Source organism: Solanum verrucosum, unplaced genomic scaffold (genome assembly GCF_900185275.1).
Source record: "Solanum verrucosum unplaced genomic scaffold, falcon-dt-bn FXZP01000261.1, whole genome shotgun sequence".
Taxonomy (NCBI): Eukaryota; Viridiplantae; Streptophyta; class Magnoliopsida; order Solanales; family Solanaceae; genus Solanum; species Solanum verrucosum.
In genome coordinates, this window is record NW_026019969.1 from 1,381,627 (window position 1) to 1,452,640 (window position 71,014).

Below are 71,014 nucleotides of genomic sequence, written 5' to 3' on the forward strand. Positions count from 1 at the left end.
GGATCAAATCCATGGCGAAAATCCGCTACAACACGCAAAAATCTCGACGAACACTTGATCCCCTCCTCTTTTCTCCTCTTTTCTCCTCTTGAACTCTCAACTAAAACCCTAGGTGTATTTTAGAATTATAAAACTGAACCTAATCAGATTAGACCCCTAAAATATTACTAAAAACGAATTAAATCTGTTTTGGTAAGGAAAAGACCAAACTACCCCTCTAAAACCCGGTTTTGACTTTCCTTAACTTGACAGCCTAACTTCAAAAGGTCATAGCTCACTCATCCGACCTCGAAACTTATCAAACTCGGCGGCGTTGGAAAGATAATTCAAAGATGTTTCCTACGGTAACTGGTAGAATGCCTAAATCATCCTGAGCTAGGAGTTATGGTCGTTTGAAGTCAACCCAAAACTCATACTTAGCTTAACTTGTAAAATTTCAGATTTTGCTATTTCCAATTTAATTCTTTTTGGAACTCAAGGTGCTACATCTAGTGACCTTAACACTTAATAAATTTTAATTCCTCGGTAAAATCTCACTCACTACGATGAATGGTTCGAGTCTTAGTTCAAAAAAAATTCTGGGGTGTTACACAAATGGATAGACAAATCCTAAAGATGTTAAATAATTAATAATTCATACCTTTAATATAATACCATATCTTAGTAAAGAGTTTTAAAACGAGTTGAAATTGGAGATTGAATTGGGCTTAATTGAAGATTCTCTTAAAGTTGGTTAGGCTTGAATGGTTGATATTGAACCCAATCTAAATTATTTTGAGCCCAACCCTTAAAATTCTGGACGGGTTACCTATGTTTGGGTTCATTTTTGACACCCTTAGTGGGATGGATGAAAATTGGGTATGAAAAAATGATGAAAAAAAAATAAAAAAGAAGAAGATTGTTGCCTATGAAGAAGAAGAAGAGGCGTTGGGTGGGGGTAGAATGATAGTAAAATGAAGATTTTAATTTATTTTTTTTACTGTAAAACGCGCTTTTATTTTTTTTATTTTTTGCCACTTCAATTTTAGAGGGTAAAAAAAATTATTTTTAAACAGTTAAGATGTGTAATAGATCGTTATGATAATTTAAGCATGTAACTGATATTTTAAAACAAGTTTAAGGGTAAATTTATGTCTTTTCCCTTGAAATAACTGACTAGTTATGTGGAGTATCTTTTTATGTCACAAAGAGGAATAGATCCCCAATATCACTTTATTTTTAAATATTACCCCAACTTTTTTTCTTTTTTTAAAAAAACCTCATTATAACTTGAAGTTGTATTTATAATTTTGGAAATAACCTCTTCACTTTTTTAATTTTTTTTTTTAATATCATTTTTTTTTTAAGTATTACCCAACTCTTTTTATTTTTTATAAGAACCACCTCATTTATTTATCACCTCAACTTTTTACTATCTCTTTATTTTAAAAATATTATCCCAATGATGTTATGGGAGACAAAAACATGACTCCATGCGGTTGATTTTGGTAGCTAGATAGAGTTATACATGTATTGGTAATGTGGATATTAATTATATATGTATTAGTAATGTGTGTATTAGTTATACAAGTATTAGCAATGTGAGTATTAATAATGTGGGTATTAATTATACAAATATTAGTAATGTGGATATTAGTTATGCAAGTATTAACTATGCATTAGTTATACTAGTATTAGCTATGCATGGTTTAGTTATGCATAAATTATTTCTTTGGGTGTTGTTTTTTATATTAAAAATTAATAAAATTATATATTATTTAAATTATAACATTTTTTACAATTATACCCTCTCCTTCTTTAACTTTGCTTTAACTTTTATTTAAATTAAAATATTTCTTTAATTATGTAGAAGAATAAATAATACACAAATTTCCTCATAACTTATACATGTATTAGTTATACAAATTTTAAAATTGTCAACCAAACGTCATATTAATTTTATACATAAATAACTTTTTTTCTTATTCACCTACCAAACACCGTATTAATTATATACATGAATAACTTTTTTCTTATCCACCTACCAAACATCATATTAATTATATGCATGAATAACTTCTTTCTTATCCACCTATCAAATGTCGTATAAGTTATACATACTTTAATACATACCAAACGACAATGTTTAATTGTAATATTATTTATTTTTCATATTATAGTGGAGTTGTAAGAATTAAATTGAATTATTTTACTAGTATTTAGAGATTAAAAATATAAATCATATTTATAAAAAATATATTTAAGTGTTTAACTTTTTCCAAATTTATGACCAAACTTAAACTTTAAAAATTTCAAACAAAATAAAATAATTTTTTATTTTCCTCCAAATGAAAACAAGGGCACAATATATATCTAATCTATTCATTTCATGATTTCATATTTTGTCCAAATTTGACACTATTGTCCTAAAGTAAACGATTGTCCAAATTTGACACGTTTAAGAAATCGATAATTGTGTGGCCCTTCTTACTGTTCTCATTGAAATTTGACTCTATAAAAGCAGTACAAGAACCCAAAATTAAAAATTAAAAATCACATTATAACTGTAGCCTTTTTCCACTGAAAATTATTGAATTCTTTCCACGGTCGATTTCTTGGTTTAATTTTCTGTTCATACAAATATATGGATACTGAATCAGGTAAATCTTTAAGAATTGGAATGAAATCTATTTGGGGTTTTGAAATTTGATCTAATTTGAGTTATTTTGTTTTGTGATTCTTTCTTCTTGTTTGTGTAGTGATTGAGTTCTTGGGTGAGGTGCCATTGTTGCAGAGGCTACCCAGTTCATCTCTCAAGAAAATTGCCCAACTCGTCAAGGTTAAACATTATGGTAATTTCTTTATCATGTTTATCAAGAATTCAATATTATGTTATCAAGAATTCAAGATTCATCATTTGATTAGTCAGGTTATATAGTTAATGCTATTTCTTATAAGTTTGATAAATTTTAATAATTTGTCTTATTCTAGTTTGTACTGGATTTTTCATTATATCTATATCAAGAAAATCAAGATTCATCATTTGATTAATAGATTTATAGTTTTTTTTTTGTTTCTGAAGAAATAGTGTATATAGCCCGCCCTTATTGGCTTATTCTACTACTTAGAAGTGGGCATGCGTTGCTTTTACTTTTTTTCGTTTCCCACCCAGTGTCCGGTGCCCACATTGGAGCCCGATAAATTCGGATTCGCGCCGGGAAGTCCCACATTGGCGGATAAAACGCTCCCTAACAAAGGTGACTCCGTACCCAAAGGGGCTCGAACCCGGGACCTCTTGGTTAAGGATGAAGAGTACTTACCACTCCACCACAACCCTTGTTGGTGGCATGCGTTGCTTTTACTTGAAAAGCTTAAGTTGTTTCTTCTAGTTTATGGTCATAGTTCTCACAGAGTTTTCATTTGATGGTAGATCTATATAGAAAGAAAATATTTGTAAAGGTGAGAGTTACGGTATTTGACGCATTATCATTTGATGATAAACTATAATATCAAACGATCACCTTTTTTTTCAATTTATTTTGTGTTACCGTTGCAGATCGTGGAGATTATATTATCCGCGAAGGAGAAGCTGTGGATGGAATTTACTTCATATGGGATGGAGAGGTAATTCTGAGTGTTGTTTTTGCTTTGTTGTACTGAGTGTATGTGAACATAAATCATGAGATTGATTTTTTTTTGTTGTTATGGTAATCTTATTTCCAGGCAGAAGTCTGCGGTTTCAGCCAAGCTGATGATGAAAATCGTCCTGAATTCCAGCTGAAAAAATTTGATTATTTTGGTCATGGTGAGGTGCTCCTTGCCATCTTCGTATAATTTTTTGCCTTTTGATTTTCTCTTGATCCCAACTTCCTAAATTAAGGAATCTTTTGAATTGACTATCTTGTCCTGTTATGGCCTCTACTCAGTGTTATCACCTTTTACTGTATAAATATTTTATATGTTGCTTCAGAGTCTAGATTCAGTTATTGCCTCTCTGTTGGTCTCTTTTTGGCCTCTATTAAATTAGTACCACAGTCATGTTCAATCACTTTTAGCCTTTCAATCTTAAATGTTGGTTGATTACAAGGTTCAAGATGTTATGGCAGGTTTGGTGACATCTAGACAGCCTGCCGAGGTGATCGCATTGTCAAAGGTACTGCCTCTTTCTAACCATAGAACAGTTTTCTTTTCCGTAGTTATTTCATGATGTCCAGGGGATTCTGCATCTAATTTTGTAGTTATGTTCTAACTTTCTCTAATGGCAGCTGACCTGCTTAGTGTTGCCTCATGAGCATAATAATCTGCTCCAGCCCAAATCAATTTGGAACGCAGATCAAGAAAGAGACCTGTGTCCACTTGTGGAACACATATTGCTCTTGGAGCCTATTGAGGTATGTTATTTATGCCTTCTGTAACCTAATCGTTGACCTCCCATGCCTTTTACTTTATATGTTGGCTGTAAATTTCTGTTCTTTCCTTCTTAAATTTGTTAGACTCAGTCATCTTTGCCAATTTATGTACCAATACTCGGGTATGTTGCCACCTATGACATGCTATGTCCTTTAACAAAATGTAGGAGTTTAATCTCCTTTATATTTCTGTCTTTAATTCTCAACACTAAAGAATTCTCTCGTCTTTCCTCCTCCCCATTTAGAGATATGGGTTGCACCTGAAGCTGATGGTGTTAACTAGTGAGGAGTTCGGTTTGTAAGGCAAATGGGTTTCGTTTCATGTTAGAGAGTAGAGACTTAATTGACTTGCATCGGGAATATACTGCTAATAAGTGATGTTGATATTCTTAACTACTTAGGCTAAGAAATGATCCTTTTTCTAGCTACTAGTGAGTTTCTATTTTTATTTCTATTTTGCCGTGAAATAATTTTATTCAATAAACTGCAGCACAAGGGGGTAATGAGTGTATTCAGAAAAACTCACAGGACTTGACTCCTTTAGGCTCTATGTGGCCAAGGAGTCAATGAGGTCCAATGCAAAAAAATATCTTTGATTTCCCCTCAAAGCATCGGTAATTTCTGCTTAACCTATTGTCAGCAGTATGCAAAAGAGGAACTTCTTGGTGCATACCCGGTGATAGTATTTCATTCTTTACCATTGCACTTTGAACTCCAAGTCACTTGTCTTTCTTTTGTGGGATAATGGTTCCATTTATTTCATATGCTTTCTTTAGCAAGCTCTTAGATCTTTTAAAGGTTTGATTTGCTTAAGAAATAAGATACTTGTTCTTATGAATGCTTGAATTGTTCAAAGATAATTTGGTAGATCAGGATAATTGCTATATCCACTTGCAGATTGTTTTCCTTTGGAACATTTCTTTTTTGGAGGATTGATGTTTCATTGTATTACCAGTTCAATGTCCCCTTAGAAAATAGGAATATTTGGGAGTTCTAACATAAATGTTCTGTTGAAGGTGAACATTTTCCAAGGAATAACATTGCCAGATGCCCCTAGATTTGGGAAAGTGTTTGGAGGTCAGTTTATTGGGCAGGTAAAATTAAAATGTCCTCTTTCCCCGCCACACCGTGAGCCACTCACTTTAATTGGAGTTTAACTTCATATGACTTGGGACCTCTTTGTCAATAATTACTTCATTCTCTATGCTCTAATATGCAGGCATTGGCTGCTGCATCAAAAACTGTCGATTTTCTCAAAATTGTTCATAGTTTGCATGCCTACTTCCTTCTTGTTGGGGATCTTGAAAGTAAGTAGCTTTCCTTTATTATATTTTGCCTTAAGCACTTTCGTTTTTTAAACCTTTTAGTGATTACTTAATTCTCTATGCCTACTGCCAATGCTATGTCTGAAATAAATAGCCAATATAAGCTAATGCACATATCTTTGAGTTCTTTGGAATCCTATGTCAGTGCGCACAGCTGTATGATTTATCTAGTGTTGTTTTGGAAATCTTCCCTTTTAATGAGTGGCAATGCGTGAAAGAATTTATGTCATACTTGTGTTCAGTTTCCAAGAGGTACAACGTGTGCGCAATTACAGGTTTGCATAATGCTGAGCAGAAAAAAAGAGACTTGTTTATGTTAATAACCTTAACCTTCTTTTGAATTTTAATTAGTAAATATAAACATATTATGACTTTCAGTTTGTTAGCATTCTTAATATTTTAACACCCTCAACATTTTGAACAGAGGTTGAATCAAAACTACTGATGAAAAGAATCAATTTGCAATGGTAAAGCTCCTTAGTGCCCTCGACAACTACATATTCGTATCCAGTTAAATTTCTAGCCGGTTTTGGTTTCCTTTCTAAGGTGGAGGTTAGAACCTAGAATGATTTCTCTGCACCCACCCCCAACGAGAAAAGACACAGAAAGAGGATGAGAGGCCCAGTGTGAGCTCTGTGTTACCGTAGGCATGTTGCTTTGGTGTGGTATTGGACAAATTGGCTTTTAATTGAAGGGGCATCAGGCAGGTATAGCTAGTGAACTCCCTTTGCCAATCATTAACCCGCATAGCCAACTGATCCTTGGATGCTGGTAAGATATATAACAAGCTGGCTAGGGGTGACAACTTTTTGCAGGAATCTTTCCTACCTACACAACATCAATTCTTGACCTCTTCACTACCCCATATGGGAGCCTTCTTCTAAATCGCAGAAAGTGGCTTGTTGGGGTTGAGGCCTAATATCTCAACATAAGGAAAAGGTGGGGTATGCTGGAGCCTCTACAGTTTCAAACAGCCCTACTCTTATTCTTGAAGTCTGGCTTTCTACCGCATTCTTCACCTCAGTTCTCTCTCCACCTTATTCTGCAAGGCACTTATAATTATTATCAATTATCTTCTTACATATATAGGTTAAGATTATGGAATACTTGCCGGTAATTAGGGAAGTTCTCTTGATGTGAACTTTTCTTCATGGAATCTGAATTAACCTTGTTTCTAGTAGCCAGAACTCCATATTAGGAGCTCCAAAGAGCTAATATCTTTTTTTATATGGTATCAGACCTTTCACAATGTTGGTAAAGGGGCCTCTTGTATACTGTCTAGAAAATCAATTCAAGACAAGTTCTATTTTATTTTATCCTCAAATTCCACTTCATATATTTGTATATCAGTATATGTACATATATATGTTTGTTCAATAAACTAGAAAGAAAACAGACTTGGTAGTAGCGCTGCTAACTTAGTTTAGATGCTTAATGGAGCCTAAATCATTGTTTACTGTTTATAATTATAGCCAAAAGTTCACCCTGATTATGTCTGTCATAAAAATATCAGTGCTGAAGAATGAAAAACATCCAACCTGTAGGAGTTAGGCATTTTCAGTAGCTCAACTTCTGCTTTTCATTGGATTGCGACTTTCTTTTAAATGAAGGCATCAACCACTTTGCTAACCGTTCTTAGAATGCTGAAGGCTTTTTGATAAAAGCTCATTTCTTTTTCCGTGATTCTTCATGTTGTGCCTTGTTTGGGTTGTGTGGAGGAACCGAACAAACCTCTTCTGTTGCTAACTTGCTGCATGTGCTGTCAGTTAAGGAAGTATAACACCCTCAGATTGGTTTGATTTTTATTCTATAGCCAGAGTTATTGAAGTAATACAAATCTACAAGAAATCAGAAAGTATTACTAGTATTTTTGTGGTTTGAACTATTAAGAAAAAAACTTCCAAGAAACCAGTGTGTTCATGTTGGGGTCTGCTAGTTCTAGTATGTATCAGCTTGCTGAACTCTGCTGACCATATGAGTTTCTTACTTTTCTTCTCTGCTCTGGCTCTTTGGTTAGTTGCCAAGATATAAGAATCATCATCCTTCACAAGCTGTCCTTAAATGTTAGATTCTATATGGTTTCCATGTCATCATTGCTCTCCTCAAATTATGAGTAAATAATTGGCTAACATGTATTGGACTAAAGTGTTTCCCTGTCTGGCTATTGATGGGTTGTAGGATTTTAAGCCTTGAACGATTTATGAAATACATTTTATTTATTGACTTACTAAATGATTGTTGTTAGATTGAAGAAAGTTTGCTAATATGGCTTAGTTACTCTGTTACTTTCTCATGTGTTCCAGACTGAGGAGTCAGTTCACTAGGGTATAGAGTGTTTGATCCCAGTAGAATTATCTATATAAACCTCTTCTTCATGTACCAATGTAAATCTGGTTGAGTAAAAACTTGTGTCTTACCTAGTCTCACACTTATGATTGTAGTTCCAATCATATATCAAGTTTACCGTGTACGTGATGGAAAGAGCTTTGCTACACGGAGGGTGGATGCAATTCAGAAAGGGAATGTCGTATTCACACTGCTAGCTTCATTTCAGGTGATTTATCAGCCTTTCATCAAGTTGGTCACATCTTAGCATACCCTTTTTTGTGACTCACTTTTGTAATTCAGCATAAATAGGTTTCCTTAATTAATATGATTGTAGCAAGTTGATTTTATTTATGCGAAGGCATGAACTTGCATGCTATGTAATGAGAATTTGTGGTAGAATACAAACTGTGAAGAAAAAGCATTGGAAGTATCAGCATAGAAAGTGTTGCTATGAATGAATTCAACTCAACTTGGGATTTCTATTAAATTGTCCTTTCATATTCTCCATCTGTGGATATCATGTTTGCATCATGTTAGAATAGGAATAGGTTTATACAATCCTATTAAAATAGGAATATGTTTATACAATCCTATTAGAATAGGAATAGGTTTATACAATCCTATTAGAATAGGAATAGTAATAGAAATAGAAATAGGAATACTAAATAGTATCCTACTTGGTAAAGGATTGTATTCTAGGGTCTATAAATAGGGTCTCAATGTAATAATGTTAAAAAAATAACAATTCAATAATATTTTTCCCATATATTTCTCACATGGTATCAGAGCCTCTACGATCTTGGTAGAAAATCTAAAAGCTTCCGCTGCCGGCGGGCGGTTATTACTCATATATGCCGCCCGTCTGGCCAACAATTATGTTAGCAAAAGTTGGGTCACCGTGTATCTTTCTGGTGACTATTTTCTCACATCTAATTTGTATAGCACCGTGCCATCATTCCGGTGACTACTTTCTTATATCTAATTTGTGCAGCACCGTGCCATCATTCCAATGACTATTTTTCATATTTAATTTTTGTAGCACCGTGCCATCATTCCGGTGACTACTTTTTCATATTTAATTTGTGTAGTACTATGCCATCATTCCAGTGACTACTTTTTCATATATAATTTGTGTAGCACCGTGACATCCTTCCGGTGACTACCTTCTTTTTGCATATCTGATTTGCGTAGCACCGTGCATCTCTCCGGACTACTTTTCATATTTAATTTGTGTAGTACCGTGGATTTTTCCGAACTATTTTCTCATATTTGAGTTGCATAGCATCATGTGTCTTTTCAGCGACTCCTCAGATTTGATTTGCATAGTTTCATTCGTCTTTCTGGTGACTCCTCAAATCTGATTTGCGTAGGGTTGTGCCATCATTCCAACCCTACCCGTATAATTTTTCTTTTTCAGTAGGGCCGTGCCATCATTCCGACCCTACCCATATTATTTCCCTTTTTCAATAGGGTTGTTCCATCAACTTGAACTATCCTATATTATTTCTATTTTCTAGTTGGGTTGTGGCATCATTCTGACCCTACCCATATAATTTTATTTCTTAGATTGTGACCACTTTTAGCCATCAAATCTAATACACCGACATATGAGCATGTTCTGGCTAGTTTTTCGGTGACTTGTTTGATATCGACTCGTCTATTGATTCTAACATGATCCATATACTTTATACTAGATTTTGAGCACTTACGACCGCTGCATTGTGAAATAGTCTATATGGAGCAACCACCTAATTTTGTTGCTCAGGGGGAGTTTAGGGGGAGTTTAGTAGCCTTGTATGTTGATTACGTAAGTCACTCTATGGTCTGAAACAGTCCTTGCAAGCTTGGTTTGGGAAGTTCCAACACTGTAATTTTATCACTCAGTGTTTTATCGGCATTATGTATCAAATTCAGTATTTCATGAGAAGACCAAGCACATTGAGATTGATTGTCAATTTTGTGAAGTCGAGTGATCAACTTGCAGATATCTCACCAAGCCCCTCATCAGTCCTCGTGTTAATTACATTTGTAACAAGCTAGGTACATGAATTGTATGCACTAGAAGGGGAGTGTTAGAATAGGAATAGGTTTATACAATCCTATTAGAATAGGAATAGTAATAGAAATAGAAATAGGAATACTAAATAGTATCCTACTTGGTAAATGATTGTATTCTAGGGTCTATAAATAGGGTCTCAATGTAATAATGTTAAAAAAACAACAATTCAATAATATTTTTCCCATATATTTCTCACACATCACATGTTAATATTAACTTTTAATCTTCTAATCTCACAAAATAACAAAGAAAGTTGAAAGTTAGCTAGGTGTACTAGGGAAATCAATTGGATCGGCTGATAACTTTCAGTCATTTCTGAAATGCTTTGTTCTGCTCGTTTTGAATTCCTACCATGGAATACCCTATTCTTCTGATCTTTTCCTGATTCAACTGCACGAAAACCGTAGACTCACAATGGTGATTGGGACTTCGATGGATCACTTGTTTTTGCCTGGAATATTGCAGTAACTTTTTTGGTCAGATGCAACTTTATATGACACACTTCATGTGTTCATTACACCATTGTCTTTTTACTAGTTGTTATGTTTGTAATATTTTTCTTAAAACTGCATTTATTATTGGTATATAATGTGACAGAAAGATGAAGATGGATTTGATCACCAAGAAGCAAAAATGCCTGATGTGCCTGATCCAGAAACGGTAACCTTCTTACAGTTCAATGAGCTCTGCTATGTCTGTAATTGTGCTCCGAGCCCCCTTTTCCTTATGCTTTTGTTGAAATCCAATCACAGCTTTTGTCAATGGAAGATTTGAGAGAAATGCGCAAGACTGATCCTCGACTTCCCAGGTCAGTTTTGCCATCATACTCTAATGTTTTAAATTTGTTATAATTTGGTGTACACATATATTATGTGGTAATGTGTTGTAAATAGTGTGGTCCATAGGCATAAAAGTATTTGTCTTGACGAAACCATTTAAAATAATTAGGTGAAGAGGAAGTAATTTAGCAAATCATATGGGATACACTACACTACTGAACTTGTGTCTTTGGAAGTGTAACTTTTCCAGCATGAACTGTCTTATATTTTTGAATACTTTGGCTTCAAAGTGGATATAGTAGTACATGTTTTTGCTAGTCATGAGTTTCATTAAACAATTCTCATGGCAAGCCTGATTAACCATTTCTTCACTTGTAAGACTTCCTTTTAGCAGAAAAGAAACATGAGATTTCAGTCGGGTTATGTAGATTCTTTTGCACTCTAGAAGATCTAATGTTTATTAGAACTTGTGAGTCTAGCTCTAAATAGATTGAATACCAAATAACGAATGATTTGATGGAGCAGACTAATTAGTGACCTAAAGCCAAAAATAAGTTGAAGGCCTAAATTTTAATTATTTTTTTATATTTGAGATTCAAGTTATTTCTTTCTTTTTAATAAAAAAAGTTTTATTTTTTTATGATCTTAAACTAAAGATATATATATATACCAAAATATTTTTTAATCTTAAACATATTAGGTGGAAGTTAAATTTAAAAATTGATCCATAAAAAAGAAACATTCTTTAATGTTTCGAAACAAATTAAAACATTCTTTATTTATTTTTTTGTTAAAAAAACTTAAAATTATTTTATTATTACTAAAAAATAGGCCCTTCGATTTTTGGGGCCTAAGCCATATCATTTTTAAAGGCATTGAGCCACCCCTGCCCTTTAGATGGAAGAAAAAACTGCATGCAGAAAGACCTGGGAAAAAATTTGTTGTAAAAAATGGAAATAATGCAGAACTATTTGAAGCTGGAGAGATAAAGAAAGAGGTGCAGAAAAGATGCGGGCGCTTTTGAAATAAGAGATACGGAAGAGGGCAGCGCAGAGAAAAGGAAGAAGTGAAACTGGACTTGTGACAGAAAAGAATAACAGGGAAAAGGAGAATGAGATGAAATAAGAGGTTTAGAATAGATGCTGTTGCATTGGGAAGATAACTCAAGCGGGATGATGGGGAGAGATAGAGAGAGAATGGAGATATTTACAACACGGTTTTACAAAACTATGAGATCCATACTATATCATATATTAGTATAGATGCTGCAGTTTGTATGAAAACAGATAAGAGAGAAGGGTACAGGCGGAGAAGAGAACAAGTGAATTAGACATCTGAAAGAAGGGAATAACTAGGGAGGAAGAAGGAACTCAAGGCGGAGAAGGAAAGAGAGTGAAGAAGATGTCTGGAATACGGTACGACGAAATTTGTTTCTGACATTGGTCATATCACCCTTAAAGAGGTAGTTTTAACTCTCATTATGGAGGAAAATGCCATAAGCTCCAAATATGATGGAACACCTATAAATTCGCAGATGGAAACATATGACTGTGATGATGATGACTGATGACAACTTGGTGACAATGAAACCAAGTAGACACAAAAGCTATAGGGATTAGTAAGATCCTTAATATAGCAAAATGGTTCTTCTTGTGACAAATACTTCCTAGTTAGACTTTTTTGTTGATGTTATGAAATACCTCCTAGTTACACTTATCAATCCTTTCGGATCTAATTTTCTCTCAAGCTACTTACACTAGGAATTCCAACTGTAGCACCTAGGAAACAATTTTAACCAAACAAGTCACTACAAGGGATAAACAAGCCAGTGAAAAAGCAAAAAAAAATATTCTTATAATTATACTATAAGAACTACGTCTCTATCCCAAGCAAGTTGGGTTTGGCTACATGAATCTTAGACTACATTGGCAAAAACTCTTTGTTATCCCAAAAAATAAGGAAAGGAACAATCATAAGAGAATGTAAGTGAGAGAAGGTTGGAAAATGCTAACCCTGCGTACACAATTTAGCAATAGGAGTAAGGATGGTGGAAGTCTCTTGTTAATATGAGCATCCTTTTGTGGTGGCAATCTGGTTCCAGGTCCAACTACTGAGCTGGGACTTATTTAGCTTTTAAAGCCTGTAATGCAACCGTCTGACATGTGAACAAAGGAATGCTTTGTTTTGTTTTTATTTTAGGTTTATCATTATGTTTTCCGGGAGCATTTGGATTTGGGTTTAAGGGGATATGGGATTTTTCTTTTTGATTCTTCTGTCAAAAGGAAAACACAAGAAGTTGGAAGTTGACCTCTTTTTGTTTGAATTCAAAACATTTCATTAGCTGCCATCTTATGAAAGGCATCGTGACGTAGTGAATTAACAAAATTTAAATTAGGCCTTGACACGGCACATAATTATCGTTTCCTTTAGCAAGGTTTAATTGAGAAATAAAGGTCATTCTTGATCTTAGCACACTAATTTAAACCTCAAATGATTTTTGACAACTCTGAATTTAATTAATGTGAGGGATAACGTTATCAAGATTAATTGATTGCATATTTTCCTACCTTGCCCCGAGACCTGAAAATTGAAGCTGCATAAAGCTTTTTTATTCTGTTTGTGGTTACTTATTTTTGGGATCCTTGGTTAGGTGATGCTAACAGTGAATTTTGACAGGACATACCGAAATAAGGTTTCTACTGCAAATTTTGTTCCCTGGCCAATAGAAATAAGGTTTTGTGAACCTAACAATGCCACTAATTACACCAAGTCTCCTCCAAGGTTGGTCGTGCTTTCAGCTATTAATTTCCCTTCTGAGGTAGCAACTGTAATTAACTAAATTGACAGTCCAAGGTTTGCATCATCTCTTTCCTACACAGTTTGAGATATTGGTTCAGAGCAAAAGGAAAACTTTCAGATGACCAGGCTTTACATAGGTAAGCTATCAGTCCTTTCATCTAATTAGCTGAGCTCATACTTAAAAGGAGCAAAGCAGTCTGTTTGGTAGCCTTGTCTTATCTCAGCGAGAGACTCTCATGAGTAGATTTGTTATTGATAGAGAAAGAGTTCTAAAGGATACTTGAGGACTTGGGGTACACAAGTGAACACAACTTTGTTATCTGCACTTCTTTGGGTATACTCCCACTTGGGACCGTGTATAGCTAATATTAGTGCTTAAAAAGTCGTATATTTTTTTCTTCAAAATCACATTTCTTCCTTGTAGGTTCATACTTACCATCAAAAGGGAACATAAAAGAAATTAAAATCAGGAACATATTATTTTAGCATACAGAAGCTTTTACATTTATTGCAGAATTGAGTCCATATTTCAGTCTGCATCTTTTCATGCAAGATTTATGCTGGTTGCAGATGTGTTGCAGCATATACATCAGATCTAATCTTTCTTACAGTCAGTCTGAATCCTCACCGAAAGATGGGTTTCGAGACAAGTTCTGTTAGTCTGGATCATTCGTGAGTTCCAACAACTTGTAGACCATTTTGTTTTTTTTCTTTAATGTGCCAGCTTTATATTTATCTTGAATATGTCGATGTTTGCCTGAGCAACTTATCATCAAATTGTTGCTTGTATTGCCTTTCAAACTCATGAATATTTACTTCTAACAACACAACATCACATATTTGCCTATGCATGCCTTCAACTATTGATTCTTCAGCCATGAACTATGGTCTCTTTAAGAAATTGCCACTGGGCCTCTGATGGTTAAGTGGCATTATACAGGGTTGGGAAACCTGCAATATGTAGTCCTTACAAACTTCTACAGAGCCTTCCTTACCTGACTTAAGGCTGCTCATAACACACCCATGTGGGTCTGATCCCTTCCTTTGGTTGGGAAAATAAATAGAAAGGTAAAAGAACAATATAAGGCGGCAGTGAAGGGATATGGTGGAGTGATGTTGGTAATTGACGTCAAAACCTAGGTTTTACTTCCACTACTGGTGAAGGAGTTGCTGGAGGGCATTGAAACCTGTCCCAGATGGTCTCGGTTGGACCTCTTTTTGCTAATCACAACTTCTTGCAACAATTGTCTCTTATAGGATGGGAAATTAATGTCTCCAAATTAGTGATTTTTGTGTTATTGACATGAAAATCTGGAAATCCGAACTTTCCAGATTCTGATAGGTCTTTGATGAGATTCTCCCATAACGTTACACATGGAATTTAAAGCTCAAAATAGTGTTCAAGGAATATCTTACCTGAATCATGAGTGTCTTTTATCTCTTTTATCGCTAGTTAAAGGAAGGCACTTGGCATGCAAATGTACTTACATTTTTACTTCCGTCCCTTTTCCCAGGATGTGGTTCCACAGACTTGTGAAAGCTGATGATTGGATACTGTTTGTGGTAAGAAAGAAAAGTTAAAAAGTACTCGTGATGTTTTTAAGAACCACCATCCCTTTACTAGTGGTTTCCATTACTTGCAGCCTTCGCTCTAACTGTTTATCATTTTATAGATCAACAGTCCGACTGCTTATAATGCACGTGGCTTTGTGTGGGGGCAAATGTTTAATAAGAAGGGAGAGGTAAAGTACTAGTTCTGAGAAGTGTATTCTGTGAGCTGCCAAAGTGTGTTTTGTTCGTTTTATTTTCTTGCTTTGTTAATGTGCCTATTTTTAATGCTTGTTGATCTCCAGCTCGTAGTGTCAATTACTCAAGAGGGCTTATTGAGGCCAGCCAGAAAACTACCTGCATTTCGACCAATGCTCTAATCCATGCCAGGTCGAATGAGAAAAGAGGACTAGTCACTACAGGTTCATTAGCAGTAACATTGCTGAAGAGCTCAAATAAATACTACAGAGGTCGTGAATGAGAATAAAGATAGCGGGTTAACTTGTGATAGAGTTGAGCTATGACTGTATCTGTATTTTATCATACAGAAGTCAGAATATCCCCGCCATTGTCTCTGTACCTCTCACCTCACCTTTATATAATCCTAGCCCCCGCGAAAAGAGGCATTGAAATTGTTACATTGATCGACTAGATTGTTAAAGTTAAAAGTTATTGGTTTTTTTACAACTTTCATCTTCTACATTCGCTATTCGAATAAACAAAATGTTGCAAACAACGATTTGATTTCAAGATGTCATTTGTTAAATGTCTTTAGTTGACTCGTGTATGTGTATGAACACTCACTGTTTGTTTCAGAAAATTTTTTCAATGTAATTTCGTGAGTGTTGTGACTACTAAGAATTGAGCTCTCTTTTAAGCTTTCTTATATTAATTTGCCTTGTTCACTTATAACTAATATGCAACTATACACGTAATATTAATACATTAACAATTGAATCATATTTTTTTTATATAAATTAATCATATATCATAAGTATATATATATATATATAAAAGAGAACTCTAGGCCCGCCTACGTGGCACCACAACCAGGATTCCCTTTTAATTTATTTATTTTCAAAACTAGTCTTCCCTTTCATGAAAAGTTGTGACTTTTATGAAAAATTATGAGTTTTATGAAAAGTTGCGACTTCAATGAAAAATTGCGACTTTTATGAAATGTTATGACCTTTTCGAAGGGTTGCAACTTTTCCAATAAGGCACAACAAACATTTGTTCACAGTATCTTTTGTTGTCTATAAATAAAGGAATTTTTTTTCATTTTAAAACAACAAAAATTCTGAACTTCTTATTCTTTTTTTTTTGCACAATTAAACATTTGTGTACTTTGCTCCTATTGAGTTGCTCACTTACACCATTGCTTATGTTACAGATCCTGGTATTTTTTTTACAGTCATAAATTTATGCTTATGTTATTAAGGATAAATGATAAGATGTTATAATTTTCATTTTCCTTTACATTATTAATGTTCGTTACTACGTAGTCTTGTATGAAAAATAATATAGTGTTTTAGTTTTAATGGCGGATAGATTTTAAGTATTATTTTATAAATTTAGTGATATTAAATTCTCGCGCGACCATTAAAGCATTGAATCTATTCTAATCTCGTGGTTAGTCAAAAGAAATATTACGACCAGAGGCTGGACATAAATACACACAAATAGGACTAATATTGATCCCTTAATTTGTGGGACAGCAATTGTTTTAATTTTAAGAAATTGAAATATGGTAAATAAATTTGTTTTTCTTATCTTAACAATATTTAAAAATAACAGTTGTGTTGGGACGAACAAAGCACTAAGGAATGGTACGTCCAAATTGTACCTAGTAATTTTCGACCCATATTGACCCAGTTTAATTGGGTATTTCAACACCTGGCTCTTTATTTCCATCTTGGCATTTTACATCACCTCAAATCCTTGAGTGAAGCCTAGGTTTGGGGTTTAATTAATGGGCAAACAAAACAAATCTCATTATTTAAAACCTAATTACGTGTTTTATATTGATCCCGTCTGATACATGTATCACAAATATATAAGGCCAAAATTAGATATAATTTGTTCTAAATACATTATATTTAAGTAAATTAGCATGTAGCTGGATCTCTTGCTCGACCAGTACCTATATTTCAAAATATATCTGGAATCTATATGGTATTCCAGATACAAGACTTGGTACAGTTTGACCCATTCTCGTTCTGAAACAAAAGATCACAAAAAGAAGAGTTGTGTTTCAACAATAAAAATGATGAGAAGTAGATCTAGGCAAAGCAGTTTCTAAACCCTAAAATTTCAAAGAGAGGTGTTTAGCATGCAACTCATTTCTTCTTCTCACCACCTCCAGTAGCCCTGGATCACAAAAAGACAAAGATAAGCACCTAGTCAAACACAATAGTCATAAAAGTGTATAATATTCAAGTTGACATGCTATCAATTACCTCATTTTACGGAGAACACTGGACATCTCTTCACGCTTCTTCTTTGCTCTCTTGTGAGTACCCAGCTTCCTCTTGGCTACCTTAAGAGCACGTTTGTCCTTTCCAACTTTAAGAAGCTCAGTAATTCTCTTCTCATAAGGTGCAAAACCAGCTACTTCCCTGATAAGGCTTCTAACAAAATGTATTCTCTTACTGGTTTTCTGAACAAGAGACAAAGAGAAGCAAACCTATTAGATTTTGAGAATAACTTTTGGTGTGTGGATGAGTTTAGATATTGGTTAGATATCCAGAATGGGTAACATCTGAAACATTAAGAAACAAAGAGATCAAAAGCATGGAAACCAGAAAACAACTTACCCCTTTCCTATCAGAAGGGCGGGGAGCCAACTCTTTCTTAGTAACAACATGTCCTTTGTTAAGACCCACAGAAAGGCCTGTATTTGGCTGCTTTGGAGCCATCCCTACATATAACCAAGGCACATAAGAACCAGACTAGTGATTATAAGCAGCTATTATTCAACTATGGTAGGCATAAATGTCACGTGTCTGGTTCTGGTCCTACAAACTACAATTAACATTCGTGCATCGATGACCATACTGAATTTGCAGAGCATATCAGAATCGTTTGATAAGGATGCATTAGAAACAAAAATGCATGCATTAGCTTGGTGTATTATTAATACCTTGTTTGGTAAACTTTTTTAGCCTATGTTAAACTAATGCAAGCCTTAGTTATACACTCTATTTGGTATTATGCTATGTATAACTAATTAATGGTATTAGCAATGCAAGGGTTTATAATGCATGCATTAGCATGGTTTAAGACACAATTGCCCTTCAAAACCTTTTCCACATCCTTACCACCATATTTGTGGAAGGTATATTTGTGAACAAATAATTAATTTTAGAAATTATGCAATGCATGCTATTTTTAATTCACCAAACCAAATCGAGCATAAAAATAATCTAAGCATAACTAATGTTAGTATAACTAATATCAGCATTACTAAAACATCTTATTCAACACTATTCTTATACACTCTACCAAACGATCCCATAGAGTAGAAAATGTATGCGTCTAAACCAATAGAACCTGTTAGGTGGTTACACAGTAACAGGTACTGTTATGTGAATAATGTCTGTGAGATGCTCTTTTTTTCAAACCAGCCAAAAAATAGATAAAAGGAAATGGAGAGAGGAACATAAACTAATCCACTTCACAAGTTGGTTTTGACTTTTGACACTTCCTACACTTAGAAGCCAGTTAAGAAAATAGTTCATACTCTCAAAATAATCTAAACCAAAAGGGCACACTATAGTTTATATTCTCATTAAATTCTATACTAATACAAAATCAAGATGCCATGCCAAAAACCAAGTTCATGTCTAACTTAATTTCTTGCCGCAATGCTGTTTAAGCAAACATAATCAACTGATAAAATCACCAAAAGGGAGATCCAACTACCCTTTTGTGTCAAATAGATTAAAAAGGGAAAATAAATCTGTATTAATCAAAACAATCCATAGCTTAACAAAAATAAGCAAAGTCATTTCATTCTCGATCAAAACACCAAAAATACATATCCAACTACCCTTTAAGTAAAATAGCTTAATAGTACACCAAAGTAGCATATCTCTTCATCAAGTACTCCCTAGCTTAACTTTCTGAAATGCGGAAGATAAGTGGGATCACTTTATCAAAATAGTAAATGCAATTTTAGCTGAAGTCACCGGATTCAAAATATAACTGCATTGATCACCCTTCCGCAACAACAAATTCAACTCAGTATAAAATTATTGTAAAATTATTTTCTATACATATAATACTAGGTTTTAAAACAATGGATACACCTGCACACACGTATATGTACTATCTATTACTAAATGCCTATTTTAATCTAGAAAACGAAGCATATATTACTGAACAGCATATAAATCGCACACTAACCTAATCAGCTCCAATAGAACTTTGTTACTCCTAGAATTTTCACCAAGCACCTGCAGAAGTGCAAAAACAAAGGGCAAAAGATTAGTGAGATAACAAATTACAGAGAATTTAGATTTCCAGTTTGATTTATCTAGGGTTTTGACCTTCGACGGAAATAGTCGCCGGAAGCACTGAGAACAGAGCTAGGGTTTTTTCTGATTGCAATACAGAATTTATATTCTGCATATATGACGGGAAGAAGGGTAGTTTTGGTAATGACCTAAAATATGATAATGTTTAACATTTTGATGATAAAGCCCACGCAGTTTCTAAATTATAGAGTTAGCACCTTCAAATTTGTAAATGTTGCAAGTACACCCTTTCAAGTAAATATTTTGATGAATTCCTTTTTTTTTAGTACCAGATTGCCTTTTTTGTTCGTAAAAAAAAGGAAAAATTGTACAAAATAACAAACTATTAATTCAAATTAAATGTTATAGTCATAGTTTATTTTATTTGTAATTCGCAGCAAACATTTCATTTTTTTTGTCATCTGGTTCGGTATACAATTAACCATTTTTGGTATACAATTACCCATTCGGTATACAAATGTATAAAATGTGTTTGTGTTTGTATAAAGCGAGACAAAAGTATATATACAAATACAAATACATATATTTTCGTCTTATACACTTATAATTATACAAATAGAGATCTTATTATACAAATTACAATGTATAAATGAATTTATACAAAACTGAACAATTTGTATAAATTTGGATGTATCTAGCGAATTATACAAATCAAAAGTTCCATAGCAAACATAAAATTTGTTGTGGAGCGCAATTATGCAAACTATAGTTATAACATATAAATATGATTTTTATGTTTGTTATATGTGAAAGTTGTTCTAAAAAAATCGTATTTAATAACTTAATAATTTTGGTCCAAGTTAATACCTTGATGCTCGAATTCCATATTAAAGGTTAAATATTTTGAGACTTTTTCAAAAGTGGTTGTGTTTTTCTTTTAATAAAATATCCACACATAAAACATTGATTTTGTCAAATTGATAAAATTATGGAAATTTTATGTGCTAAAGTAATTGTGTTGATTGAAAATAATATATTTAAGTTGAAATAATTATCGTAAATTAAACCCAAAACTTATTACAAAAAGAATGATGAACATGGGAAATAAGCTACTTTTAATTAGCTAAGAATTAATTGGTCTTAATTTGTAACTTATAGAAATAGAAAAGTATTTAATATAACATTTTTACAAACAAAATATCTATTAATATGCTCAATGTGATCATGTTGGACAGGATTGTGGTCCAAATAAACATTGTTAATATTGCCACAAACTAGTTATGAATTATGATAAACGAAGAAGAATATATATTTAATGTAATCAAAATGATTTAGTAGCCACATTAGCAGCCTATTTATATTTATCTTCGACACTTAATTTGAGAAATAATTATATTGAAAAAAAAAACATATTTGGAAAGCGGATAAACCATATTATGGCATGTGGTTGAGTTGATATTGGAGAGGTTTGTCATATTTTCTCTGGGTCGAGAAAATCTTGGATTGATATTTTCTCGCAATCGAGACTGTTGTGTAACCTACTAGACGACATAATCTCTTCTCGGAGACAAATCACTTTACAGTTATAACACCTTTTGACCTTTTGAGCAGTTCAACAACAATCTCCTAATCTACCTCAAACCTAATATCGAAGTATAGAATGTGTTACTAGGACCTTCGACGTTCTCTCTCTTGCATTTTTTTATATTCAATAATTTATATTTTTATACTCGATTCCTACTTTATTAGTTTAATAAAAGAAAACCCACGTGCTTTACCTCCCCCCTCTTTTTTTTTTTTCTTTTTTTTTTTTATAATTTACAAATTATACTTTTAACAAAATGATGATTTTTTCTATAAAACAGTAACACTATAGTTCAGGAGAACCATGAAATGAATTAGTCAATAAAAATATTATTTGACCAATTAGAATGGTAAGTGATAGGATAATCCATTCAGTTCATATTGTAACACCACATGATAGCGTTTACCTTTTCAACTTTATGATAACTTAAGTGTCTATTAGATTATAATCAAAAATATAAATATCAGTTGAAATAAAATTAAAAAGTCCGTTTATATATTATACTATTCTATTTTTCATCATATTTACAAATATATAGAATGAATTATATTTAGCAATTATGACAATTAAAAAAAATATTTAATATTTTTTAATTTCTCAACAGATGTCCAGAACCTACATTAAAGCCCCGACTAAATGAATATTTAATATTACCAAAAAGATTGGAAAAATGAAGAAGAAGCAGAGTTCTATCGAAATTAGTAAAGAGACGATTGCTAGGATACAAAAGTAGAAGTATGACAAAAGTTAACAAATGGCAATAATTCACAAGAAACTACTACCTTTTTTCCTTTTTGTTCTTTCTTTTTTTGCCTTATCACACTTCAAAGGAAACTTCTACCAACCTGAGAGAATTTATACAAACTGTTTTCTCCACACAAATCACAACGAAGCAGAGGCCATCAACCATCATCATAAGTCATCGTTCTTGCAAAAACCATTAAAAAAAGTACTAGTATTAGTTGTAATTAAACAGTATTATTAGAGAAAGGATCTTGGCATAATCCCAATATATTCTTTCACTCAATTGTAAGGTACCCCACAAAAAAAACGGTGTCTTTGACGAGTAGTTGCAGGTGTGTTACCGCTTTTTCTCCCATTATTCCCTTCAATTTTCAGTGATTTCTCCTCTTGAAGTCTGTATTGATGATTACAGCTATTGTTTGCTCAGTTGTTGTAGTTGTTAATTTAATGCCCTCTTTCTCTTATTTTACTAATAAAGATCCAATCTTTATTACTGAGTTAGCTCAACTGCTTAACAAAACCTTGATATCTGCTCTAGACAGAGAATATTGGTACCCCATTATTTGAACTTCAGCAATATTGTTGCCTGATTGAGATATGACCCATTTATTGAATCGATTTTGTCATTTGTTTTCTTGAAAATAATTGTCATTCTTGAATTGGTAGAAGATGACTGTTTGGTAGAGCCAATGTCAGTTGCCTGTTGTGTTCCAGTTGTTGAATGTGTATACTGCTTAGGTTGTGTACGTTGGGTGTGGAAGAAGTTCCTTTATACTGCTGGCCGTGAAAGTGAGAATTGGGGACTTGCAATTGCCAGTGAGTTTGAGCCTGTGCCAAGGTTCTGTCGATATATTATGGCGGTATATGTGGATGATATTAGAAATCCCATATCGACTCCACCTGGTGGATATGGCATTGATCCAGATTGGGTTATTGTAAAAAAAAGTCATGAAGATACTCAAGGGAAGGTGTCTCCTTATTTGATTTATGTTGATCATCAGAATACTGATATAGTTGTAGCAATTAGGGGTCTTAATATGGCTAAGGATAGTGATTTTTTGGTCCTACTTGATGATAAACTTGGACAAGCAGAATTTGATGGGGGGTATGTTCATAATGGTCTACTGAAGGCAGCTGAATGGGTTTGGGAAGCTGAATCACAACTTTTAAGGGAATTGGTGGAGAGGTATCCAGATTATACCTTGACATTTGCTGGGCATTCTTTAGGGGCAGGGGTGGTAACGCTGTTGACGATGTTGACTGTGAAGAACAGAGAAAAGTTGGGGCTCTTAGACAGAAAAAGGATCAGGTGCTTTGCGATTGCTCCTACAAGGTGTGTCTCGCTAAATTTGGCTGTGAGATATGCGGACATCATAAACTCTGTTGTACTTCAGGTAAGCATGTAGGTTCTCTTTGTTGTCTGATACACATCTTCTTTGATTTGACTTGTACTATTGGACTTATCTTAACAAAAAGGCCAACCAGATATGCAAGGTCGATGATGTTTTTCTTTTTTTGATATGAGACTATGTAATCATTCTACCAAAGAATGTTCCATAAGGGAAGTTCTTTTTTCTTTACTTAAATTTGATCCTAAGTGGCACATAGTGTATCTTTTGGAATTATGCTTCATATTTGAAGTGCAATGTTAAATAGCTTGATCTTATTGCATGGTGTGAATGTATCTGTAGTATTGAGGTAGTTTAACGTCACATAAGTTGTTTCTCTTCAGACAGAAGTAACACGAGAAGCATTTATAATTTGTTTCTCTTCAGACAGATGTAACACGAAAAGCATTTGAATGGTGCTTATATTTTAGTAAGTAGTGTGTCTTATCCTTGCTGTTGTGGGATGAAGTGACACTTATATTTTTTAGCAGATAGTTGTTCCCTGCAATTAGTGAATCAAATGTTGTTAGTTTGAAGGAATTGAACTGTTATTTGGAAGCAAAATCTATGGATTGCATGTAGATCTACACTTACACAAACATATGAAGGAAGGTAGACATTACATTCTGTTTTTGTGAAGCAATTCCTTCTAGAAAGGTAGGTCTAATTCACAATTTAGGAAGATACCTTTTTTAATAATCGATAAGGTCTAATATCTCGTGTATATTTCTTTTCTTGTTGGATGCTCTATGCCCAAGATATACCTGTTCGTCTAGAATTTATTGTCACATTTTGACACATCTTTGCCATGGACCAATCAGGATGATTTCTTACCTCGGACCACTGTAGCACTGGAACATGCTTTCAAGTCACTTATCTGGTAAAAGATTGCAGGTTTTCTCTTCTTTTAGCATGACCTTTGATGTCTATGTTGTATGTGATTTTAAAGTAAATATACGGAATCAAAATACAACAGTTACATTGAGTAATTAATAGCTTAGTTCAAGTGCCATAGACCAAATCGGATAAGTAATTATTGGAATAATTGTTGGGAGACTCAAATGATGGATACCCCCCTCCCCTACTAACATTCCATTTTTTCATTATTTAAATTAGAAAACAAAAGATTCAAGTTTGAATATTACCAAAAAAAGAAGGGAGCTACATCTGAGTTAAACTTCGAGATGAAAGTCTTCTTTCCTTTCTTGACGGTGAAGTAAGACCAAGCTCATAAAAAAGGGTCAAGTTTCTTTGTTTCTTGGTCAGGTGAATAAAGTCACGAGATTCTTAGTCTTTGATTTTTTTTATAAAAAAATGGATATATCTCAACCAATACATGATTTCACAGAAACGTGAAATCATAGGCGATAAATTAGCTGGAAGAAACGAGAATAAAGGTATCATTTCCAAAATTTTGCCTAGACAAGTCCTGAGAGCCGCTTTTGCTAAAACTCGAGCAGTTTCTTGAAAACTTGCTTTAGATATGAAACTTTGAATGTTGAGAGATGCTATACACTTTCAATTTTCCGATCTTATAATGTGACTCTGTCCATTGCTCGTTATCTTTTTGGTGTCACTGTCACCTATTCACCTTTTATTGGATATGGGAAAGCCCGCACCATAAATTTTGATTGCCCAGCTGCTCAAACCCCCAAGCTCTTGATTGGAGGTGAAGGTCCTTTGCAGTATCACTTTGTGATCACAAAATGGAGAAAATTTAAAGATCGAATGCAAAACTTCTTAGCGTGATAGAATCAATGACAGTCTAAGACAAAATCTTTGTCTATTCACGGCAAAATAAGAATTTCTTGCCAATGTGATGTATGCCACTTGTACAAACAGACATTTCCTAGTAAATCAAATATACTTCCTTTACTATAGGAAGCCCAAAATATCTTGTTAACTTATAGTGGGAAGCTTAATGAATGGAGTTATTATCACTGTTAGGAAGAATGACTAATACCACGTTTTTTTTTCCCTTCATTTTTTGATACTTAAATATTTGGTTCATCATTGTATCAGGTCATACGTTCATGATACCAAGAGCTAGTATGACAGACCCATAAGCTGACAAGTGTTGTTTTTCTATAGTTTCCCATGCTTGATGTGCATAATGTGCCTAAAGGATACATTCACCATGGAGGAGAAGATGCTAAAAGATCCAAGACGCCTTTATGCTCCAGGTCGTCTTTATCATATTATTGTCAGGAAGCCCTTCAGGTATATGAAATTCCATTGCCACAAACAGATTCGTAAAATAAAATGGTAAAACTTTGGCAGGATTCAGTGCTAGCTTTTCACTAGTATACATTAGAATTTTGGTACCGTTTAAGGACCTAGCTTGGCTACAAAATTTTTACTTGGTGGAGACAAGTTGAAGAGCAATAACTAGCAGTCCACAGGGAGGGGTTCTTCTCTCTGAAGGGCATTGGTCTTTGCAGTGTTAATGCTTTTTGCCGGTTGGTTTAATTATCATGAAGTGGCGCCAAAATTCCTTCCCTTTAATTACTTGTGTACATTCGTTTTCTCAAATACAGCTGTTTCAATAACTAAGCCTTAATCCCAACTAGCTTCCTGTAGTATGCTATGAAAAGAGAAAGAGATCTTATTACCCAACTTCTTTTTTACCATTTCGAAGCAATGATTTAGGTGCATAAATGCAAGTCTTTGAACCTTTTTACCAGGAATGTGCTGATGCATAAACTTTTTCTTCTCTTCTCTTTGCCTCTGCTGCAGCTCTGCTAATATTAAACCCATTGTGAGGACTGCTATACCTGTTGATGGACGGTTTGAGCACATAGTTCTTTCATGCAACATGACATCTGATCATGGCATTCTTCGGATACTGAAAGAATCACAAAGAACAATTGATGTAAGTTCTCCACAACTCCATTCTTTAGTAGGATCTTGCTGTTGGTGCAAAGTTAAAAAATGCTTAAGATTTTTTGGCTTCAGGAAGTTTGATTTGTTAGAGGACCTTGTTACGAAAAATAAATTGGTAAAATCAGTTCTCAGAAAGTGGATCCTTGTGCATTTAGATTTTTTTGGTTTAGAAATCATGGTGTGGACTCAGAGTAGTTGTTGTGGTAGATGTCTTGGTAAATGCATAAGAAATTTGATGTGTAAATATAGCTTTATTAGCCTGAGGAGGAATCTCTGCGTACAGCATCTGAAAAACAAATTCTTGTCCCGTCAGATTTGTTTAAATATGAGAAACTTTTTTGGAAAATGATTAGTTAAAGCTAACATTCATAGTGTTATTGATGAAATTGTTTCCATTTTCTTTATACACAGTTGATGTTGGAGAGGCATCAGAGTACAGATTCTATGAATATCCCTGAGCAGCAGAGAATGGAGAGACGGGACTCTCTCGCTAAGGAGCACATGGAGGAACACAAGGCTGCTTTGCAAAGGGCAGTAGCACTGGATGTGCCCCAAGCATATTCTCCTTCTGCATATGGAACTTTCCGCAACATAGAGGAAGGACCGGATTTTGGAAAACTGGGGGAGTCCTCTCTCACCATTTCCCAAAAAAGGAGAGAAAGTTGGGATGAGTTAGCAGGGCGTCTTTTTTTAGACAGATGAGTGAGGGTGAACTGGGTTGAAGAAGTCATATATTGGTCAGTGTCATACTCATTTTTTTTTTCTTTAGGGTGTCTTGGAATATATTTAATGCCCCTGTATAGGTTAGTAGGATGGCTTTTAGTAGAGAACAGGCAAAAAAGTTTCTTGTTAGTTCACTAGTTGGCATAATTACTAAAGGATAGCATGTTCCCTGATCACATCAGTTATTAGCTCAGAGGGACAAAATTTTGGGTGCCCAAACATTCAGTTACAGTAATATAAATGAATGGAAGTTCAGGTCTCGCCGTCTCGATTACACAGTTGACAGATGTTAGTAATTGTTCCTTTTCATCTGGTATACTTTCACCAGGTAGTTGGTGTTAGCATATTGTCTTGGAACACAGTTTGCTGGATAATATTTAAACTTTTAATTGTCAATTCACCTTGAAAGTAATAGCACACCTATCAGGTTAACAAAAAGGCTACTGATTAAATATATAGATGTCAATGGTAAGAGATGCTGGCCAACATTCAGGCCCTAATTGCCAATTCATCTTGAAAATAACTTGCCGCTGCATGATGATTATTGGTACTCACTTCCTTTCTGCTATTTGTTTTAGACATGCAAATTGACAGTAAAATTGCCTAACATATTTTGCAGTTCCAAAGATTATTGAGCTGAATATATGCTTATTTAAAGGCACATGTAACATAATTCCTACACCTTGCAATCGGATTGAATAATCTATATGACAAGTACATCACTGTTTTAAGATACAGTTTCTTCATTACTTCTTGCTAGTAATCCATCCTTTCAGCAACTTAAGCTAGTTTTGCTTTCTACAAGACGGTATGTGATCATCTTCAACACGAATAATATATCTTAGGTCACGTTGCGCTACAACACTGACCAGAAGATACACAGATAGCACTGCAGCTTCATCATTTTTCCTTCAGAAGTGTATCCTTACACTGTACTAAAGAAATATAACCCCACATGTGCACAAGCTGAAGATTGCCTGCTCTCCTGAATTAGACTTGCATTATACTATAAAAATAAATATAATCCTGCTTTCCCAAAGGATGATGAAACTTATGCACATTTTGAAGATTGCTTGCTCTCCCAAACTACGATGGGAACTCAAGGACTGCTTCCCCTGCAAAACAGACAAGAACCAACCACAAAGTCACCATAATTGTCTCTATGAGATGATCTTGAGGATGATGGGTCAATAAATAGCTGGCTGAATAATGACCTTCATTAAGACGCAATTTATTTGCACTAACTGAGATAAATAACATGCTTTATAATCAATTTATTTACTGGAAGAATCTTAGACGATGAAGGCAATGAACTGACTTATCAATATGATGTCCTTCAGCCATGATATCAACTAGCATCTCCCCCGGTTAACTAGTTATCAATTATCATCTTGCAAGACAACACTAGTGATGTGATGAATATTCACAATAGCACTGATCCTAAGTCCAATTCATATTGAGATTAAAGTTTTGTAGACATGTTTTGGACCCTCGAATATTGATCCAACTAATTCTACCCAATTTAATCGCAAACTAGTCTACCACAAATCTAACCAAATAATTGATTGAAGAGTTAAAAGACTTCAAATCCTTTACCATGCATTCTCTTAACAAATCGTTCAAATTCCATGTAGTTCTGTCCGTCCATGAGAAGGGGACTGAGCCTAAGGTAGGTAAAAGCAAAAATATGTTTCACATCCGGATCATTCAGCGGTTTCGCTTTTTCCAGTAAACAATTGTAGCCTCCTCTATCATGACACAGAAGTGCATTTTCACTGCAAACTGGCAGAGAAACATCCCAAGCCGCATTCCGCACCTGTTATGAGATGTTCAAAGGCAAAATAACTTCAGATGCAGTTAACATAATGGTTCGACTATGCAAGTAGGGATAGGACGAAGCTTACTTGCCAGGCTAATCCTTCAGGATCACCTAGAGCCTCACAGAAGTCCACTGCCTCCTCTAACATCCTCATTTCAGCACACTTGAAGTTCAATGCAGCTCCATGCTTCTTCAGCATTGCAGCAATCGCAACATAACCATCTCGATTGCTAGGGTTATAAAAACCAGCTGTTAATTCAGCAGCATGGCTAGCTGTCTTATACCACCAATGAATTCCTGATAGCTGCTTAGATTTAAAATATGGTAGAAATTGGATCAACTATACCTAAAATTAAAAAACCCTCTTTGCTTCTTGCAAACTTCAAATAAAAGACAAAGCAAGGATAATCTACTTTCCATTTCAAGTGCATGAATTTCAACAAATTGGGTAATTTGCAAGAAACCCTGAATGATTACATTTAACAAAAACAGATTTGTGAGACCTAGAACACGAAACAGTTTCGGAAAGTCAGCCAATAGAACCTCCAGAAAGAAAAAAAAAACATACTTACAACAGTTCTCTTTTATGGAATTTTTTTCTGTGTGTTTGGATTTGAATTTGAGATTATTATTTTTTGGAGAGTTAATGTTGGGCTTGTCATCTGCAAGAATACCATTAAAGCTCTAAACTATTTTTAAGGAAAACAACTCTTCTGAGTGTATGGGTTTGAATCTGAGAAAATTGGTATTGTTTTTTGATTTTAGCAGGTATGAGTTGGGTTTGTCATTTGGGAAAATATCCATAAAGCTATAAACTAGTTTTTAAGGTTTTCACTTTTTCATAACAGACTAATGCTATTTTGTGCAGCAATCATTTTGTTCTCCACTATGGCCTTGGAAACGGAAGTGCAGAACTAGTCTGGATTTGCGACCAACATTTGTTCCTTAAATGTTCTGGTCAGTCTGAGACTACAGCTGTGCATACGGAAAACCCTAAAGTCATTAATGGCTTTTGGACCAGTGAATTAATCAACTATGCCTCGATTCCGAACTAGCTGGATCAGCTATATAAATTTTCCATATTTGTCAATCTGATCATAGGCGGAACCTTCAGAGTGTAAAGCTGTAAACTTTACACTCCGAAGTCCAGGAGGTAGAATCAGGTCTTGGAATTCTTTAATCACTTAGAAGTAGTTGTTCATATCATCATTTTGAGGATAAGCTATATGGAAACCCTGCTTGGTAAATAATGCAAGTTATTTTGCAATGGCTTGGTGGATTGCCACCCTGAGTCATTTCTCAGTTCTAACTACCAAGTTGCTCTCCATAGGCAAAGGTTACCAAGGTTGGGCAAGAGGACAGATGGAGAGAGAATAAATAAGGTCCCGGCAATGTGAACATGACAGAACAGAAGTTGGTTACTCCTCCTTTTCAGTTTTCAAGGCTAAATTGCCTCTAATAGTACATTGTTAGTTCAACTTGACTGCTGGCTGTTCCACTATAATTTGGTTAGGAAACATCGTTTTTCATTATTTTCTTATGAGGTCATGTACATCTGTCCCTTGATTCAAGCTTCTTGAAATTTGTTTAGAAAAAAACAAAAAGAACGTCAACGCAAACGAAACAGTTCTCTGATGCGCGTAAGGACAGTTACAGGAAAGCTCAAAACACGTTATGAACAGTCCCTGTTTATTTAAATCTGCGTAAGAAGTAAATGGTATAAAAATGAAGTGAGATTTCACTGGGTATGTTGTTATTGGTATAAAAATGAAAATAAAAGGAAATCACTTATAGACAGAAGAAAAGGAATTGTTGTCATATTATAGCAACAGTCAAAATTGCCATTGTATTGTAGTGAGAAGAATATAGCAACTGGTAATGTATCATAAATTAAAATCATTTCCTTAAAGATGACTAACCTTTGCAGCAATGCATGTCCCATCAAAAGCAAACTTGGCCAAAGAAAGCACGCGATCTGCATGGTCAATCAGAACTTGAGAGTACCAGTTCAGGAAAAACCTACCATAATACCCATCATAGTCACCCCCGTCACAAAAAAATCCAGTCTCTTGTGGCCGTGAATTGTAAGAACCAGCATTATCGGGTCCTCGTGCCCAGAATGAGTGTCCTCTTGCTTCAGCCGCCTTCCGCAGGTTTTTCAGCAGATACTGGTCATAACACTACGGGAGACAAGAATCAATTGTCAAAAAAAAAAAAAACTATGGGAGACAAGAAGTCATATTGAGGCCATAAATGGTCACACACATGTGACTGTAGTACATCTTTGGCTCTACTTTTTGACAGAGACCCTAATATAGTGTAATCACTTAGACAAACCTTGGCTTTTCAAGTCTGACCTCAGATAGGAATATAGTGACGTATAAACAGAGAAAGATTTGACAAATCAAATTCTTTTGCATGCCATTCATACAAATCTAAGATATGTCAACTACTAACCACAACTTCAAAAAGAATTAAAAAGAAATTACCTGGAATTCACCAACTCCAGGATACCTCCAGCCATGCTTTACAGGATTAGAGGGATATCTTAGCTCCCCACATGGTCCTAGTCCAACTTCAACCATGGAAATAATACCATCCTCAAAGAACTCATCAAATTCCACTCGAAAGCTTCTCATATAATCAAAGTAGACCTACATTAGTCAAAAAGATAAATATCTAGGTAAGATATCACTATTATCTTTTTTTACGAGTATCTGTGTATGACAAAATCTTTGACAAAGGTAGTCACATAAAGAAGAAAATTGGATTTCTGTGAATTGTAACACCTCTTACAAGCAAAATTAATATGATGAGTACAGCCAGTGTTGTGAAAGGCGCTCGCCTTATCGCCTTTGGCGAGAGGCGAGGCCTGGTCGCCTATTACTAGCAAGGTGAGGCGATCTCGCAAAGGCGGGTGGTTAAAAGGCAATATTAGGGTTTATTTGCACAAAGCCACAAACTGTAACTTTCTTCTCCAACGTTCAGACTTCAACAACTTCAAGTAAGCCTTCTATGTTCTTCTTCTTTCTCCTCTGCTTCGCGACAGTCAGCACTTGTTTCTTCTTCTCTCTTCTTCTTCTTTCTCCTCTGCTTCGCGACAGTCAGAAACTTTTTTCCTTTTGTTCTTCTGCTCTTCTTTCGCGACTCTTAACCGGTATGCCACTGCGCACAGCTTCTCATTTCTCTGTTTTTAATACTCTGTTTTCTATTTTCTGCAGTCTGCCCTTTTTAAAAAAAATATCTAGTCCTTCTATTTTTATTTCTGCCTAATTCAATTTAGTTATATACTAATTAATATAGTAATTATTTGCCCAGAAACAACAATTTCAATGGCATCTAATTAATATGAATTATTGAGTCATTCAAGTTCTAGACTTTAGTATCTACTTTTAGTTTTTGAATTGAAATATTTGCTCATATGTTATTGCTATTGAGATTTTGGTTATTTATATATGCAATTAAATATTTTAAGTTTTTGAAATTAATTGGCACATCACTTGAGGAAGACCCTCGTCGCCTTTCCAATACACAGAGTACAGCACGAAAAGCAAATCTTCTATAAACAAAAATACCACCATTTCAACTGCTGTGATTTTTATTTTTTCTTGAGTAACCCCTTGACAATTTAGCAACAGTAACTCCCAATCAGTTATTGCTGCTAAGCATAACATATACTGAGAACAATAGAGAATCTCCAAAATATACAAGTTAAAATGGTAAAAACACATTGGGCGATCACTTAACCCATGTTAGATACCTGTTAATTACAATCACTAATTATTTTTAATAATGGTATAGAATCATTACAACCACTAATTATACACAACTCTGAATCTTTTTTTTGCTAGATAACAAAATTGCCATCACTTTTTTTCAACCCCTTCTTAGGATCTCCCCCACTTTGCTCCCTTGGTGACTCGAACCCACAACCTCAAGGTTTGAGGTGGAGGATGTTTACCACTTGAGCAACCCTCTCTATCCAAAATTGTCATTACTTACCCAAAAAAAACTACGTATTGTGCTAGCGTTAGTGGTCAGTAAGGCTTTCAACATGAAAAATATATCAACTACTCAGAATGTTTCACTTCTCTAGCACATTTGATCGTCTGCGAACTTGGAAGTTTTTGTGGTCAATAGAGGTTGTTTTTCTTCTTCAACCCCATCCTCGATCCAAAAAGAAGAAAGAAAGATGGGAAATGATCTCTAACCTCAAAATAACTAGAAGACATTCACTACACAAATATTCCTGTTATCATTACAGCACTAGGTCATAATCATAAGAGTATATGCAGTCTGACCGAGGTCACATAACATACCTCTACAGCGGTGCGGCTTCTCAAAACTCGTTCTTTGTCTATTCCCCATGAGAGACATTCAGGGTTCCGTCGTCCTGCTCTGTCTGTAAAATATATATCAGGATTGCTTCGACCGATTTCGGATACCCAGTGAGGCAGTGGAATGCAAACATCATCACCAATGTTACCTCCACATTCGTGGAAAGACATCACAACCTGATTCCACTTAAAACCTCAAAACATTGCAATCTAAATTGATGCAATAACTATGGTGACAATCACAAGTACCAAATGAACATTTTGTTTATGAATTAAGTACTTATCTTTAACAGTTGATAGTAAAAACACCATCCTATTTCCCCATTATTGCATTCATTCACGTAAAAGAATTAGATGAAGTGGAAGAAAAATGGAGTCACAACAAAACACATGTCAATCTCACCTTTATTTTGAGTTTATGCTCCCTCACAACTTGAAAAAGCCTTTTATATCCATTCCAGTTATAATCCTGTGGAGCATTTGCCTCTACTATGCCCCACCAGCAATCCACCATCACACCATCGACATTTATTGATTTTAGCACTCTCAACTGCTTCACTAGACCATCCGCATCAACAAGCTCAGACTTCATATTAATAACTCCTAACTGCCAATATAACAACATACAAAAAAGCATCAGGTTATCCACATATGACTTGCAGAAAGCTGTAAAACAACAGCCCTTGACTTCTAAAGTTTTAATAAGAATGGAAGTAGATTGAAGACAAAAATTCCATGTCAAAAGGATCCAGTTGCTAGGGAAATGGGGAAAAGATACAGGAGATTGAGAAATGGGAAGAACAAGGAAGAATTAACAAGGTCTAAGTTCAGAAGCCTCACAGGTAGCATAACATAAACAGGAATGTAGGGTGTCCCAGCAAAATCACGCTCCTGTAGTTTTGTGTGCATGTCAACAACCTAACAAAGTATTTCAGAAACAGTAACATTATCAAATACTCTTACAGGTCCATTGAAACAGCAAAACTACGGTTTGAAAAGGTATTCAATCAAAAATGTCAACTTCACACATATGATACACCATATATACAGGATTGTAAAAGTATTTTTTTCTTGCTTTGACACTTCAGCAGATTTACACACAAATGAATTGGTAAAGTGAAAATGTGTTCGTACTAATTTACATGTTTTACAACAGATTGAAGCTACCCATTTCACCTGCTTGTCAATTGAATCCACAGACCCTACAAGAAATGGGTCATTTTGTGTGTCTAGTCCATCTGCCACCATGGCCGAAGTTTGTGATCGCGCAGTGGATGATGAATCATAAGGGGATGAAGTAGGTACAAAAACACTTTTCATTTGACAGGCACTCTGATCGTCCGTGTTCTGAAACCCAGAAGGCACACCTTTCAACGAACCAGGTGGAGTATGTTGTGTAGGTATATGTGAAGATGATGAAGTCACCATTGTAGTGGGTGTTCCACCAGCAGTATCTGTGCCCTGTAGATATTTGAAAAACAACACCACAATTGGGTTTTCTCAAGATCTACTAGAAACAAAACAAGATTGATGCACAAGTATCAGTAGACAAAAATCCTCCAAATCGATGATTTTTCATCTTGCCTCACTTAAAAAAGGTGAGACTATATGTGAACTTTGTTTTCAGGAAAAAAAGACAAGAACATTGCTTAAAATGGTGGAGGAGAGTTACCTGTGGTTGTGATCTTGAGGGAAAGGTGGTTCCATCTGGAAGAACAACCCAACCTGCTTCCCTTGCCAAAGCAGCAATTACATCATTGATATCGGCCCTAACTCTAAGGTTATAGTTCCCATGCCTTCGGAGTCCAGCCAAGATCTTTGCAGTAATAGCTCTTCGCTGTCGCTCCCTAAGCTTTGTTCTTTCCTTCTCTTCTAATGGCCTACATCTACGGGATCCCCCTGGGGTTGGTTGCTCGTGATATTGCTGATGGTGTTGAAACCTATTACTGCTGCTAGATCCATGTACCCCATCAAAACCTGCTATTGCATGCATGGCAGCATTCTTCTCTTCATCGTCCTCATCCTCATCATCTTCTTCTTTCACATCCATTCCCATCTCTTCGTCATCTTCGTTTGTATCATATCTCTGCATCTCTGATGCCATTCCAGCTTTCTACCACTTCTTTTACTCGAGTTTTACTACATTTCAAACCTCAGATATAGATGACATTGCCTACACTTATCATGCTTCAGCATAATAATTGGACTAAAGTATTCCAGAAGACATTTTTGATATGATTACTGAAGTTTGGTTCTTCAGCTCCCTGATTTCAACAAAAGAACTTCAAAAGAAAAATATCAATATGTTTAGATCACAAAAGGCATTTCAAAGAAGACATGAAGAATGGAGCCATTACTTAAGGTATTGGCCATTTAACTAGAAAAATCTTAACACCAATAGCCAACTTATAACAAATAGGAATCTTACTCTTCCAAATTGCAAGTCAATATGCGTAAAGTTTTACATTTTATAAACAACCATATCACAATATTTACACCATGAGATTAGCTAACAACCAAATGCAGATAGTCTAGAATAAGCTTGAACAAGTTTCTTTGGAAAGCGGTAAGTAACTTATAGATACTGTAAAAATACACTACTGGGTGTGAAACTTAAATTCCATGCACAAAATGAAAGAAAATGCAGTAGTCTTCCCAAATCCATCTAGAAGCTACCAACAATCCATCTACTTCGACTATCTGAGCTAACAAACAAAGCATGATTTTTGGCACCGTCTAATAAAGACATCAATTTTGCTTATATTACCACCTTCTTTTCAATCTGGCTACATCCCAATCCAATTCCAATTCAGTTGAGCTTGGCTACAAGATTCATCTATCTCCATTCTGCTCAATTCAGGTCCATTAATATATATTTTTTCAACAAAGGTACATTTATATGACCACTCCTGTTTGTTTGGTCATCTAGAAAAAATCATCCTTTAGATCGCTTTCAACAAAAAATTCACAAAAAAAAAAGACGTAGATGACTTACACCGGTCTCGTCTGGCATCTAGTTGTTGTAAGAAATATACCGAAGCCGACGATTATCGCTGAGTAACCAGATTCATATCTATACAAGAATAAATATTCCGGCGAATTGGCCGGAGCAGAGTGAAGGAAGGATATTTCCTACAGAAAGAACCAGAAGGAGAGGAGAGGAGATTTATGTGTTCCGGAAGGTTTTCCGGCGAAGATCCGGCGGAGGAGGGAGAGATCGAGGGTGGTAGACGGCGAGCATGCGAAGGCTAGGTTTCTCACGCGTGTGAAGGAAGCCAAGCGTGTCTAAGCATATGCTTGGCACGGATGAAGTGCTTTGTGACCTTATCTTCGAAGCGTGCGATTCACAAGTTCTGCACGTGCCAAAATAAGCAAAGTATTGAACTTGCATAAGAGATGGGTAGAATTTGTAACTACATATTTTAATTAGATTTTAGTGTGAAATATATATTGTTAGCTTATATAACTTGAATACAATTTAAGAAACATTTGACAACTTTGTTAGCCCATATACCATTTGCTTTTTCACCTGATAAAATAGGATTTCCGTAGAGTTTAAATGTCTTTTTTAAAATAAAGTATTAGTTTAAGAGGACTTTATATATTCTCTCTTTTTTTTAAATAATATTATGTGTACATAGAATTTGTTTACTCTGTGTATAAACTACATTGTATATATTTTTGTTATTTGTATATCAATATTGATATTTAAGACCACGAAAGGATGTGGTGCGTGAATGCGGCTATTCCTCTCTTAACTCGATGTCTCGGGTTCGAGTCATGGTATGAAAAAATTCTTGATAAAGAGCATTTTTTTGAATGGGATCCTACGCCGTGCTATAACTTATATATATGATTGTATGTATCCATCTTTTGTAGAACAATTGATATACAGATTGGTATATAAGATTTTTTTTCTTCTGCAATTTGAGTCTGTTGAATACGTCATGTGTATGAATATCTGTGTGTTTCAATAGATTAAACTATAGATTATCATATGTATCAAAATCGGAAGGTATATACAATATGAGTGTTTAAATTCAACAACATCAAAACTAAAAATATGTACATTTTGTTGGGAATAAACTCGCCACAGGAATAATATTTGTTGTAATAAAAGCAATATAACCCTCCTAAATAAGGAAAAAACCACGGTCCGAGAGGAGCAACATATATCACTATAGTAAGGATTTTACAGATGTAGGTTTCAGTAAAAACTTCACACACCACTACACACTCAAAAGAAATAACTCTCTTTTGATTTTCCCACCCACTACAATATTGTTCACACTCTTTATTTTTCCTCACATACTATTTCCTTCTATGATGCATCACTCTGCTTTTCTCTCTATTTTTGATGTATTTGAGAATAAAGAATAACCCTCCTTTTTATCGAGGAAAAATGCTATAGAAGAAAAACATTTTTTTCCTTCTTCACAGGTTACCGACATTTGACTTTAAGGAAAATTGAAAATATCAACCAAGTAAATTGGCACACACACACACACATATACATATATTTATCAAACATTGGCACATGAAGATAGACCCCCACAATCTCCCCCTCCAAACTCATTCACTTGAAGGAGGTAACTTTAAGTTTCTAGCTTGAGTGCATGTCGACAAGTTTTTTGCATAGCTCGAACTTGTCTCTTGATACCACCTTGGTCAACATATCTTAAGAGTTTTCACTAGTAGGGATCTTCATGACTTGCATAGATCTGTCCTATATCTTTTCCCGAATCTAATGATAACTCACATCGATATGATTTGTCCCTGCATGATACACGGTGTTCTTGCTCAAGTATATTTCACTTTAACCGTCACAATAGATGGCATACTGGTTTCGATGCAATCCAAGTTCTTGAAGAAATCATTTTAGCCATATCATTTCTTTGCCAACTTAAGTGGTTGAGATATATTCTGCTTCAGTTGTAGAGAGTGTGACACACTTCTGCTACTTCGATTGTCATGATATAGCTCCCCCTAAAAAGGTAAACAAATATCCGGTAGTGGATTTTCTATTATCAAGGTCACCTGCCATATCAATATCTGGATAGCCTTTCAAGATTGGATCAGATCCTTCAAAATATAAGCAGTTTCTTGTGGTATCTCTTACGTACCTGAGTATCCACTTAATTGCCTCCCAGTGTTATTTCTAGGATTTTCAAGGAATCTTCTAACAACACCAACTGCATGAGCAATGTCAGGTCTTGTGTACATCATTGCATACATCAAACTCCCCACTGTTATTCTCCCTTTCTCATCTTTTGTAGTAGTACATATTCGTTTTCTCAACTTTAGATGACCATCAAGAGGCGTGCTAACAATTTTAGCACTTTTCATGTTAGCGCGTTCTATACATGTTCAACGTACTTCTTTAGAGATAGCCACAACTTTCTTTTGTTCGTTCTCAAACAATCTTCATCCCTAGAATTTATTGTGTCGAACCTAAGTCCTTCATGTCAAATGACTTGGATAACTCTCTCTTCAACTTAGCAATCAACTTTTCGTCTTATCCTACAATTAACATGTCATCCACATACAACAACAAAATAATAAAATTATTGTTAGTGAAGTATACACATGAATCAGAATAGGTCTCTGTGTAAGTTTGGCTTTTCAGGAAAGAGTCAAACTTTGTATCATTGCTTTGGTGCCTTTTTCAACCCATAAAGACTCTTATTCAATTTGCACACCATGTGTTTCCTTACAAATACTGCAAATCCCTCTAGTTTCTCCATATAAATATCATTTTCCAAATCTCCGTGAAGGAATGCAGTTTTCACGTCAAATTACTCCACTTCAAGATTAGGCTAGCTACTAGGCTCAAAATAGTTCGAATAAAAGTAATTTTGACAATAGGTGAAAAGATTTTATCAAATTTAATACCTTTCTTTTGTTCGAAGCCTTTTACAACCAATTGAGTTTTGTACCTAACTAACTTGCCATTTCTATCTTTCTAGAGTTTAAAGACCCACTTGCACTTAAGCGTTCTTTTGCCTTTTGAATGTTCAACTAGCCTGTATGTGTCATTTTTTCTCTAAAGATTTCATTTCTTCTTGCATGACTTTCATCCATTGGCTCTTTTCTGGGTGAGACAACATCTCTTTAAAACTTTCAGGATCCCTTTCATCATTGATGAGAACATACTTTGAAGAAGGGTACTTGGATGATTTTACCCTTTGTCTTTCTGATCTCCTCAGAGGTTGAGATTGTTGTTGTTCTTCTTCTCAGTAGTCCACTTGATCGGTATTATCACCAAGTTGCTCTCATGCTCAACAATTTCATTAGGTTGTTCTTCATGTTCAACAACTTCATCGATCGTACTTTCTGCACTTATGTGATGGTTATAAGTAAAATGAATGGTAACAAGATTGGGGACTATACCATTCTTTTTCTTGGCCTTCTCGGACTGATCATCAGTAGTTCCAACTTAACTTTCTCGAAAGATTATATCTCTGCTTCTGATGACTTTCTTTACAGGATCCCACAGTCTGTATCCGAACTTTTTATCTCCATATCCGATGAATATGCAGGGAACTAATTTATCATCTAACTTGATTCTTTACTCTTTCAGTAGATCTGCAAAAGTTTTGCAACCGAACACCTTTAGATGCGAGTGAGACATCTCTTTGTTGGTCCAAAATCTCTTCAGAATGTCAAACTTCAATTGAACTGACGGACTACGATTGATAAGATAACATATGTTATTCGAACTGCTTCACCCCAGAGTGACTTAGGCAATTTAGCCATTCTGAGCAGCTTACCACCTTCTTAACAATGTTGTTATTCATTCTCTAAGCTACACCATTGTGTTTAGAGTTGTCAAAATGGACTGGCACAATCTAATCCTAACGGGCTAGAGAGTTAAATGGGTTAAGACGATCTGACCCTTTTAAATTAAAGGCCTATAAAATAGCAGCCTACCCAGCCCTTAGCGATCCACAGGTTGGGACGGGTCGGTCATTCAACTAAAAAATGAACATTGATTTCTTAGAAAGAGTATCTAAGAGTATCGAACGTTGATATATGATGAACACGACATCAATACATACAAAAATTCATTTATTAGAGACATTCAATAGAAGTAACTAATACATACATATAGTTTTGGTACTAAAAGTCAATATTTTTTCTCATTGTGCCCCAAATAAAATTCTATCTCTCACTAAGTTTTGTCATACTCATTGTGTTAACTATTTCAAAAAGAAACGTGTTCCTCATCTACTGAAATAATCCACCATTAAAAAAATAACATTATATGATACACATGATATCATACATCAAGAAAATAATTAAGAAAAAAAGATGATATATATGAAACTATCACAAAAGATGAACTCGATTAGGACAAAATTCAGCTCGTTTTTGGAGAAGAAATAAATTAGGAAATGATAGGTGCTTACCTGTATCAATATGGATCTTGAAATTACACTTCAAATAAGTTTGAAATGATTTGTTGAACTCGAATTTGTATTGTTAAACATTAAAACTTCAAAATCGTAATGCCTAAAATGAAAGAGAAAAACTGCTAAGTTAAGGACAAAAGAGAATATAAAATATTATAAACTTATAATAAAAATTAAAATGAATCAAAACCCTAGTGAAATAATGGATTTGGGTTAATAAGAAAATTTAGTGGGCTAATGACCCTAAAATGTAAAAGATCAACAAAGGAGTTAAGCTTGATTTTATATTTTACAAATATTTACAAATAAAACACTGCTTAGAATATATAGAGTAAATATTTTTAACAATTCATAGCCCACGTGCTGGCCTCTAAGGCTCGTAGGTTGGGCCTACAAGGCTAGCGGTCCAAATAAGGTTGGGCTAAAAAGCCTCATTCCTAAATGAGCTAACAAAACTTAGGCCCAACCCCACTTAATTCAAGGGTTGGATTGGGCCGACTTAACGGACTTACCCATTTTGACAACTCTAATTGTGTTGTGGGGTTTCAGAAACTGTCTGTCATTTCATGTCTGATTCCATGGTTTGAACAATACTCTTCAAATTCTCTTGAAGTGTACTTACCCCCATTGTAAGTTCCAAGACGTTTTAGCTTTTGACTCATCTCTCTGTCTAAGCATGAATTTTTTGAAATACTTGAAACATCTAATCTTTGGTTTTCAAGATATAAACCTACAATTTTCATGAAGCATCATCAGTAAAAGTAACGAAGCATTTATTACTGCCCATCGATTCAATCTCCATTGAATCGAAAAAATCTGAATATATCAAATCAAATATTTTCAATTTTCTTTCAGATGATGTCTGAAATGAGATGTTATGTTGCTTACCAAGTAAACAATAGTTATAAGGTTTTACCTTTATACCTTTGGCAAAAGAGACGAGTGATTTTTTGGCAAGAATTTGCAATCCTTTCTCGCTCATATGACTTATTCTTCTATGCCACAAATTTGCAGAAATATCTTTGTGAGTCCCATTCAATTCACCTTGACATATTTCTGCATTTGTCTTGTACAATGTGCTACGAGCAACTCATTTTGCAAGCACCAATGCCTCTTTGGTGAGTCTCTGTTTTTTTATTTGCAAAGTAGTTATTGTATTCATCACGGTCCAAAGAAACTCCCGAGATCAAGTTCATCTGCAAATCAGGTACGTGGTGCACATCTTTCAAAATCAACGTGCATCTGACATTTGCCTTAATGCAAATGTCTCCAATCCCCGCAATCTTTGAGTAACTAGTATTATCCATTTTCACATTACCAAAATCACCCGCTACAAATTTGCAAAAAAAATCTCTTACTGGTGTAGCATAGTAAGATGTTGTTGTGTCGACCACCTATTCCGACTCTATACCTGCCAAGTGCATGCATTCCTCTTCCTCGTTTATGAATAGAACAATATTGTTATTATCGTGTACCATGACAACTGTGTTGTCATTTCTGGCCACTACTTTATTCTTTGCTCCTTTTTAGATTCAAACAATCTCTTTTGAAGTGACCTAGTTGATCGAAATTGTAGCAATTTTTTACTTTTGATTTTGATCGAACTTTGGACTTTCCACGTTCTTTGAATCTATCGTAGTTACTCAAACTTCTTTGGTAACTCTTACCTTTACTTTCTCTTATAAAAGCCTATCCATGGATTTCAGGTTTTTTTCTCATTTTCTCATTAAGTAGAACAATTGATGTGGCATCCTTCAGCTCAATAGAGTCCTTACCATGTAAGATGGTTGTTGCCAAATTATCGTAGAAAGATGGCAACGAGTTTAGGAGCACTATGACTTTATCTTCCTCCTTGATCTTTACTCCGAGGTTTGCTAGCTGTGTGATTAGACCATTAAGCACATTTAAATGGGACAAAAAATTTGCACATTCACCCACATGTAACGCGTATAACTGCTTATTTAGGTACAATTTATTTGTCAGCGTTTTGGACATATATAGACTTTCTAACTTTGTTCAGATGCCACATGCACTTTCTTCATCGATGATGTTATTAACTACACCATCACTTAAGTGCAACCTGATTGCACTAGCAACATTTTCATCCATTTTTCCCAATCCACAAGTTTCATGAATTCTGAATTTTTGGATTTTCCACTAATGCCTTGTGCAAACCCTGTTTGACGAGCAAATCCATCATCTTTCTCTGTCACGTTGAGAAACCATTGACATCGTTGAATTTTCTTACCTTGTACTTTACTCCATACATTTTTTTTGTCACTAAGTATAGTACAACAGATTGTAAAAAATCTATCTATGAATGGGCATAACTTGTGCTCTAATACCAATTGTGGGGAATAAGTCCGAATAAAAAGAATGAAAAGAGCAATAATGACATCAAGATTTTACGTGAAAACCCTCTTGAATAAGGGGAAAATAACGGCCTAAGACGAGCAACAAATATAGGAATTTTACACTTGTAGGTCTGAGTAAAAACTTCAAAGACTACTACACACTCAAAAGAAATAACCTCCTTTGATTTTTCCACCTCACTACAACATCGCTCACACTCTCTATTTTTCCTCAAACTATTTCCCTCTGTGATGCCTCACTCTTCTTTTCTCTCTGTTTTTGGTGTAATTGAGAATGAAGAATGACCATCCCTTTTTTTAGAGGACAAATGCAGTAGCCTCCAAATATGCTACCGAAGAAATTTTTTTTTTTCTTTCTTCACAACTTACCAACATTTGACTTTAAGGAAGAGGAAATACATCAAATCCCCCCTGAACTTGGCTGCAAAACTTACTTTAATACTTTAACTATACGGGCATTCAAATACCCCCCTAAACAACTTTCAAGTGAATTAAATACCCTCTTAATGGCTGATGTGGCAAATAAAAAAAAGAATAGCGCCTAAAAAATTAAAAATTAAAGAGAAAAAAATAATTGGGCTACTTTTATTTTCTTTTCAGCCAATAAGAAATTTTCTCTTCATCTTCCTCACACCCCACCTCCCCTATCCACCAACAACCCTAGCCCTTTTCTTCCTCACACCCCACCACCCCTTGCCACCCTTAGCCATCACCTGCACCGACCACTTCCTTATATTCTTTTTCGAACTCCCCACTTTCTTTTTCTTTCTTCGAAATCCTTCACCCTCACCCAATTTCTCTTTCTTCAAATCCTCCATCCGCACCCCTCTTTCTCCTTTTTTCGAACTCCACTCATCCCTTTCTTCTTCTTCTTCGATGAACCTCTTTCTCCCCCTTCTTTCTCCTTCTTCGCAACACTCATACCCCTATTTATTTTCCATCACTAAATGAAAATAATTTCAAATTATTCTCACTTATTATTCTTAGATGTGATGAACAACGAAAAAAATGAAAAAATCAGCAACTTATTCTTGCTTCTAGATCACTACTTATGAAGGTGTTTATTGATTTGATGAACTTAAAGCTCTTTTTAGTGAAAATTTTATAATTTTTTCATCTCAAATTAAATTTTTAGTTGTAACTATGTATTTACTTTGATGATGTGCCTTAAAGATTGAATGTTTTTAGTGAAAATAGTCTTGAGTTTTTTGGATCTGTGGAGTTTGATCTTTTTTTTTTTGAGAAATTTTTACTTTTTATTTTTCTTTTTTATAATCTTGGTTTAATTTTCTTTATCTTTTTTTTTTCCTTTCTAAAATTGTGAATTAAGAAAACAAAAAAAAATAAAAAAAACTCAAAATTTAAATCATTATCAATGTGGCACTGACATGGCAGTGACATGGTACTGATGTGTCGATCATATGGCGCGTGTGGAATGCACTTGCCATTGTGAGACTGGTCATATAAACTTAGGGTGTAGTTAAATTCACTTGAAATGAAATTAAGGGGAAAATAAGGGGGAGTAAGCCAAGTAAATTGGCACATGTATATTCAATTTCTTCCAAAGCTTGCCAACCTTTGAAATTGTAAGATTTATCAAAGTTTGGCACATGAGGATCCATACATTCAACAAATTTGTAGGTGTATACAATAAATGTATACAAGTTTTGATTGAGGTAAAACAACCTACCTGCAACAAATTTCAGGTGTATACAAATTTGCAGGAGTGTTAAAATTCACCCACTTTATCTTGTTAATAATAATCAAAGAATTTAAATAAAAGTCTCACAAAAATATATCGAGACATTTAATAATTCAAAAAAATTGACAGAATTGAAGAATTTACAAACAATCTACATAAATACAAAATCATTATTCAATAAAAAAAAACTAAAGAAATCAAAATACTCAAGGACCTTGAAAAAAATCCTAGAATTTGCATATAGAAAATATTAATATGAATATAACAAAAATGAGGAATATATTTCATAAATTTACAATTTTGATTAAGAAACAATTTCTAATCTATCGGTAAAAAAATGATCTGCATTTGGTTCCCCATTGAGGAATAACAATGTCATATCCAACGTTACCTCCACAAAGAACATCGGGACTTGTATATAGAGTCGTTAATAGTGGCTAAGTCCAGTTAGAGTATTTCTATATTATTTTTTCACGTTATTGGAGTATGCCTGCTAGATATTTATATAAACATTTTAACATTAGAATTAAATTAAATTTATGTATTTATATTTTATTTTTCTTTTCTTAAAAGAGTTGGTTGGCTCGGCTTGACCCGCCACCCACTTAGTGATGTGTGGAGCTTGATGCGGCTCAATAGAATGGATAAATCAAAATATATTTTTATTTTTTTTTCTTAATAGCGTTGGTTGGCTCGGCTTGACCCGCAACCCACTTCGTGATGTGTGGGGCTTGATACGGCTCAACAGAATGGATAAATCAAAATTTAGAAAAGAGTTCTTATGTTTATTTAATAAGAAATTTGAATTTTTTATTTTCATTATCTCTTAAAAACATGATATTTAATTATAATTTGATATTTAATTTTTATTTTTTCAATTGATTCAATAATCTAATTAGTTAGAACTTGAAATATATTTTTTATAAAAAAAACACCTCAAAGAATTGAAGGCAATCAGTTGATTCAAATTGAAGTGAATGAGACAAATTAAGAAGTAGAAAGTAACTATAAATTTTGATTGTCTTATCATTTTTACTTATAATTACATTGATCGTATTTTAAAAAAATTATTAAAAAATTGAAAATATATGCCCTATAATTGAAAAAAAAATTAAGAGCAAATTATTAAGAAAAATTTAATTCATACTAACATAAATACATAATTATTTATATTTATATATATTGAATAACTTTAAGACTATATTTATATATTGACAAATTAAGTTTAGAGTAGTCACCCCTACCTATATACTTTCTAAACAAATAACATGTCATTTTTGTTTACCATGAAAAATACAATATAAGAAACTAAAAAATATAATTTAGAGTTTGAGATTAAGTTCTCGAACTATATCAAAAAATTATTCATATGTTCTCCAATTATAATATTTCAAAGGAACTGTATTATTCACTCAATAATCAATAGCACATCATCAACATATATAGCATTAACAATCCATTAGGATATCATTAATCTTCATACACTTCAATATGTTAGGTTAATGTAAAGAAATATTTATATCCATAATGACTTGATTGATTAAGAATAGAATAAAATGACAATAAGTAATCCAATACCCCTTAGAAACATTATCCACCTACCAAACTTTAATTTGAAGTCTACTGTATTTGCATACATAGAAAAATATTAGTGTTATCTTTTTTTTCCTTCTCATAGTAATTATTTTAATGTATTATTTTCTTTGACTTCATAGAGTAATTACATTATAATAATTGTAACAATTAGTTCAAGTTAATAAGATATATTAGCCATGTCTTCTCAATATACATTGCTTTGGATGTTATTATAAAAATCTTTATTTGTTAATACGAAGATTCAAATAGTTTAGTATAAAGCTCTAAAATATTCCTATTAAGAACTAAGTATTTTTTCTTTCTTTTATTTTTAATACAATTGTATACTCTTTCTTTTCTTTTTTAGAATCTTCAATCTTGTTTAAGAGAAAATTAGATTATAAAATTAGCACTAAATAACTTTGCGGCCTCAAAATTTTAAGCGCTTAAAGTAAAGGCTTTTCTAGTCTCACCCTTAAGTCGTCCTTTGAGTTTTTTGGTTCTCTTTTTATTTTATTTTTTATTTTGTTTTTTATTTTTAATTGTATTTGCATTCTATTGTTTAATATCATTCCATGAATGTGAATGAAACTTTAAAGATGATTGTATTCTTACTTTTCTTTTCTACTTTTATTTGTCACTGTGATAAAAATAGATGTCTATTTATACTTATATGGTTTATAAAATTAAGATATAATTTATCACTTAATTCCTATCTTATCATTATTATTAACTATTGTCATTTTTCAATATATTTTTCAAATCATTGAATCTATTATGTTAAAAAGTACTATAATAAAATTGTGATTTTATTTATTATTTCTTAAGGAGCGTGTCAAGTCAATACTAATCATAGGTGATGGTTTATTTTTATTTTTCCATTTTTTTTCACACACAACTTTATGTTTCAAACTTTCAATAGTTGGAAAACAAGATTTCCTTTTCATTCTAATTTTTGTGGCACCTTTTAAATTTTTAAAGTTAAATTTGAATAGATTCGGACATATGATCTTTAAGTTTTTTGAATTAAAAGTTATGTTTATAAAAACTATATAAAAGGTACTACAAATCACAACAATTGATAATTCTAAAATATTTTAAAGGCGTTTTGACTAGCATTTTAAGATATATTTTTTCACTAAAAGGTGATATGAGAAAAGTTACAATTTATAGTATTTTTCATGTCATTTTTTAATATCTAAATTTTAAATATTATATTAATCTAATCTGATTTAATTTTAAAAAATTAATCAAATTAACTATCAAGAATTAAAACATGACAAGTATTTGAAACAAATGGAGTAGTGAATCACCACCATATTTAAATTGCGTGACTATTTTTGAAAGCTGTGTAAATCAATTTGTAAAAATTCTATGTAAGAGACAATTACAAATAGTTCATGACAGTAAATTAGGATAATAGGTTCATTTGTTGAAAAAAAATAACCCATGTTTTTAAATCTGGAAAGATATAGGAAATAAGAGTGAATTTTGTTAATAGAATTAAATTGAAACCTTCCTTTCAACTATGAAAGATAGCGATTAATTCATCAGTTTGTACATAGAAATTTAAAACTATAACTGATGTTATTTGAATTAATTGAATTATAATTATCTTGGGTATTCTCTTTGTTTCTATTTATATATCGTCCTTATTAAAGATAGATAGTCCTTAATACTACATTTGTCCACTTTTAATTGTCATTAATTCATTTTTTAGAGTCAAACTATAAGAACTTAGACTAACATTTTATGATGTATTTTTCATCATATTGATGTGCAAAAAATTACAATTTATAGTACTTTGCTTATAGCTTTTGAATATCTAAATTTTTTGTTTAAAAATATCGAATTAATGTAATTTAATTTAACTTTGAAAATTAGTCAAATTGACTTTCAGCAAGGGCAACATGACAATTAAAAGTAGACGGATGGAGTATTTGTCATTTTAGAAAATCAATGCATAAATGATCACACTATTCTTTCTATTTTACCCTTGAGGGTTATTAGCCTTGAAAATATGAATTTGACTAACACATGAAAACTAAATGATTAATTTATGTTCATTGGTCAATTAATTAATCAAAATAAATTAATTTATGTTCATTTATTGAAAACTTGACTATAAAGAAATATCAAATGAGGGTACAATGATCAACTCACATAGTTTTTTAAGGAATATGAAATCTAAAATAATGATTAATGACACACAAATAAAAACGGAGGGAATACTAAATTAACTTTTTCTTTTAGTATTGCGTGTGCTTGCCATCGTCCAGTTTTGTCGAAAAATCTAAGCCAATTAAGGGGTTGTCCTAATTTTTTCCTTGACTTAAAATTTTGTTATTATTATTGTACTATAATTTTGTTGACTGAAAAAATGCTCCGGACTTCTATAATTTTGTACGGTATTAATTTTCTTATATGTATAATATTTCATTTTCATATATATTTTCTTGGAAGAAAAATAATAATTTGTTAGCATACCATGACACTTATTTTTCGATCCAAACAAGTAGCAACACTTGAGTCTAAAATTATTCATTTATTTGCTAATTAGGAAGTAAACAACACAAATCCTACTATTTTAACGTCTAATTGTGTGTGCTAGCACCATTGTCCATATACCTAGCATGATCTAAAGAAACTCGAAGGGAGAAACCAACAAATTATGGTGAAAAATCAATGTGTCTAAGCTTGTGTGGGATTAGGATGACCAAAGGAAAGGGATAATAGAGGTTTTAGAGGGTGGGGGTCCAAGTTAATGCACAACCAGATGTTGTAAAACACATCGAAAATTCAATAAGCTTGATCAAATATATTATAAGTCAATCTTTAGAAGATATCAAATCAAATTATTTGTCCTTAATCCTGGTCTTCAGTGATCATCATAAAATACTTTGATGATCGGGTGGTAGACTGAAAGTTTTGTTAACATCATCATTTAGCGATGAGCCATGTGGTGCTTATTTCGAGGTAAAGATCATTGAACACTAAAAATAGATGTTCATTTTTATTTGTGAAGATTTTTGGAGAAAGCATAAGTGCTTGGCCAAAGTTGACAAGTATTTACTATGTTAAGAGTCGGGGCAAATGCAGCCTAATAGAACTAAGTTCACCTAAATTCAATATTTTTGACGTGGAGTATTTATGTGTAAGAATTCATTGAAATTGCAATAATAATAAGTCCGACACATAATTTTATAATTTTTATAAGTTCAATGCTAATAAACTTAAAAGTTGAACCCATAAAGCTCAAAACCTGAATCTACCTCCGAAAATGAAGGCACTCACTCTTGCACACAGCACACCTTAAGGTGGAGGTCGAGTAAAAAAAAACCCACACATATTAAAAGGGAAACCCGATGCACTAAAGCTTCTACTATACACAAGGTCCGCGGAAGGGCCCGACCACAAAATGGAAGTGCACTAAAACCCACACATATTGAGAAAACAAAGTGGTTGTTACAAGTAAGAACATAAATGTGCTCATCTATTCCAACTGGATTCTAACATGGACATTCTCCAGCATCACTTTACCCATGCTTCCAATAATTCCTTACTTGAAAATATAGTGTGATTCCTCTAGATTTGAGATTTCCATTATGATTGGCATTACCAAAACTACACATCACATGCCATTTGACTCCCTTAATTATTTAAAAAGAATTGATTTTTGCAACAAAAAAAAGGTCATCAACAATGTAGATACATAGATTTAAACTGCATCAAAGTATAGTAGCAATTCCAAAATCAGAAAAACAACTTAGTCGTTTGGAGATAAGACATCTGACAGATTGCTAAATCTAAGGGGTAGCTAAATTGGTCTAAGACACACCTTTTGGGAACACTAATAGTTCCTCATGTATCCCAAAAAACATAAAAAAAGGTAATGCCCACAAAAGTCCAGCCAAAGAAAGAAAAAATCAATGCTGATTTTTGTATTTGAATTCATTAGGATACCTAAGCAAACCCATGTGAGAAACAATCATCATCCTATTAAAATAAACAACTTGATTAAAGCAACTTTTTGGACAGTTGACTGGTGACAAATTGATCATTCTAGTTGGAGTATTTAATTAACAATGTGCTGACCATAACAAAACAGTACACAACTTTATGGCTTCATTATAATAGTAATGCAACTACATCTTGTTGCCATAGTATTAAGACAAATAAAATCTACTTTTACTTTCTAGATCCCCCTGATGATTCGTCGAATCGACACAGTTAATCCACTACTAAAGCATATGATATGACTTTTTCCAGAATGCTTATACAGGTTGTGTCTAAGTTGCAGTAAAGGTTCTTTTTTTTCTGGTGCATATCAACATCATGCTATAAAACAGATAGATGTTAATACAGTGTAAACTTACCACTAGAGGACAAAGTTCCAAATGGTAGAATGATAACCAACTTTTGGTCCTGTAATCTTTTGAAAGATGATTGATTCATTCTTTATATCCTATCAGCAAAAAGAAAAGCTTTAGGTAGGATTTGCTTACTTTTCTGGATCTTCTTGAGCTCTTTCGGGCGGCTAGAGGTAGGTAGAGCCTATATTTAAAGAGTCCAACTGAAATCCAGTATTTCCCTAAACAGAATAAAAACATATATATGTATATATTTTATATATATAGAGAGAGAGAGAGAGAAAAAACCACTAAAATCTCAACAAATAATAAGTTCTGAAGCCATTATTTCGAAAGTACAATGAGTCCCATGCTAAGAACCTTTCAAGTTTAAATCCTGGATAGGCATGAGAGTATGGCTTGACCATCTTTCTTCAGGGACAGTTATTTAGATTTCAGAAAAAATAAGGAAATTAACTGATCATTTACTCTGCTTCTAGAATATGCCCTTTGTATATGTAGATAATTAATAAAACCAAACATGCCAAGTGGCAAACATAGAATTTTAATGGAAATATGAGTTGGAAGTTGGACTTCCAACTAGACATGCATTCAGTTATTATCCATGTCAAGTCAAAACCTTTCTGTATACATCTTCTTATCATTCACTGAATGCACTTACAAGTAATTTGCAAACAATATCATCAAATAACAAAACATAATATTATATAAAAAAACTTTCACACAAACAGAACTCCTATATACCTATGTTGCAATGATGGAACATGAGGAGATGTACAAGCTTATAAACTAACTACTCAAAGAATGATAACCATGCTTCTACTTTAACTTGGATCCAATCCCAACAAAATCCTTAACTGTAAAACCAACTTTCTCGAATTTACCATTCTCATTGGTCAATCTAAAGTTTAAATAGTCAGAGCAAACAAATGACTTGTAGATTCTTGAATTTTCTTCACCAACTACTTCATCAGGTGCCAAGATCACCTTCTCATCCTCAAAGCACCAAAAGAAAACTAAAGAAAAGCGGTTCACCGGCTTCTTCAGAATAACACGGTGCTCAGAGGATCTTAGTTTGTCATTGCTCCAAGCTTGCAGCATGTCACCAATATTTACCACAAGAGTTCCTTCACATGGCAAAATATCCACCCACTTCCCATCCTTTGATTTTACTTGGAGGCCACCTAATTCATCTTGATAGACAATTGTTATGCAGCTCATATCAGTGTGCATACCAAGGCCTTCAACTTCCTGTTCAAAACTATCCGGGGGCGAGTAGTTATTTATCCTCAAGTATCCATGGCAATTACCAAATTCTGAGACATAATACTTCATTCCAAGTTCTTCTCCCAAGCTCATCAAGACAGTTTTCTGGATGACTTTCGCTAACTCTGTCATTTTGCCTCCATATTCTTGCAGTATTTCACTAAGAAGGAACACCATTTATCAGAGAATTAAATCAACCTTAGAGACTTTAGAGAAAGGAGAATCTAAATGTTCTAAAATAGAATTACCTGAATTCTGAATTCCCTTCACCAGCAAGGGTATCCGCAGAACCCTTAGCAGAGTCAGAGAAGTCTGGTCCAGACACTTTAAGGCTTTCAAAGAATGGAGATGCAATGAAATGAGGAGTATAAGTTTTCAAAGACGAGTAAGGACCTGCTTTTAGTTTGGTCTCAGAAGGGAGGTTGAAGAGGTGTTTGGAGAGGCAATTAATTTTTCTGTAAAGATCATTGGAGATTCCATGATTGATAACATGAAAGAAGCCCCATTCTTTGCTGGCAGCAGCAAGAGAAGATAGAGTAGATGAATTTGATGGTTGGGAGATATCCAAAATAGGAAGTTGTAATGGTGATTGGGATTCAAGAATCATTTTTTTAGAAGATGCTAAATATGTTTCTTGGTTAATCAAACCTTTAAAAGGACATGTAACTCTTCATTAAAGTTAATTTCAGAAAAGTCTCTTTCTAGTAGTTAAATTATTTATCTCATACATACATACATGCATGCAACACACATATTTCAACTTTTTAACTTCCATTTGGTGGAATATATTATGCGAGCAGATGTGACAACTGTGGCAGCCTTTTTCAGCTTCAATTAAAAAGTATGTTCACAAGTGATTGCCAATGATACTTGTTAGAATAGAAATAAGTATTTCCTACTTAGAATAGAAATAAGAATAGGAATAGGAATAGGAATAAGAATAGGAATCCTAGTTGGAAAAGGATTCCAATGTAGTGTCTATAAATAGGGTCTCAATGTAACTATTTAGATACACAATTCAATAATATTTTTCGTATATATTTCTCACATGGTATCAGAGCATTGGTGAGAACAAACAAGTCACCGTATGTCTATGTCAATTTCCGGTGACTGTTGGGTCTGATTTTGTTATACTTTTTTCTTTCTGTGGGTGTTGTGCGAAAACCAACACCACCACGAGGCTCGGAAAGCCCCCGCGACCAAACCCCAGCCAAAACCACCGGAAAACACCACCCCACGCGCTCTCACGCGCCTATCGGAGGTGGCAGTTTCCGGCGAGATCTGTCTCACGCGCCGGCGCGTGAGGGCTTTTCTGATCATATTTTTTTGAGATTTTTTTGACAGTTGGGGTCGTCCAGCCAATCCGACCAGGCCCATACTGTTTTTGACCAGATCCGATCGCCGGAATTAGAGTTCCAGCTATTTCCAGGCAGTTTCCGGCGACTTTTCTTCGAGATTTGAATTTTCCGAGACAAATTTAGCATAATGTCTTTTGGGTGTGATGTTTTTGGTTCCAAAAATATGGGGATTGGAAGTTCTAGCCCTATAATCACTTCAGAACTTTTATTGGGAAGTTCAAACTATTTATCTTGGGCTTCCTCGGTTGAGTTGTGGTGCAAGGGTCAAGGTGTCCAAGATCACTTAACGAACAAGGCTTATGAGGTAGATGTAAAGGCAAAGACTAGTGAGGAAGATGCAAAAGCCAAAGCACAATGGGAGAAAGTAGATGCTCAATTATGTAGTCTCCTATGGCGTTCTATTGATTTCAAGTTGATGCCCTTGTTTCGCCCATTCCAGACGTGTTATACAGTTTGGGAAAAGGCTCGTGCTTTATACACTAATGACATATCTCGATTCTATGATGTGATATCTCGATTGACCAACTTAAAGAAACAAGAATCCGATATGTCTACTTACTTAGGACAGGTACAGGCAGTCATGGAGGAATTTGACACATTAATGCCAGTTACTACGAATGTGGAAAAACAACAAGAACACAGACAAACATTGTTTCTAGTTCTTACTCTTGCTGGACTTCCTCCTGATCATGATTCTGTACGTGATCAGATTTTAGCTAGCCCTACAGTTCCTACAATCGATGAATTATTCTCTCGTCTCCTTCGTCTTGCGGCACCTCCCAGTCACAAGGTAGTTTCATCACCCACTGTTGACTCATCTATTCTTGCATCTCAAACCTTTGAAAAGCGTACATATCAATCTATGGAGAATCGGCGAGAACCTCGATCCAAGTGTAGTCATTGTCATAAGCCTGGACACACTCGTGATATATGTTATATTTTGCATGGTCCACCACCCAGTTATGATCCTATTGTTCTAAAGGAATATAATGAGTTCCTTCGAAATCGCGCAAATAAGCAAACGTCTCCACAAGTAGTTTCGGTTGCACAACCTGATGTCTCTGTTGCGGGTAATTCTTTTGCTTGTGTGTCGCAATCTAGTACTCTTGGAACATGGGTCATGGACTCTGGGGCTTCTGATCATATCTCTGGTAATAAATCACTTTTATCCGATATTGTTTATTCACAATCTCTTCCAGCTATTACTTTAGCCAATGGGATCCAAACCAAACCAAAAGGGGTTGGAAAAGCCAAACCCCTATCTTCTGTCACCCTAGACTCTGTTCTTTATGTCCCTGGTTCTCCTTTTAATCTAGCATCTGTTAGTCGTTTGACGAAAGCCCTACATTGTAGCATAACTTTTTTCGATGATTTTTTTCTCATGCAGGACCGCAGTACGGGACAGATGATTGGAACAGGACATGAATCACAAGGCCTTTACTATCTTACCTCTTCAAATTCCTTAGCAGCATGCTCCATTACAGATTCCCCAGATTTAATTCACAAACGTTTGGGACATCCGAGTCTATCCAAACTGCAAAAGATGGTGCCTAGTTTGTCTAGTTTATCCACATTAGATTGTGAGTCGTGTCAACTTGGGAAACACACTCGTGCTACGTTTTCTCGTAGTACTGAGGGTCGTTCAGAGTCTATTTTTTCATTAGTTCATTCTGATATTTGGGGTCCTAGTAGAGTCAGTTCCACCTTAGGATTTCGTTATTTTGTTAGTTTCATTGATGATTATTCAAAATGTACTTGGGTTTTCTTAATGAAAGATCGTTCTGAGTTATTTTCTATTTTCAAAAGTTTCTTTGCTGAAATACAAAATCAGTTTGGTGTTTCTATTCGTACTTTTCGTAGTGATAATGCCTTAGAATACTTATCCTCCCAATTTCGGGAGTTTATGACTCACCAAGGCATTATTCACCAGACTACTTGTCCATACACCCCTCAACAAAATGGTGTAGCTGAAAGAAAAAATCGGCATCTTATTGAGACCGCTTGTACTCTTCTCCTTGAATCCAATGTTCCATTGCGTTTTTGGGGAGATGCAGTTCTTACGTCTTGTTATTTGATAAATAGAATGCCCTCTTCTTCTATTCAGAATCAGGTTCCCCATTCCATACTGTTTCCTCAGTCACATCTCTATCCTATCCCTCCTCGTGTCTTTGGGAGCACATGCTTCGTTCAGAACTTAGCCCCAGGAAAAGATAAATTAGCTCCTCGTGCCCTCAAATGTGTCTTTCTTGGTTACTCTCGAGTCCAAAAAGGGTATCGTTGTTATTCACATGATCTTCATCGATACCTTATGTCTGCTGATGTTACATTTTTTGAGTCTCAGCCTTACTATACATCTTCTGATCATCCTGATGTCTCTATGGTCTTACCCATACCTCAGGTTTTACCTGTGCCAACCTTTGTGGAATCTACGGTTACTTCTACATCTCCAGTTGTAGTGCCACCACTACTAACTTATCATCGCCGTCCACGTCCAACCCTAGTCCCAGATGATTCATGTCATGCGCCAGACCCTGCTCCTACTGCGGACTTGCCTCCTCCTAGCCAACCGCTTGCACTTCAAAAAGGTATACGATCCACTCGAAATACTAACCCACATTATACCTTCTTAAGTTATCATCGTCTATCATCACCCCATTATGCATTTGTGTCGTCTTTGTCCTCTATTTCCATTCCTAAGACTACAGGTGAAGCACTTTCTCATTCTGGATGGAGGCAGGCTATGGTTGATGAGATGTCTGCTTTACATAAGAGTGGTACTTGGGAGCTTGTCTCCCTTCCTGCAGGTAAATCTACTGTTGGTTGTCGTTGGGTTTATGCAGTCAAAATTGGTCCAGACGGTCAGGTTGATCGACTTAAGGCTCGCCTTGTTGCCAAAGGGTATACTCAGATATTTGGGCTAGATTATAGTGACACTTTCGCTCCTGTGGCTAAAATTGCATCTGTTCGTCTTTTTCTATCTATGGCTGCCGTTCGTCATTGGCCTCTTCATCAGTTGGACATTAAGAATGCTTTTCTGCATGGTGATCTTGAGGAAGAAGTCTATATGGAGCAACCACCTGGTTTTGTTGCTCAGGGGGAGTCTAGTAGCCTTGTATGTCGATTGCGCAGGTCACTCTATGGTCTAAAACAGTCTCCTCGAGCTTGGTTCGGGAAGTTCAGCACAGTAATTCAGGAGTTTGGCATGACTCGTAGTGGAGCTGATCACTCTGTGTTTTATCGGCATTCTGCACCAAGTCGATGTATCTATTTGGTTGTTTACGTTGATGATATTGTTATCACCGGTAATGATCAAGATGGTATCACCGATTTGAAGCAACATCTCTTTAAGCACTTCCAAACTAAAGACCTTGGCAGATTGAAGTATTTTCTAGGTATTGAGGTTGCTCAGTCTAGATCAGGTATTGTTATTTCTCAGCGCAAGTATGCCTTAGACATTCTTGAGGAGACAGGGATGATGGGATGTAGACCTGTTGACACTCCTATGGATCCGAATGTTAAACTTCTTCCAGGACAGGGGGAGCCACTTAGTAATCCTGAAAGGTATAGACGACTTGTTGGAAAGTTGAATTATCTCACAGTGACTAGACCTGACATCTCTTTTCCTGTGAGTGTTGTAAGTCAGTTTATGACTTCCCCTTGTGATAGTCATTGGGAAGCAGTTGTTCGTATTCTGCGATATATAAAGTCAGCTCCCGGTAAAGGACTACTCTTTGAGGATCAAGGCCATGAGCATATCATTGGATATACAGACGTTGATTGGGCAGGATCACCCTCTGACAGACGTTCGACATCCGGATATTGTGTTTTAGTAGGAGGTAATTTGGTGTCGTGGAAGAGCAAGAAACAGAATGTGGTTGCTCGATCTAGTGCAGAATCAGAATATCGAGCAATGGCGACAGCAACTTGTGAGCTAGTTTGGATCAAACAGTTGCTGGGAGAACTAAAATTTGGCAAAGTTGATAAGATGGAACTTGTGTGTGATAATCAAGCGGCTCTTCATATCGCATCAAATCCAGTGTTTCATGAAAGGACTAAGCACATTGAGATTGACTGTCACTTTGTCAGAGAAAAGATACTCTCGGGAGATATTGTTACGAAATTTGTGAAGTCAAATGATCAGCTTGCAGATATCTTCACCAAGTCCCTCACATGTCCTCGTATTAATTACATCTGTAACAAGCTAGGTACATATGATTTGTATGCACCAGCTTGAGGGGGAGTGTTAGAATAGAAATAAGTATTTCCTACTTAGAATAGAAATAAGAATAGGAATAGGAATAGGAATAAGAATAGGAATCCTAGTTGGAAAAGGATTCCAATGTAGTGTCTATAAATAGGGTCTCAATGTAACTATTTAGATACACAATTCAATAATATTTTTCGTATATATTTCTCACAATACTTAGGCATAAAACAGATATTCCTGTGCTTGAAGGATGACTTTGCATATTTGTAGAAGTCAATTCAAAGTGTTGATAGCTTTTAAAGTTTAATCTTAAGTTTCTGGTGCTTGTTGCAGCAACAAGCAAGTCATGTTTGAATTCATGGTCAAATTACAGTTCAACTTATCAACACAAAATTTAAAAATGATAGTTGTTGGTTCAGTATTTCAAGGATATAGAGTCCCACCTGACTAGTTTTCTTACATTAACTTTTAACAGAGATGCATAGGAACAAACTTCACCTATGCATGTTTCACAAATGACAAAGAGACTAAAATGTTATCTTATCCGCATTTAAACATGTAACTATTTCTTTGTGCAAATAAGCAAATTTGTTCACTTGAGAGTAACATGAGTTGTTATTTGTCTTGGATGTTTTGGGAACAGACAAATTAGGGACTGTGTATTATAGGACTACTGCATGTACTATTACTATTTGATAGATAAATTGTTACTCTTTTGAAACCAAAAATAACCCACTCTTGATTTGTCGAATAAAAGCATGAGTTGTTAATGTGACAGAGATCAGTAACTGTTAAATTAAAGGTCAACACTTGCCTTCGCCATTAAATATGTTTCCTCCTATTTCCTATCTTAGGCATCTCTAGTTACAAAAATTATATGAGTAATAGTACTTTCTGATTGTTTTAGGGATAGTAGAATTAAAGAAGAGAACACCAAATCTTTTCTACAGTGTTATTGCTTCATTAAAGCAAGCTCTTGCTTTTTCTACCCCACTCTTTTTATCCCCTTTCCTTTCATGTTCTCAGTAGTCAAACTTGAATACAAAGTGAAATCTTTTATAAATCTAAGCAACTATTAGATATAAACAAACAATCATCAATTTCATAGTATCTGGTCAGAACCAAGTATCCAATTAGACAAGAAACTCTGAAATCCACTTAATTGACCCATAGAATAGAATTTATGCAGAAGAAATTCAAAATGATTCCTTACAAGTATATACCGGGAAAAAGATAAATGCATATGAAACATCCAGAACAATCAGATTGGGGTTCTAATTCTAAAAAGGGAGGTGGCACCTGAATCAATCAAAAAGCTTATTGAAATTGAAGGGAACTAAGACGATTAGCTTAGCTAGCATTCCGAGAGAATCTATTCATTTAGTCTGTTCATTGCTATCCTAAAAGAAATAATGGAAGGGATAAATATACATATTTTATTGAAAACCATTAGTAGTAGACTAAGGAACAAGTTTAACTACTTGTAGAATTGCAATTGCAAGAATTCAAGGGCATGCAGAATTTGAGCTCACTGCTAAACTAGTTCTTAGATATTTTTGGTGCCATCCACCATTTGTAAATGCATGCATAAGTATTTAACCTTGATTAGGAAAGAAGAAGAGACAAGTGATTGTACTAATTGTGTTTAGGATATTAGAATACCATCATATCCCTCCTTTCCACTCCTAAAAAGGGAGAGTTTTTTATAAGATTTTGTATGGTAGGAAATAAGTTGAAATGTTATATGTAAGGTAAAAATAACTGGAATCACTTTGTAGTAAATACGCCTCATCTTACAGTCATCAAAGAATAGCTCTGGCTCTGTACGTACTTCTCTAAATCCCTAACAATATATGCTTCAGTTTAACAGTGGTATACCAGGTTTCAAGTTTACTCTAATACAAGCCATATCCGCCTCAAATATAGCACACAAGAACAAAATCTATTAAAACACCAGAATCTCAGAAACCAATATTTAAAACCATTTATGCATCCAATATCATAGGTGAAATTTCCAGTTGCAAATACAATGGCCATAGGAGAGAGCATGGATGATATTGTATAACAGTGTCCAGTTTACCAATTGACATGTTATGGTTTTAATGATAAAAGAGCCAATGTAAGAAAGGAAGCTAATGATTAATCTTTTGTTGAGTGCTGACAGAATTCGTTACTTGTAGGGACCAAACAAATATTCAATTCTTGGCTAGCCCTTTTTCTTTCTAAAATAGTTAGGTATTGTGGCAGACATATTTGGTCCATCAAAAGGCACCAAATAAAGTTTCCAGTATCTCGACTAAAATCCATGAAACTCATAATTAGTGAGAGTTCTAGGTTAAGCAAGAAATCACAGGATATACTTCAAGGTTGATGTACGATTTAAAGATAGTGGTTGCACCTGTAAATATTAAATTCAAGTTAGAGGCATGGGCCACATGCATCCAACTAACATGCTTTACAAAATTTAATGCATATAGTTTGAGTCAGAGGTGGTGGTTGTTGAACTTGCATCCACAACCTACATATATGTAGGATTCGCCTCTGATTGAAGCCACAAAATATCAACTGAAATGCATGGAAGACGAAAAATCACAGAGAAAACTGATGCAACCATGACTTCTCTCACAAGGTTTACAAATTTATGGATTGCATACACATAGACGCCAATTTATGCCTGTATGGGAAATGGAAGATTTGAGACATAACCTCAGAGTCACCTTAGAAGGGACCCCTGAAAATTTTGCAATTATGGTCCACTTCTCATTTTGTTTTTGATCACCTGGCAGCAGCAGTCTACTAGATGTGACACTAAAGATTTTAACATGTAGAGAGCTACTGCTGAGATTGTGCTTTTATGATCATTGAAACCATCTCTGAAGAAAAAACAAAGAGAAACATTAATAGATTATGATAAAAGAGAATCTACTACTCCAGTAAATGATCAAAAGTATCTGAATTATTTATGAGAACTCATAAACAGGACTCAATCTTACAAATAAAGTAGATAAACTGAACTAGGAAACCCCACTGTACAACTGAGAAGAACAGCTGAACTAACTTGTTTGGATGATTATTACCTAATAGTATCATATCGTTTTGTTACTTTGAATACAGTGTTTGTTTCGATTGTTATTTAAACTTTATTGCATGGTAATGTTAAATTCATCCTTACATAACCATGAAAAGTTCCATCTTATAGTGTTATTGCTTCGTTACCTTTTTTTCTTCTCATTTTGCCATTGCTTGTAATTTAATCATCTTTTTTTATCCAAATAACTGTACCTTATACCCTGCTCTTTATGTAACAACAAGAAACAATACCATCTATTCAAACGCATTTTTCAAAACAATACAATAAGTTATGAAACGATATGTAATAACCATCCAAACAAGGACATTAGTAGCTATTAAAGTATAAAACTGCCACTTACAGAATACCAACAGGACCAAAAGCTGATTCTTTTTTCATTTTTCCTTCCAGGATCTACTTGAACAAATCTGCATCAATCCCTCTCTTTATCCTCGTCAGATAAGTAGGCGAATGAGAAATGAATTCAATTGGTGAAAATGCATACAAGGTGTTTGCTAAAATGTCAAAGAGACGTTTACCCGTCTAAAATATCCAGTTTGGTGAGGGAAAATAAAGCAATAGTGAAAATTGAACAGAATACAAGTAAAATTAACACGTTTCAATTTTATATTCCATTTTAATTGGTCTTTAGTACTGGATTTGAAAAATGATTTGAGGAATAAATAATTAAAGCTAAGATAATATTGGTGTGGCACCTCGATTAATTTCACATACTTATCACCTCCCACTAGCAATAAGTATCAGATAATCTATCTACCAAACCTAGAATAGATGGTTACTAGTACTAACTTTCACTAACAATAAGTATCAGATAACTCTGTCCGCCAAAACCTATAACATATGGTTACTAATACTAATTAAGGGATAAAAAAGGGCAGCACTGTTTTATGATTTGAGGAATAAATAATTAAACTAAGATAATATTGGTGCGGCACCTCAATTAATTTCACATACTTATCACCTCTCACTAGCAATAAGTATCGGATAACTCTGTCTACCAAACCTAGAATAGATGGTTACTAGTACTAACTCCCACTAACCATAAGTATCGGATAACTCTGTACGCCAAAACCTATAACATATGGTTACTACTACTAATTAAGGGATAAAAAAGGGCAGCACTGTTTTTCTCTTATTTTAGCCTTGAGGTTCGTCACTTTAGACAGTGCTGCTATGCCAATATGCATAAATTCTTCTCTTTTCATCTAGCACATGTATTTATGCAGTATAATCCAACACTTATGAGCTCTGTTTTTGGCGTAGGCTAAATGATTTCATTTGATGGAAATGCATGCATACAAGATGTTTGCTAAAATGTCAAAGAGATGTTACTCGTCAAGAATTTCATTAACTTTTCGCGAAAGCTCTTTTTTCGTGGACCCAATTAAGTTTGCTGAAAAACAAAATGTGAGAGCATGGACATCACAGATATCCAGTTTGGTGAGGGAAAACCAATCCATAGAGGCCATCAACTTGTTCAAAACAATGCTAAAAGATGAACACAAACCCAATTATGTTACAGTTTTAAGTGTTATAAGAGCTGCCGAAAAATGGCAGCCTATGGTGAGAGGAATTCATGGGTTTACTATCAAAATGGGATTTGAAATTGAACTACCTGTTGTAACGGCTCTTGTTGGTGTTTACTCTATTTGGGATATGGATACTGCATGGCAATTGTTTAATCACACAAAGGGGAAAGATGTAATTTTGTGGAGTGCAATGGCTTCAGCTTGTGTCAAGAGTGGAGAGTATGTCGAGGCTATTGAGCTTTTCAGGGAAATGCAACTTTGTGGTGTGGAGCCAAATTATGTTAGCATTGTGGGGATTGTCCCTGCTTGTGCCAGTCTTGGTGCTCTGAGTATTGGAAAAGAAATTCACGCTTATTCAATAAAAGTTTCGTCTATATCCCATGTTAATATCCAAAATTCGCTTGTGGATATGTATGCTAAATGTGGGAGTTTGAAGGCTTCCATTACTGTTTTTCGTGGAATAGAGAAGAAGGATCTTGTTTCATGGAGGAGTATGATTCATGGATGTGTAGCAAATGGTTGTTTCAATGAGGCTTTGAGCTTGTTCTCTGAGATGAGGTATTGTTGCTTTGAACCGGATGAGGGTGTTATTCGTGAAGTGATTGGAGCATTGTCACAACTGGATGAGATTAAAATTGGACAGTGTTTTCACAGCTTCGCGCTCAAGCAGGGATTTCTGGGATGTGTTTCAGTAGTGACTGCTCTTCTTCACATGTATGGCGGTTTTGGTGATATTGAGTCGGCTAGGAGCCTGTTTGATCCCCTAAAATCAAAAGATCTTATTGCCTGGAGTACCATGATTGCAGCATATGCCCAAAGTGAGTGCCCTAGTAATGCACTTGATATATATCGACAGATGCAATCAGCAAATGAGAAGCCTAATGAAATCATCTATGTTAGTTTAATACAGGCTTGTTCTTCGATTGCTGCTGAAGTGATTGGAGAAGGGGTACACGCACAAGTGATAAAATTGGGAAATACATCCAATGCATTTTTGATATCCTCACTTATTGACATGTATTGCAGATTTGGACGCATAAGCCAAGGACAGGCAATTTTCAGTGAATGTCCTAACGTAGATCTTATCTGTTGGAGCTCAATGATCAATGGTTATGGAATAAATGGGCATGGAAATGAGGCTCTTCAGTGTTTCTCAGACATGTTAAACTCTGGGATAAAACCAAATGATGTTGTTTTCGTTTCTGTTCTATCTGCATGCAGCCATTGTGGTCTTGAATATGAGGGGTGGAACTGGTTTCATGCTATGGAAGAGCAATTCGGTGTTACTCCAAAACTTGCACATTATGCTTGCATGGTTGATATGCTTAGTCGTCAAGGCAATATAGAAGAAGCTTTTGAATTTGTCAACAACATGCCTATTGAGCCTGATAAGAGGATATGGGGAACTCTGCTTGCTGGTTGTAGAAAGACTCGTGTATCAGTTGAAATCTCTGAAACTATTTCCAAACAGCTTATTGCTTTAGACCCAGAAAATACCAGCTATTTTGATATTCTATCAAACCTATACGCAGAGCAGGGCAGATGGAAAGATGTCAAACAGTTGAGACAACTCAAGGATGAGAAGAATTTGAAGAAAGAGATGGGTTATAGCTTAATTGAAACCGGTGTGTAGAAAGGTACAAAAAATAAACCGTACGTTATCTACTTGGAAACCCAGTCATAGATTTGTGGAATTCTATGTCTTCTTCAAACTGTCCTCTTATTTGCCAATTTGTTGTCTTGACTCTTGTTCCAACCAAAATTTTTGAGAAGTTGGACAATGACAATCTCAATAATTCATCTCTATGTTCTGAAGTGAGTTTCACCTTTAGAGACACTTGAAATACCTTGCTCTTCATTGGGTACGTACGTGACAAGATAACAATGTCCAAAACAGAAGTATGACGTGCCAAATTGATAGTAGTATTCTACTTAAGAGTTAGTTATATAATACAGACCAATATTATAAGGGTCTGAATGCTTCCTTAACTCTGAATGACAGCTACAGTTTAGGAGGAATTCAATTGATCGATGTTAGTCCTCTTACAATTGTTGGAACCTATTACTCTTGATATCAACAAGGCAGATTACCAGTGATGGGCAGCAGCAAAATATGGATGTTTTCCAGTCAAGAACAGTTGATACATTATTACAAAAGAAAGCAGGCCATTGGGACATGGCCTTGGAAGATGTTATGGAAGACTAAAGCTCCAACAAAGACGGCTTGCTTTGGATGAACAGATTACAGAGTATTGGTTATGCCATGTGCAGTAGACTCAATCTTTGTGAAGAAGGGCAAGAAACCACTGACCTCCTGCTTCTACATTGCATATTTACAAAGTAAGTCTGGTACCTTTTTTCGAATATTTATGGGGTGCATTGGAATCTGCTATACATCTCCTGAGTTGCTGCTAAGTTCAACTCAGATAATAGCAGAAACTGTCATATCATTCGTCTAATTGGCTTTCGGGTATGTTTGGGGGACTTGATAGTTGTGGAGTTTGAGACTTTCATAACATATAGTGGATGTCAAAGAAAACTTGTGTGTAACCTATTTCAGTATTGTTATAGAACAAACCATTATGTGTCTCTGTATAAAATGTTGAGATTAATAGTTTTGTTTGCTATAGTATTCAGCTTATAGAATATAGAGCAGTTTACGTGATAATAACGTGATATTTGCCATCAATATTTGTCTTTTCAAGATGATACACAATGCACATTGAGTAGTTTAGCCCATCAATGTAAATATCAGATCTTTCAGGCTGAACATAATCTCATTGGATTCGTTGTATAAGTATTGTCTCTGAATCTATTGCGCAAAAATCATTGTACCATGTTAAAATTATGAGTAGGATAATTCAAGTATCTCGAGGCACGACAAGGCTAACACTGTTATAGTGGTCAAACATGTATCAAAGCTTCTGAAATCTCCACTCATATTAATTTTTTTCAAAAAATTAACCAAACCTTATGAAAATGAAATAATTAAGACAGTTTTGAAATGTTAGTTACGATTATACATTATAGAATAACTAAAAAAATTGATACGAACCAAACTACTGACACCCCTAATTTGTTTACACAAAGTTGCATCAAAAGACTAGAATTTTATTGAAAGTCAAAGTTTATCCAAATTATTTATTTATGCAAGCGAAATTTTGCATGCGACCTTTACCATCACTAGTTATTAAAAAAAAGAAGATATTTTATGTAGTTGTTGTAAAGCAAAAAATAGATTGAAATATCTTCCAGTACAAGAGTTTTTAGTTTTTCAATACTTTTTTCTGTGAATTACACTAATCATGAGTTAATTTCTCAAATGGTTATCAAATTTATAATTTATTTTATAAAATTATTAAACTATTCATTGTTATTAATAGTTACTTATAAATAATTTCTTACAAGATAATTATGGTCGAAAATTAGAAAGAGGAAAGAGAAAAATATATGAATTTCTTGAAAAAAAATATTTAATCGAACTTTGTTAAGAATATTTTTTTCCTTTTCTTTGTTTATTGTTGTTGACAATTCCATTATGATTCATGTTTTTGCACATATTAAGAGCCATTTAACTAAACCTCAATATTTTATTAGCAAATAGTCAAGAGACTATGGATGTGTTCATATTTTTCAATATTCTCGTATTTGCTTGGTCAAAAAAATTTATAAATATTTTTTTTGAAATATAAATTTCTTAAAAATGAAGAAAAATGATTTTTCGGAGGAAAATAAGCTCTACAAGTATACCACATGTTCACCCTCACAACGTTGCCTCCATCCCTACCATCTATTCTTTTACTTCCTCGCATAATATTTGTCTAGATTATATATAAATACTTTTAAAATAATATTTTACTTTTGTACTTTCGTAGATGTTGAACCCCCTTCGGCTACTTCGTGTGTCTATTTCTTTAGATTTTGAATCCCCTTATTGAAAATTCTGGCTCCGCCACTGGTATGTATCACATGAGCTTAAGAGAAAATAAGAGTTGCAAGCACGTCTTCCACTAACTTATAACTTCTTCGTTAGAGAATGATTCATCCCCTTCTACTCCTATTTTTTTATACTCTTTTTCTTCAAGTCCTCCATAATATAATTATATACTATATGCTTTATTAAATTATATATTCACATGCCTCATTGCTTAAACTCCCGACAATAGTAACTACCCTATTATTTATTTTATATATTAAAAATAAGCATTGTCTTGGTTATTCATACTTTCTTATTTTCTTTTTTCTATTATCATAATTATTAGTTTATTTTACCTTTTTTTTTTCTGTCCTTATTAATGAAATTTGCTTATAATCTAACCTTTCATTGAATAAAATCACAACTTCAATATAAAATTAGTGACAAAAAATCTAGTTATCCCTAGATGCTTCGTAATAATTCTTTTGTAACATATTATCAAGATTTCAAAAATGCAAGTTTATATTCTCAACAGATAATAAATTGACAAAAAAATCTACATTGGAAAAAAATATCACCGTAAAGTTTTATATTACCTTTAATTGAATCTTTATATACATATATATATATTCCAAATATTATCTATTGGTCGCCAATAACTCATATTGTAATAATCCAATAATATTACATCTAATTATAACTAAATATTAATCAATTAAATGCCAGTACATCTCAAATTTTAAATCTAATCCAAACTTGAAAAATTTATTAAAAACCAAATAGCAATATTACATCTAATTAACTAAATAACAAACAACTAAATGCCAGTTTATCTCTAATTTTAAATTTAATCCAAACTTTGTAAAATTCATTGAAAACCAAATAACAATATTACATCTAAATAACAAACAACTAAATGCCAGTATATCTCTAATATTAAATCTAATCCAAACTTTATAAAATTTATTAAGAACCAATTTAACAATATTGAATCTAATTAACTAACTAATAATCAACTAAATGCCAGCTTATCTCTAATTTTAAAGCTAATCCAAACTTTGTAAAATTTATTAATAACCGCCCCACTTATTCAAATTCCTTCATTTCAAGAAAAAAAAAAACTTTTTCTTGGTGAATAAGAATTTGATTATTAAATTGTAATAACTGCAGTAAAGACAAATTCTTTAATTTTTTAATTCCACCAAATCTAATTTTTAAATTTTAATTGACCTCATAACAATACATCCCTTGAGTTCAAGGAAGCATCTCATGGACCAGCTCATTCGTGTGTACAACATTAATATATTTATCATGCAATTAAAAATTAATATAATCATATTATAAAATTTTAATTAATTTATTAAAAAAATTATATAAACCATATAATGCATGCCTCATTGTACATTTTCAAGAAAAGTCCACAACTTTATCAGCCATTTTCAGCAAAAGGGTGTTCAAGATATGATTTTTCTTGAGAAAAAATAAATCAAGATTTGATTTTATTTTATTTTTTGATGAAATAAATCAAGATTTGATTTTTGGAAGAAAAGGGGTTGGAAAAAAAAAGAAGAAAATTTAAGGAGGGAACAGTTTCAAACTTTCAAAAAAAATCTGTGACTGTTATAAAGGTAACATAAAAAAAAAAAAGGAATAGTTTACCGTTTGGCTTTAAATGTTTGAAAATTCTGTTTTTTTTTTTAATCTTCATCTTGAAGATTGCTTTTTTATTTACAATTTTGCTGCATATTCAGAGTTAGTATAAAAAGTTATAGTTAACAATGACACATGCTGTTTTTCTTTTGCTTTTGTCTCTAAAGAGTATAAATTATTTTACTTTTTGCTTTTAGCAGTAGAAGATTCTGTGGTTTTATAAAAGTTCTTGGTTTGAAATCAGTCATCAATTTTCTTGAACTTGTGCTTACAAGTCTTGAAACTACTTTTGTGTCAATGCAGATTTGATCGCGGAGTTTACTGATCAAAATGGATAACATTTCAAGTACTGATGAAAGTTATGATGTGGGATATGGATATCAGCCATCACCTTCTTCTGTGGATGATCAATCACCAACTGAAACAACAGGTCTTTCGACGTTGAGTGGCAATTCTTTTGCTTATTGCAGAACAAACTCAGAGACTTCAGCTTTTTCTGAGCATACAGATGAGAATAGTTGGTCTGAGACAGGTTCTCCTTTGAGTTCACGGAGTTTGAAGTCTCCTACTCGTGCAGTGCTTTCGAGACTAGGAATGAGGCAGCACAAGACAATTGCAGATGATCCTGACACTGTAGATTTAGGTAACTTTACATTTGACAGTTAAAAAGTTTTTTTTAAGTTTTATATGAAATTGCTAACTTTTTGTGTTGGAAAATCGATAGAGCTTGAATTGATGAAGGAGAGATTTTCGAAGCTGTTATTGGGAGAGGACATGTCAGGAGGAGGCAAAGGGGTAGCAACAGCAGTGACAATATCAAACTCTATCACAAATCTTTATGGTAAAAGTTGCTCAAATACATTAAGTGAAATTTTGTTATGTTTCTTGTTTTACTGATTGGTGTTTTTTTGTTCTTCAGCATCTGTGTTTGGTCAACACCAAAGATTGGAGCCTTTACATCCTGACAAGAAAATAATGTGGAAGAGAGAAATGAATTGTCTCTTATCTGTATGTGATTACATTGTAGAATTTGTTAGTACATCACAGATGCTACAAGATGGAACCACTATTGAGGTGAAAAAAAAAATTAGCAGAAGAATTACTCTCACTTCAGTTTTTGCTTATCTAAGAGTGTTAGTTAACACAATGTCAATACTTTCAGGCGTTGACAAGCAGGCCGCGGTCAGATATTCACATCAACCTTCCTGCATTGAGAAAACTCGATACCATGCTCCTCGTAAGACCACAACTATTATCTCCAAAAACCAAAAAATTTACAGTCAAATGCTGATTCTGAATTAGCCAGGGTGAAGCTAAAATTGATAACTTTACAGGAAATCTTGGACAGTTTTGAGGCCACAGAGTTCTGGTATGCTGAGAAAGGAAGCATGTCAAACAACTCAACACGTGCTGGATCGTTTAGGAAGATTGTTCAGGTACAGCCTCAGCCTCAGCGTAAGGAAGAGAAGTGGTGGTTACCAGTTGTTTGTGTTCCTTCTGGTGGCATCACTGAGAAGGAAAGGAAGCACTTGAGACACAAACGTGATTGTGCCAACCAAATTCACAAAGCAGCAATGGCCATCAATAGCAGCATCCTTGCTGAAATGGAAATCCCAGAATCATACATGACATCACTCCCGAAGGTATCTTTCATGACATGTATCAAATACTTGTTTGATCAAATAATACTCAAATTATAATACACAAACATGGAAACTGCAGTACTAATGAGGAGGTAATTTTGCTACAGAGTGGAAAGGCAAGTGTTGGAGACTCTATGTATCGCCACATGTATTCAGCAGAGAAATTTTCCCCTGAACAGCTCCTTGACAGTCTAAACATAAGCTCTGAACATGAAGCTTTAGAGCTTGCTGACAAAGTAGAAGCTTCAATGTATACATGGAGACGTAAATCATGCTTGCCTCAAGCGAAATCATCATGGATCATGGTAAAAGATCTAGTCACTGATGATCGAACTGATAAGAATAATGTTTTAGCAGAACGAGCAGAAAGTTTGTTGTATTGTTTGAAGCAAAGGTATCCTGAACTCTCACAAACAACATTGGACACAAGCAAGATTCATTTCAATAGGGTAAAGTTTTACACAAATCTTCTTTGAGTCCATGACTTACACTTGTTTTATCATTCTTGAATAGATAACAAATGAGATACTGATTCTTGCAGGATGTTGGCAAGGCAATCTTGGAGAGCTATTCTAGAGTACTAGAAAGTTTGGCGTTCAACGTTGTTGCTTGGATCGAAGATGTACTTTTTGTAGATAAGACAATGAAAAACCAAGAAGAATAGGAACTGCAGTAAGAAAAACCTTTTTTGATTACTGAATAGGATAGAACCAAGTAGAGAACTCGAACAATGGAGGATCAATTTTACTATGTGAAACCAAATTGATTGTGTAATTTGAGAGTAGTACTCAAACTTGGAAAACATGTTTTGTTTTTAACTTGATGATTTTGTATATTTATAACTTAAAAATCCAAGAAGCAAATTCTGTAGTTTTTCATTCTTTATTCTGTTAGATCCTTCAATGAGGACATTTTGGGTCAGTTCAGTTACACCTGCATTTGCCAGAATATTTGCCGCTTATACAAGTGCTGACAGAATAAGGAATAGTTTTTGGTACTTGAGAAGAACTAAAAGAACGTACATATTTTGGTGATTTTTACATGCTCGGATGGTTAAATTTTTTGAAAAATATTTCTTTACGAAAACAAGTGTTTCTTAAAAAAAATTAAGGAAATTCCACAATGATTTGTCTAGATTAATCATGTTCACCTCCACCCAAACAAGAACGACATGTATCATTGCATTAACTGGTAATGTTTCTTTCCTTCCTTCCTAGCCAACCAAAAGAATAATGAAACCCCAAACAACAATTCTTAGAAAAATCAACAGAAAGAAAACATTAGGAACTCGAAACTTCATACATAATAAAAGAAACTTCCCTTGCACGTTCATCTTTGGAAATAACTACTAATAAAAAAACCCTGCATAATCTGCAAAGAGAATATTATTAGTCATGCACTAGACTAACGGTATAAGTGCAAAATCAGAAATCGCAAACAACACTTCAGACTGCATACAAAAACATAATACCATAGCCACAATGAACTTACACAAGCACTTGGGACTGAATATGTTCGATAGTCTACTATAATGGTGAAATACAAATGCTAATCAACAGCATCTAACCCTTCTTTTCTTATTTTTCTTTTTTAGGGTGGGGGTGGGGGGTTGAGTCTGGCGGGAACAAGAAGATCAACTAATGAGAGCATACAGAGAGTTCACAACAAATTTTACTCTGATTTTGAGGATACAAAATGACTTTGCATATCATGAAACAGCTACATATCGTTCCTTTGAAT

The 71,014-nt window shown here is 34.3% G+C and overlaps 8 protein-coding genes across 18 annotated transcripts in view; 4 read left to right on the forward strand and 4 right to left on the reverse strand.

The window, feature by feature from the left end:
* Nucleotides 1–2,526: 2,526 nt before the first annotated feature.
* On the forward strand, nt 2,527–15,696 carry LOC125815124 (acyl-CoA hydrolase 2-like). Its single transcript, XM_049494506.1, has 17 exons — nt 2,527–2,639; nt 2,739–2,831; nt 3,536–3,603; nt 3,703–3,784; nt 4,086–4,132; nt 4,245–4,370; nt 5,405–5,482; nt 5,608–5,695; nt 8,155–8,267; nt 10,698–10,760; nt 10,853–10,908; nt 13,556–13,660; nt 13,759–13,815; nt 14,249–14,350; nt 15,193–15,241; nt 15,352–15,420; nt 15,532–15,696. The coding sequence occupies exons 1-17, from the start codon at nt 2,624–2,626 to the stop codon at nt 15,604–15,606; spliced, it is 1,287 nt and encodes a 428-aa protein (XP_049350463.1). The 5' UTR covers nt 2,527–2,623; the 3' UTR covers nt 15,607–15,696.
* LOC125815123 (uncharacterized) lies at nt 6,364–27,301 on the forward strand. Of its 2 annotated transcripts, none has more exons than XM_049494504.1 (6): nt 6,364–6,378; nt 22,461–23,427; nt 24,243–24,301; nt 25,513–25,641; nt 26,158–26,293; nt 26,716–27,301. In XM_049494504.1, exons 2-6 carry the CDS (start codon nt 22,723–22,725, stop codon nt 27,004–27,006), a joined length of 1,320 nt encoding a protein of 439 aa, XP_049350461.1. In that variant the 5' UTR covers nt 6,364–6,378; nt 22,461–22,722; the 3' UTR covers nt 27,007–27,301. The 2 variants fall into 2 exon arrangements, with proteins under 2 accessions (XP_049350461.1, XP_049350462.1); XM_049494505.1 differs by lacking the exon at nt 6,364–6,378 and adding an exon at nt 22,234–22,365 and having other exon boundaries at nt 22,703–23,427.
* On the reverse strand, nt 17,432–19,827 carry LOC125815125 (60S ribosomal protein L36-2-like). The gene is made up of 5 exons (XM_049494507.1): nt 19,777–19,827; nt 19,634–19,683; nt 18,043–18,146; nt 17,686–17,885; nt 17,432–17,596 (listed from the first exon to the last, which is right to left on the reverse strand). The coding sequence occupies exons 3-5, from the start codon at nt 18,142–18,144 to the stop codon at nt 17,566–17,568; spliced, it is 333 nt and encodes a 110-aa protein (XP_049350464.1). The 5' UTR covers nt 18,145–18,146; nt 19,634–19,683; nt 19,777–19,827; the 3' UTR covers nt 17,432–17,565.
* Nucleotides 27,302–27,638: 337 nt separating the features above from the next.
* Nucleotides 27,639–36,573, reverse strand: LOC125815548 (beta-amylase 7-like). Of its 3 annotated transcripts, none has more exons than XM_049495042.1 (11): nt 36,179–36,573; nt 34,856–35,465; nt 34,360–34,644; nt 34,024–34,101; nt 33,587–33,790; nt 33,166–33,360; nt 31,336–31,500; nt 30,766–31,026; nt 28,932–29,150; nt 28,624–28,843; nt 27,639–28,142 (listed from the first exon to the last, which is right to left on the reverse strand). In XM_049495042.1, the coding sequence occupies exons 2-11, from the start codon at nt 35,285–35,287 to the stop codon at nt 28,114–28,116; spliced, it is 2,088 nt and encodes a 695-aa protein (XP_049350999.1). In that variant the 5' UTR covers nt 35,288–35,465; nt 36,179–36,573; the 3' UTR covers nt 27,639–28,113. The 3 variants fall into 3 exon arrangements, 2 of the variants coding, with proteins under 2 accessions (XP_049350999.1, XP_049350998.1); XM_049495041.1 differs by having other exon boundaries at nt 34,351–34,644; nt 36,179–36,545; XR_007442177.1 differs by lacking the exon at nt 27,639–28,142 and having other exon boundaries at nt 28,932–29,143; nt 34,351–34,644; nt 36,179–36,548.
* Nucleotides 36,574–51,342: 14,769 nt separating this feature from the next.
* LOC125816295 (gibberellin 20-oxidase-like protein) lies at nt 51,343–52,746 on the reverse strand. The gene is made up of 2 exons (XM_049495881.1): nt 52,129–52,746; nt 51,343–52,040 (listed from the first exon to the last, which is right to left on the reverse strand). Exons 1-2 carry the CDS (start codon nt 52,485–52,487, stop codon nt 51,434–51,436), a joined length of 966 nt encoding a protein of 321 aa, XP_049351838.1. The 5' UTR covers nt 52,488–52,746; the 3' UTR covers nt 51,343–51,433.
* Nucleotides 52,747–61,850: 9,104 nt separating this feature from the next.
* Nucleotides 61,851–63,698, forward strand: LOC125816428 (pentatricopeptide repeat-containing protein At4g33990-like). The gene has a single exon (XM_049496034.1). It carries the CDS (start codon nt 61,851–61,853, stop codon nt 63,696–63,698), a length of 1,848 nt encoding a protein of 615 aa, XP_049351991.1.
* A 4,209-nt stretch (nt 63,699–67,907) lies between these two features.
* On the forward strand, nt 67,908–70,197 carry LOC125815728 (rop guanine nucleotide exchange factor 3-like). Its single transcript, XM_049495274.1, has 7 exons — nt 67,908–68,274; nt 68,356–68,472; nt 68,551–68,705; nt 68,794–68,868; nt 68,966–69,274; nt 69,382–69,723; nt 69,816–70,197. Exons 1-7 carry the CDS (start codon nt 67,962–67,964, stop codon nt 69,936–69,938), a joined length of 1,434 nt encoding a protein of 477 aa, XP_049351231.1. The 5' UTR covers nt 67,908–67,961; the 3' UTR covers nt 69,939–70,197.
* Nucleotides 70,198–70,954: 757 nt separating this feature from the next.
* The window catches only part of LOC125816771 (mediator of RNA polymerase II transcription subunit 12), a 17,925-nt gene continuing 17,865 nt past the window's right edge, over nt 70,955–71,014 (reverse strand). For all 8 annotated transcript variants that reach the window (XM_049496397.1, XM_049496396.1, XM_049496392.1 and 5 more), the window contains one exon: nt 70,955–71,014. This exon is cut by the window's right edge and continues 814 nt beyond it. The gene's annotated coding sequence lies outside the window, so the exon portion shown is untranslated.

Bases quoted from the DNA above. Each gene is read 5' to 3' on its own strand.
- LOC125815123 (XM_049494504.1), top strand. From the start codon at position 22,723: ATGTCAGTTGCCTGTTGTGTTCCAGTTGTTGAATGTGTATACTGCTTA. The intron at 23,428-24,242 runs GTAAGCATGTAG...TGGACCAATCAG, and splicing joins TAAACTCTGTTGTACTTCAG to GATGATTTCTTACCTCGGAC. The intron at 24,302-25,512 runs GTAAAAGATTGC...GTTTTTCTATAG, and splicing joins GCTTTCAAGTCACTTATCTG to TTTCCCATGCTTGATGTGCA.
- LOC125816428 (XM_049496034.1), top strand. From the start codon at position 61,851: ATGTCAAAGAGATGTTACTCGTCAAGAATTTCATTAACTTTTCGCGAA.
- LOC125816295 (XM_049495881.1), bottom strand. From the start codon at position 52,487: ATGATTCTTGAATCCCAATCACCATTACAACTTCCTATTTTGGATATC. The intron at 52,041-52,128 runs GTAATTCTATTT...GTTCCTTCTTAG, and splicing joins GAAGGGAATTCAGAATTCAG to TGAAATACTGCAAGAATATG.
- LOC125815728 (XM_049495274.1), top strand. From the start codon at position 67,962: ATGGATAACATTTCAAGTACTGATGAAAGTTATGATGTGGGATATGGA. The intron at 68,473-68,550 runs GTAAAAGTTGCT...TTTGTTCTTCAG, and splicing joins CTCTATCACAAATCTTTATG to CATCTGTGTTTGGTCAACAC. The intron at 69,724-69,815 runs GTAAAGTTTTAC...TGATTCTTGCAG, and splicing joins GCAAGATTCATTTCAATAGG to GATGTTGGCAAGGCAATCTT.
- LOC125815125 (XM_049494507.1), bottom strand. From the start codon at position 18,144: ATGGCTCCAAAGCAGCCAAATACAGGCCTTTCTGTGGGTCTTAACAAA. The intron at 17,886-18,042 runs GTAAGTTGTTTT...TCTCTTGTTCAG, and splicing joins GCCCTTCTGATAGGAAAGGG to AAAACCAGTAAGAGAATACA. The intron at 17,597-17,685 runs GTAATTGATAGC...TTTGTGATCCAG, and splicing joins AGTGTTCTCCGTAAAATGAG to GGCTACTGGAGGTGGTGAGA.
- LOC125815548 (XM_049495041.1), bottom strand. From the start codon at position 35,287: ATGGCATCAGAGATGCAGAGATATGATACAAACGAAGATGACGAAGAG. The intron at 34,645-34,855 runs GTAACTCTCCTC...AAATATCTACAG, and splicing joins CCTCAAGATCACAACCACAG to GGCACAGATACTGCTGGTGG. The intron at 28,143-28,623 runs GTAAAGGATTTG...TCTGTTTTGCAG, and splicing joins ATTTGTTAAGAGAATGCATG to GGGAAGCAGTCCTTGAGTTC.
- LOC125815124 (XM_049494506.1), top strand. The intron at 5,483-5,607 runs GTAAAATTAAAA...TCTAATATGCAG, and splicing joins GAGGTCAGTTTATTGGGCAG to GCATTGGCTGCTGCATCAAA. The intron at 14,351-15,192 runs GTGAGTTCCAAC...CCCTTTTCCCAG, and splicing joins TCTGTTAGTCTGGATCATTC to GATGTGGTTCCACAGACTTG.